This window comes from Tuber melanosporum (assembly GCF_000151645.1).
Source record: "Tuber melanosporum whole genome shotgun sequence assembly, scaffold_17, strain Mel28".
NCBI classification, from domain to species: domain Eukaryota; kingdom Fungi; phylum Ascomycota; class Pezizomycetes; order Pezizales; family Tuberaceae; genus Tuber; species Tuber melanosporum.
In genome coordinates this window covers 77,270-142,428 of record NW_003298830.1, presented here as the reverse complement: position 1 = coordinate 142,428, position 65,159 = coordinate 77,270, and the positions used below count along the sequence as shown (strand labels likewise).

Sequence of the window (65,159 nt, the reverse complement as noted above, 5' to 3'; positions counted from 1 at the left end):
CGTGAACGGCTATTAGGGATGGCCATTGCGCGGTGGATGGTCCAGGTCGCTAGCTCTTCTGCTCCTTCTACTGTATGGTCAACCTGACTGAATACATGTCAGAGCATTGAACACAGGCCTGTGTATAGGTATTCTACTTTAGTGACTGCCTCTAATTCTGCTTCTGTAGCAATTAGTCTGAATTTGATTCAGTATTCTATAACCGTCCTTGATCCTTATTCGAGTTTCATCAATTTGTTTCGTACTGTTCTTCAAGGGTCCATTTCTCCAAACTTGTAACCGGTATGGGTACTCGGTTATTGGTTTTGTTTTATGTTTTGTTTTAAGTATCGCTTTGATACTTGGTTTGTTTTAAGTATCGTTTGATACTTGGTTTTGTTTTATGTTTTGTTTTAAGTATCGCTTTGATACTTAAGGAGTTTTACCAAAGAGTATCAGTTGATACCTTTGATTAGTTTCGTTCATGCTAGACATGAACAGATTTGTGTATTTAAAGACTGCCTGTTTCTACAATAGAAAAGGCAGACTTCGATAGACAGTATTTCAATATACTTGGTTGAACGGTTACTTCTTTGTTCTCCAGTACACCCTCGAAGCCTCCTTTAATTCTCAGCTCTCGCCTCCTCTCTGGAAGAGCAGGCCACCTGCCAACTATCGTATCTAATACCGATAATGTGATTAGCACCTTGCGAACACATTACATTTTTTTAACCTCAGCAAGTGGTTAAGAACCTGTCCCCGGATTTAGGCCTGATCAACCTATCGATATCCACTTCAGAACACTAGCGGAGAGAAGCGGCAGAATCACAGCACATTCGGCTTCATCTCAAACCCAAGATAGAGTCTTTGACGACCAGGAGTGGGAAGCAAATCCCACGGCAAGACCTTACAAGAAAGAAACAACCCTGGCGCTGTGCTAAAGAGCAGGGCGATCCTGCAAACACGGAAGATACACAACTCCCAGGAGAATTCCCTTCTACCCCGGCAAAAAAGCCTTTCTTTGAACCTCCAAACGACCTCGAATCTAGTAGCGAATCAGATATGGCTAGCACAGGAGGAGGGCCTTCGGGAGGAGGGAAATCTTAGGTAAGGCCTGAAGAAGAGGAGGTACCCACAGCCTTTGAACCCCCTAAGTTTAAACTCCACATCCCAGCGAAGTTCACAGGTGAAGGAAAAGACCTCAAACCTGAAGCCTTTGAACGATGGGCAACAGAACTCTCACACTTCCTACTCTTACAAGGGAAAGATGTGGAAGACCCTACAACTGGACTTATCATTGGATCATTCTGTGAAGAAAAGGCAACCGATGCATACCACCAATGCTATAAAGACTTGGGCGGGAATGTAAGATTAAGAGGATCTACAGTTCTCGATTACCTGAAAGGACGATTTCAATCCTCTATAACCAATGACCTCCTATACAACACATTCAACCAGCTCCAGCAAGTTAACGGAATGTATGTCAAGCGAATCACCGACGTGGCTACAGACCTAATAATGTATAAGGACCGGATGGAGAGAGGAAGTATCTCCAAATACATCCTGAAGCGACGATTCTACGACACCATGCACCCAACACTCCGGCGAGAAGTAGAACCACTCGAGGAAGATGGCGATGATATTACAGTAATAATTGCAAGAGCGGAACGAAAGGACGCCATTCTCCATGAGACCAAAGCCTACAAAACACAGACATCTTCTAGTAGGAACAGCCAGCCACGACACAAAGGCTCCAGCAACCCTGAAGACGATACCCCACGGGTTTTCAAGAAGAAAACAAAATCCTCCAAAGAATCGAGACGGCAAAAAGGAGAATGTTTTGAATGTGGAAAAACAGGATACAAGGCAAAGAACTGTCCTACGAAGAAAGGAAAGGGAAAGGCAATTAAGCAAGAGGCGTCAGCTAACAATGTTGAAAGCGATAATGCCCAATCCAGTGAATATGAAGAGATCCATATCGGATATATCGATGTGGAATGCAACAGTGTTCGACCCCCGGCTACATTCAAAGTACACACCGCTCTAGAAGGCACTATCCTGATCAATAACAAAAGGGCTCGAGTCTTATTCGACACTGGCGCAATCGGAAGAGATATGATCAGTAATGCCTTTGTCTCTGTCCATGGACTTCCAATCTGAGACCTTAACCAACCCATACCAGTCAATATGGCAGTAAAAGGATCACGATCCACAAGCCATAAAACCTGTAGTGCGACTATTCGACTTGGTTCGGCAGTCCTACCCCCCCAGGGAATGCTGGTTGGAAACTTAGCCAAATACGATGCCCTAATAGGTATGCCATTCCTGAACCGCCACAAAGCTATAATCAGGTGTGCGGAATTAACCATCGATTTCCCAGATCAGAAGGTCAGAGTCTCATGCAAGCCAACAAGCGAAGAGTACCAAGCCGCAGTCTGTGAAGCAACTACCCAAAAACTATTGGATGAATACTCTGATGTTTTCCCTGATCAAATACCTGAAGAATTACCGCCTATGAGAGAGGTGAACCACCACATCCACCTCCGAGACCCCTCCAATCTTAAGAACCAACCCACCTATTCTATTCCTGACGCATACAAAAGCCCACTTTGTGATTGGATCAACCAACAACAAAGGAGAGGAGTCATCTACCAGGCAGAAGCCCCAGGTGCCGCTCCTATGTTTGTTCAACCCAAAGCAGATGGCAAAAGAATCCACCCCTTGGTTGATCTCAAGCTACGGAACGAAAACACGGTTATGGACAGCTCGGCTATCCCAAACCAAACCCAAGTCCTAAATACAGTTGGACGGGCTAGATTCCGAAGTAAGATTGACTTAAGCGATGCCTACTTCCAAACAAGGATAGGTCCAGAAAGCGAATGCTACAACAGTTTCAAAACACCCTTCGGAAGTTTCATTAGCCTAGTTATGTTACAAGGTGATATGAATGCGCCCACCACCTTTATGCGAATTATGGAAAACCTCCTATGCGAATACCTCCACCATTTTGTCTGGGTTTACATTGATGATATTCTCATCTTCTCGAACACCGAAATAGAACATGCCTACCATATAGGACTGGTTTGCACCAAACTAAGGGAAGCTAAATTCTACGCTAGGAGAAACAAGTCAATTCTGTTTGCCGATAAACTCGATATCCTAGGACATGTCATAGATGATGAAGGAATACACGCAGCCCCTGGAAAAATAGCCTGTTTAACGGAATGGTCAACACCCCGGAATCAAAAGGAACTCATGCGATTCCTAGGACTAGTCAACTATATTTCCCAGTTCCTCCCACACTACGCCACTGTGACAGCGCCGCTCACAGACCTTACCGGCAATGCAGAATTTGTCTGGACCCACACCCATGACCAAGCCTTTACCAACATCAAGGAATTGATTAAAAACGCCAACGTTATTCAACCTATCGACTATAGTAAACCAGACCCGATACGGCTGATTACTGATGCATCGGATGTTGGAGTTAGAGCATGGGTTGGGCAAGGGGCCTCCCATGAAACGGCAAGACCAGCGGCATTACACAGCAGGAAGTTCACTAACTCACAGATGAACTATGGAACAACAGACAAGGAAGCCCTTGCTGTGATTGATGCTCTCGCCGCTTTCAACCACATCCTGATGGGCAATACCTTCACTATTGTTACCGACCACCAACCCCTCACCAATCTTAAGACAGAAAAGATACCCGGAAGGAGAAGAGCAAGATGGATAGGTGAAATCAGCAAATATGATGCAAATATTATCTACACCCCTGGAAGAACAAACTATTTAGCTGATGCTCTCTCCGGCCTATATGAGAATCAAGACCTCGCAAACCCTTCCCTTGTTCACGACCACACAAGACAAAGCGAGGACAGCCCTGACGACACCTGCTATGAACAAGAACCATCGATGTCTGCTGCCAGCTCTGCCACTCCCTCCAATTCTTTCTCTTACACCATATACAGTGCTGCCGGAACAGAACGAGGAAAGGACATTGATGAAGAATGGAAAGACAATTGCACACTCCGCAGCACACCTCCTCATGAACTTGAACAAAGCAGACTCCACTGGTCCCACTGTTATCACGACTCCTGCCCTTTTCACCAGACTGAGATCAAGTTCGGAAACAGATACCAGCGACAGTACTATATGCCTGCTGATGATTCCCAAGACACCAGCTTCGACACAGTAGAAGGAGCAGAAGAGATGATCAATGAAGATGAATCGACCCAACCTCCTCATACCCTTAATCCTGTGCTATCACGATACCAAGGTCTTGAAGAACTCGAACAAGCAGCAGCGTACATGGATAAAATATCCTATTTACACCCCCCACAGTCAGCCCCGCCATCCTCTCCTCCCATAATCGATTCACGACCACTATATGGTGGACCCTTACGAGTATATAACAATGAAACCATTGTCTCGGTCATACCCCCTACTATTCCTGAGCATCGACGTCAACTCTATGAAACCTTTGAGGAAGAGGAAGCCCCGATCGAACCAACAAGAGGATCCCTAATCGAGGATGAACGAGATGTTAGATCAACCACAGAAGAATTAACCTCCTCTTTCCGAAGTCAAATGATAGCAGGATACTGCCATGACCTGATTTACTTCAAAGCCATGGATAGCTCCAGGCATGGAGACCTTGCCCCCTACAACATATCAAACGGAATGGTCTATACCAGCACCCGTTATGGTGAACATTGCCTATACATACCAAAGGGGCATATGTTCAATGGAATGACTATTAGAGAATATGTCATATCCGAGATCCACAACAAAGGACACCACAGCGCGGACCGCAACCTTCAATATGCATCAGAATATGTTTACTGGCCTGAGATGTGCAAGGATTTCCGCGACTTCGTCAAGCAATGTGAACTCTGCCAGGCAAACAATGAGCGAACACAACTACCTGAAGGAAAAGCACAGACCCTCCAACTACCATGTGAAATATTCAAATCGTATGCCATCGATTTCGCAGGACCATTCAACAAGTCCACCGGATATGACACCATCATCGTAGTGGTGGATCGATTTTCCGGATACACCTGGTTAATACCAATGAAGGTTACCGATTCCTCCAAAGACACCTGGAATAACCTCCAACGATACTTGTTTACCCTCCACGGGTACCCCTTATCTATTGTCAGTGATGCTGATCCCCGCTTTACCGCCAGATTCTGAAAGCAAACCTTGAACTCCCTCGGAATAAACCACATTATGGCTGCCCCAGGACACCATGAGACTAATGGCCAAGCAGAACGAAAAATCCGCGAGGTTAAGACCGGAATTAGAAACATGATCAATGAACGACAAACCAACTGGGAACCAGCCCTTGTCGAACTCGCTTCATATATCAATGCCGGATATTCAGATACCTTGGGGATGTCGCCATACAAGGCAGTCTTTGGCCGCCAATACCCTCTCCTACCTACAACTCTATTCAAGAACTCCTCAGTCCCTGCCTCTGATGACCATCTAAACCGCCATCAAGCAATTCAGAACGATGCCTTCCAAGCTGTTAAGGCTGCCCGATTCCGAAGCACCATTACTGCCCAAAAACGACGACGCAAACATGTCCCCATCTCACCAGGAGACATGCTCATGGTTCATGGTAACATGTTCATTACCAATGTCAGACGCAGCAAGAAACTGCAACTCCAATGGCGCGGACCCTTCAAAGTCATATCCTTTGATGAGTATACAGAGAACTACACTGTCCAGATGGATGGACGCATGTACCGCCGCAATACTGCAGTCTTTCACGCCTCAGCTGTCAAGCGATTCCATCCAAATGACGACTCCAAGTTTCCTGGAAGGACCCACTCTCGGCCTGTACCTATCATCATTGATAAGAAGGATGAATGGGAAGTTGAAGAAATCAGAGACCACCGCCTTTGGCATGGAAATGATCAGTTCCTAGTCAAATGAAAAGGATATCCGACGAGCGAAAACAGTTGGGAACCACTGGAAGGACTTGAGCACGCTATGGATATGGTGAACGGATGGTGGAAAGACAACATGCTAAATGAATCCCTCCTCCCAATAATCAATTATATCACCATGTGCTGGACACCTACAATGCCAGAAACTGAGCGATGGCATGCAGAACTTGAAGCTAGAGATGGATTTTGGGCACCATACTTTGAGTCGGAGTTCGAAAGCAGCGATGAGGAGAATCAAGCTATGGAGCAGGCCCTCGACAACTTTATCTAGTCACCAATCACCATCCGAATACCATAACGATGTCAAACTATGTGGAGCTCAATGTGAGGCAGCGACAACAGATTGTTGGACTGTTGTTGAACCGCGATGTTATCCAACTTGAAGACTACTTCCAAATCCTCTGGATTGACTACTGTCCTGATTGCGATCATGCTTGGGTTGATGTACAGCACGAATCTGGTATTCGTGACTACTGTGATTTAGATTTCTTCGAGTCTAAGTGTTTCCTTAGAGTTTCCTCTTGTCCCTGGTGTGATACTTATGATGAGGAATTTCTTGCGGAAACTGAAGCCATGAGTTTCTCGGAATCCGCTTTTGATGATTATTAGGTTTTGTTTGCTTAAACAGTTGTTTTGTTTTGGGGAATGTAACCGGTACGGGTACTCGGTTATTGGTTTTGTTTTATGTTTTGTTTTAAGTATCACTTTGATACTTGGTTTGTTTTAAGTATCGTTTGATACTTGGTTTTGTTTTATGTTTTGTTTTAAGTATCGCTTTGATACTTGGTTTGTTTTAAGTATCGTTTGATACTTGGTTTTGTTTTATGTTTTGTTTTAAGTATCGCTTTGATACTTGGTTTGTTTTAAGTATTGTTTGATACTTGGTTTTGTTTTATGTTTTGTTTTAAGTATCGCTTTGATACTTGGTTTGTTTTAAGTATTGTTTGATACTTGGTTTTGTTTTATGTTTTGTTTTAAGTATCGCTTTGATACTTGGTTTGTTTTAAGTATCGTTTGATACTTAGTTTTGTTTTATGTTTTGTTTTAAGTATCGCTTTGATACTTAAGGAGTTTTACCAAAGAGTATCAGTTGATACCTTTGATTAGTTTCGTTCATGCTAGACATGAACAGATTTGTGTATTTAAAGACCACCTGTTTCTACGATAGAAAAGGCAGACTTCGACAGACAGTATTTCAATATACTTGGTTGAACGGTTACTTCTTTGTTCCCCAGTACACCCTCGAAGCCTCCTTTAGTTCTCAGCTCTCGCCTCCTCTCTGGAAGAGCAGGCCACCTGCCAACTATCGTATCTAATACTGATAACGTGATTAGCACCTTGCGAACAAGTTACAAAACTGCTTCTTGAGTTCGTTATGAAATTCCCTCCATGTGTACCAATATGAGCTTCGAACACCTTCTATGTATAGTGTTAACCATTTTATTGTATCTCTCCATAATAGACTTGAGACCTAGGTGATTTTCTCGTCTTCATAGCCTTCTACCCAGCCTACTGCTCAAAAATAGACTACTAGCTGTACTAGCTAACATCTTAGTTTACCTAGTATTCTGTCATAATTTTCTGGTTCCTTGACCTTTGGTTTTCAGATGCTTAATTGAATTAGTGCTTCCAAAAACTGATCTTCAGGTCCCGGCTCTGAGTTTGAAGGTCCGCCTTCTGTCATCTTTGTGTTATCCGATTCGTCCATAGACAAGCTGGATACCAATTGTTCTTATGATAGGACTGGACTCCCTCTCCTTCCTAGCCCAGATACAGTTTGTTGTAGTTCTTCACCAAGACCTAGTAGGCTTAAAAGGTTGTAATCACATTGATAATCTGTACTATTATTAGGTGTTGTTTATGGGGGACACAACTAAGTGTAACAATCCTACTCCTCCATACTTAGCTCTTCAACAGGTAACAATCTTTCCTCTTCTATTTTCCTGATACCTCAATAACTCAGAGAGTTCCTATCGCCACTATTACTTCTGATAGTGAGGATAATATTGTACTCATGTTACCTCTTGTAAGTAAGACCTTGTTGTACAAGTGTAAATAGTATTGATTCAACTGGTAGTATAGGAAAGAACTTAAGTAGTTGCATGAGGAGTCTATACTGGAGGTCCCTGAACCTTGCTATTTCTACAGACACCTCACCCAACCCTAACCCTATGTGACTCATACCTTCGCATCACCATTCTCTATAACTCACAATCGTGAGTCATGTGAAATCTTCAGTTGACTTATATGAGTCAACTGTATAATATACTTAAACCAATTATAAATCTTATAACAAGTCATTTGTGCTGAAAAACTTCACATATGTGAAACTTGTGACTCATAATTATGAGTTACGCATAAAAATCCTAACATCATATGACTCACAAGCATGAGTCATGTGAAAACCTTTATTCCATCTCATTAATCTGTCTTGTCACAATCTGGTTTGTGACAACTGCTCTCCTGTATCTTTCTTCTTTATCTTACTACCCTTGATTCCACTCTCTACTAAAATCATCAAGAGATATAACTACTAGTTCAATCTTTAAATAATAAATTTTCTTATATCAGAATTCCTTAAACATGACTGTTACTTCTCACTTTAATATATTCTTCCTTACAACCCTTTTCTTCCTCTATACTAGCATCTTAGCTGTGCCTACCAATATTGCAGATTCTATTATCAAAGCTCCTGAGATTGGACCCATGAGTCTATATTCTACTCAGCTAATGTAAGCACTTTCTCTGCTACTACCTCCAGAGAATGCAACCTCTCTTGCTGTCTCCCGAAAGATTTTAGCAGATATTATTGATACTTTCAATTAAAATTACAAGTATCTTAAAGGAGATGAAGTTACTTCAGCAGAGTATCAAATATGTGAGGCCTCAGGAATGTCTCTATACTGGCTTGATGTATTGACTACTACACATAGAATATTAAATATTGGTAACAGATGTGTTATGACCAGAAGATGTACTGAATTTTCAACTTGGGGAGAGGCAGTAATTGGAGCTTGCACTCATGCATTCTTCCTTTGGAACCTTGAATGCAGGACTATATGGCATTGGGTTGTTGGAGCCTGTATGGGATGTTCTTCTAATATTAATGGAGAAGATAAGTCTGGAGGCAGATTTATGTTTGATAATAAGTTAGAGTGATGTTAGAGTTTATCGGAATTAAATACTGTTTTTTTTATTTTTTTTCTTATTAGATAGGTAGATATATAGATTGATATGCAAGTTTACATTTATTTTTATATATTCCAAATTGAAAATTTAATGATATTATATTTTGTGAAGTATATAGTGCAAGGGTCGGATTACCAGTATAATTACTTCTATTTAGGTACTTCTATTTAGGTACAACATTGAGACTGTCAAAGGAGTTGATAGAGAGAATCTTAGAGAGCAGAGAAATGCATATGAGTATGAGAATAATGAGTAGAAAAGGTAATGTTTATGGTCTTCTATAGAGAGAAATTTGACCAAAAATATATGTACTAATGAAAGAGAAAAAACTTAAAACCTGTCAAGAGGAAAGAAATCTGCCACACTCTCTAATTATCAAAAATTACTAACAAGAATTCAGTATAGATATCAAGTATCATATCTACTTAGTGTTCGTTATGGGGCGGGGCGGGGCGGGTTTTCTCTTACCGGCCCCTTCTTGACTCCGCTTGACTCCGGCCTGGGGTAAATTTTTTCCCCTAATTCCCGCCCCTACCCTCGTGCGGGGCCTAACCCCGCTCATTCCCCGGACAGGCTCCTGTTTCTTGCCACCAAAATTTGACGGGGGCCTGTCCGGGCCATGGGCGGGGTGGGGACCTGGACGGGGGACGGGGTAGAGAACGCCGAAAAAAATGCCCCGTAACGAACACTATATCTACTTCTATCTGATTTATCTCTGAAGAATCTGAGTCTGTATTTGCACTATTTAAGGTTAAACAGATAACACATGCTTTCTAACTACCAAAGGTTGTTGATCAGGTAGTTGAAATGCTAGGTTTGACCATAGTATGTTTTAACATATTTAAGGTGGTAAAAGGTGTCTATCCTATTGATTGATAGAATATGTAGATTTCCTGTCTTTTGCGGATAATAGCTCTATGCTGTAGCACAGTTACTTTACCTTATAAAATTCTTGAAATATTGAGTATCATACTTGTTAGATCCCAGATCCTGAGTAGTCTGTACAGTAAGTTAGCATTTAAGTTAAGGTTATTTCTGGAAGGATTTTTGCCTAATATTCTTACTTGTAATTAGGTAATAAAATATTAAAATCAATAATATAATATTTTAAATTAATTTTTATATTACACTTAATGTAATATTCCATATGAATAAAAAATAACAGCATAGTATGATAGTATGATTTTAAAATGATAACTCATTAATTATATTCAATAGAATAGTAAGTCCTTTGTTTTCAAACCCTAGTTTTCTGTTAACTAAATCAGGTCTCCACAACCCTGATCTGAACTCTCTCTATAAAATGACACTCCCCCTCTGCTCTCTTTCATTCTTTCTCATCATCTTTCCTCCATCACACTCAACTTCACTATTCACTACTGAGACCTTTGAGATCAACAAATACAATTTCTTCAAGCTACCGATCTTTTGATATCAAAACACCACAACATGACTATCACCACTTACCTTACCGCTTTCCTCCATGCAGTCTTTCTGCTACTTCATACCTGCACTCTGGCTGCACCTGCCGATATTACCAATTCAACCATCCAAGTTCCTGAGATTGGAGCTATGAGTACATACTACACCGAACTCATGAAGTCGATTCCTGTCCTCCTAGCTGCCCAAAATGCTGCAGATCTCGAGACCAACCAAAAGATCATGGAGGATGCCATGAAAACCTTCAATCAAACCTATGGACACCTTCTCATTCCTGGAGAAAATGAAGAAGTTACTGCTGCCGGCCACCGAATTTGTGAGACCACTTCTGGCTCTCCTCGCTGGTCTGATGCATTGGCTGCCTCGCATCGAGTTCTAAACCATGGCGACCGCTGTATTATGGATAGACGGTGCAACACATTTGGCACCTTTGGTGAGGCGTCTGTTGGAGCTTGCGCTGGGGGTCCTAAGCTGTGGGATCATGATTGCAGGGTTATGTGGGCTTGGCTTATTGGAATTTGCAATAACTGTGTCCGCAACATTGATGGGATAGACAGAACTGGAGGAAGGTATTTGTTTGATCATCCATCCGAGAGTGATGTTAGAGTTTATCACTCTTAAGTTTGAGGGGGTGTTGTTCTCTTTCTTTCTTTTGTTGGTCAAATAAATGGATGGGTTTAATTTTTCTTTTTTATATGTACTGGCTTGGTTTGTTTTTTTCTCTTTTGTTCATTTTGGGATAAATACAATTGATTAAAGCTTGTATGGTACCCGCGGGTGCTGTATAAGTAGGTTCATATAATCACGGGAGTGCTCCAGACGGGTGAACTGGTGAGATATGTGAAGCAAACGCTAAGAGGACAATCTCCGTACCACATCTATTCATTCGTCCATTCGTGTCTCGCACCTCTAATCCTGAACGATTTCCTGCTTGGAAATGACCCAAACGCACCCCTCCTCTGGTCAGACTACACACCTTTCTGTTGCCTCTGAAATCGTTGGGCGCGCATACCTTGCCAGTCCCGTGTTGCTAGTAAAGTTCAGGTATGAGATCTCGAACGGGCGTCAGCACAGATTATCACTCGGTCCCACTAACATTCGGTTCTCTCTTTTTTTTTTTTTTTTTAAAGATATCGTGTCCACAAACCTCTTTATCTCACACTCATTACATTCCGGGTCCCCTATCATTGTTTATTTCTTTACATCGGGTTGCATTAATTTCGGTGATAGCGCGCTTTTTTCATTGGTTTCTCGATTTATTGTGCGGGTATGTCGCATAAGCTGAGTACGGTAGCTTTTCCTACCCTCTACCGACAGGTTTGAAGGCGTGTACTGTACAGTACTGCACTGTACTGGTGTGGGAGTAGTGATACGGTGAGGGTTGAAGAACGAGAAAGCAGGTTTTTTTTTTTTTCCGATTATGATGATGATGGTCGATGGGATCGTTATTCTTTTCTTTTCATGTCCGGGCATTAAGCCCTTCCATCTCCGTTTCTCAAAGAGCTATCAAAGTTGTTCCAGTTGAAGTTATCAAATACAGTAACTTCCTATGGTTCTCTGCGAGCATATTGGAACATTGTTTGTTGGAGATAGCCATCAGCACGAGTAGGTACGACATCCCAATGCCCTAACACGAGCAGTAGGAAAAAAAATCTCTTCCTTTATGTTATCCTCTGGTGTCTTCTCACTTCATTGAACAATCAACAAAACTTTCTCCCCTCCATCGTTACTCCTTCATTCGTTAAACCCTTTTTACTACCCCCGACTCCGTGCAACCTCCGGTCCGATCATTTCCTGTTTTCAATATTGTTTCCGTTAAATACGGCAATGCCTAAGTTATCGCGCTACCTGACGTCAAAGTGAGCGCTCTCGAACGGGGCCCCACGAACGGAGACTTGTCGATTCTCATGTGGTCATCCTACAGCAGGCATCCGGCACCCTGGGGGGGGGGAAGGGAGGGTTCAGACAAGGGCGGGTGTATTACCGTGAGATTTGCTTCGACTATAGTTGGGGATGAATTTCCCTCCTAATTTTCAGGGATAACTTAACGCGGGCGTCTGCCACTGTGCAGGTAGCAGAATGGGCCAGCCACTGTGCGGTCTATGGGAGCGGTTTGAGGATAGCTGATTACTTGGGAATACCAGGAGCAGGACGGCACACTCTGTTCCAAGTACCGACGAAAATATTAAAAGCATTGTACATAAGAAACGTTATACAAGTGGGAGTATCTTTCGATTGGATGGTCATAAGATCTATTCATTGGCACGCAAGTTTAATTCTGTAAAACTCGGTGCTGTACAGTGCTTGCGACTCTCCTTGTGAGAAATCCACATCAGACGGCTACAAATTCGAGGATTCATCTCCTCACAACACCACTATCCGTTCCAGTGTTGCACCCAGCCCGGCCACCCGATGTCGCAACTGAACGTTTATTGCCGCGCCTCCGATGGACGATTGTTTCCTGTCGGATTGTCAGCGCGCTACTTCAGCCTATGTCTCGGGGTATAATCTCACTTACGTAGATTTCTGAAAGAAAAAGAGACTCATAGCCCGTCGCATCGGGGCTTCAATCTGTGGAACCAAGGATTCTAACTCTATACCTCCCCCTTTCCCTCGCATTCGTCCAAAGCGTCTATGCACGGAACGAGGGCGCGGGAATTAACGGGGGTACGGGTAGTCTGTAACATCTTCACAATTCCAGGGTTGCAGTCCCCGACCACCAATGTCCGTTTTCTGCTTTTCAAAGGCTGTCAATCACCAGGGAACTGATGCCGTACATCTAGATGGACAGGGTGTATTAGCGCAGTGGTTAAGGTGTTTAGAGGGGCGGTCTCGCTTACCGGTACCCTATGATATAAGTCTTGCCAACCCTGTGAATTGCTATATCAAAAGCAGCATCTACCAACTATATCGTAGCAGAAACTCGGTTTGTCTGGAGAGGCGAGAGAGGCTGCACGTTGTCGACCCGAGTGCGGGGTTCAAGTGGAGACAGCCAGGCCAAGATTTCAACGGGGTCCTTGTTATCGAAGGAGGTGATATTGTCGCTGAAAGCTCGAGACATTTTTCGTTTTTCGCCGCTTTAGAAATTGGAAATGGATTTTTTCTTTATCGTACTATCATGTAGAAGAAACTCTCTGAAATCCACTTACTGGGGATCTCCGCCAGCCCAGTGAAGGGGTGCGGAGAAGCGCCAGCAATGGATTTCAAGAGTCTGTGAAGGTGTTGGTGGGGGGGGAAGGTTGATGAGCCCCTCTTCCAAGCTTCTATTTAAAACAGATAGATAAACAAAATGCGGGGTCCTAGTAGTGGGCACTTGGCGACTGCGGTATCCGATTCCGGTATCCACTTGAAACTTGTGAAACCTGCACGATAGCTTGAGGAGTTTGGCCATGGATCGGGGGAAAAAGGATGGTGTCTCTTTTTTGTTTTTCGAGTGCTAATTATCCAGCAGACTTGCCCCGTGTGTTCAAGCGAAAAAGGGGTTACACACACACCAAAGTCCTTCGTCCAGAAATGGTTGCATAAACCTTTCCAAATTCTCTGGCTAAACACTTCTATTATAGCCTGCTGGTACGTCAAGGCAAAGTTAATAAATTCACTATTCCATCTACTTGTACACTTACACCCTGTTATCCCAGATCACGTTGAACCAGATATCCCACTGAACTGGAAACAATCGCTGGTAGCTGCCTTTTCTCACCAAATTTGACCTATTGAACTGGAAGAAAGGGTGTTCAGATTTGTATGAGACTTTGGAAAATCTCAACCCATGCTCCTATAGAATATTGGTCTGCTGAACCGGATACCGAGGATAGTCTCAGTAAAGCTAGGATGAAAGAGGGAAAATGGTAGGGTCAGGTGTAAATAATGAGTAAACGAGTAAATAGATAAACTACAGAGAACCCAGATCCAGATATGAATACTATCCTGCTATTATCGAGCAATGCGGTCAACAAACTCAACCAAGAAGGTGGCATTAACTGCCCTTCTGAAATATGAACTTTGCTGCCTTCATGCCCAAAAACCTCAAATGAAGTTGGATGATTTTGCCCTTCTTGAGGAGTGCCCTCGGCCTTCAGATGGAAAACCATTGGTAGTTTTGAGTCTTTCTGAGCATTTGAAGGGATAGAGAGAATGGGTCAAAGAGAATCCACCTGCAGGTAAAGTTTAACTATGATATTTGTATCATGTATAATACTAAGGGATAAACTATAGGAACAAGTGGAAATAAACAGAAAGAAAGGCCTAGTATATACCCATTCTTAGAGCAATTTCTAGCGCTTTGAATAGATGCTCCAGAATATGCCAAAGTTCTCATTACTGATGATGTTATTCATGCTCAAGCAACAATTATTCAGCAAGAGTTGGAGAAAGTAGGAGTATATGAGCCATATGATGGATTCGGGATATCAAATGGATGGTTGAAGTAGTTTAAAAATCAGCATAATATTAGTAGACTCTGGGCCCAGGGCCAATCTGGCGATGTTGACCAGGCAGCTTTACCAGTACAGCGCAGACATGTCTCTGAACAGTTAGCAGCATTTTCTTCTCAGGACCGCTATAATTGTGATAAAAGTGGTCTAGTATTCAATAAACAACCTCAGTCATCCAATGTATGGCTAGAAAAAGGGAAGCAATTAAAAGAAGGAAAGGATTATAATATTCAGATTACAATATTTCATATAGTAAACGAAGCAGGAACAGTCAAGCAGAAGATTTGAGTTATTGGATGTGCCGAGAAGCCACATGCCTTTCACCAGAATAAAGTCAACCCAGCAAACCTACCAGTTGTATACCGTTATAATTAGAAGGCCTGATTTCTAACTGGGCTGGGGTATGAATTCCTCCACAGATTGAATGACAAAATACGTATCGCACAACACTTTATTACTCTTATTACAAAAAACTGCCCTACTCATCCACCTCCTACCTCACCACCTATCAACTATAAAGGCCCTAAACCTCCTACTCTAACAAACATTACTCTTGTTTATCTGCCACCTTGTACTACCTCATTTCTCTAATCTTTTAATGAAGGAATAATTGCCTCTTTTAAAGTAGCCTATCAAAGATACTATGCTTGATTTATGGTTCAATACTTTAATCAACATGGTGAAGCTCCTTCCAAATTAGATATCCTACAGGCTATCTATCTAATCGCTGACTTCTGGAAGTCTGTTACTCAATCAACTATTATTCATTGCTGGAAAAGAGATAGAATTACTAAGAATGCCAGCATTCAAAGCTCTCCAGTCAATGAGAGTCAAATAGTAGATCCAGGAGAGGAAGGTGAGATAGTAAGCCCGGTCAAGCAGTTTATCAGCATTGAGGAGAAAGAATGCCATCAAGCTTTGTCTGATTTAAGGGATACTGGACTAGCAGACTTTCAAAACATTGAAGAATGCTTTGATTCCTACTTTCCTGGTCCAAGTATTGGCAAGGAGGATGATGACAAAGACTTCTGTTTATCCTAATATATTGTCCGGGGACAAAATTAACTAGCTGTCAATGGCCGGAAAATCTTCGGTGATGACAACCACACTCCCCTACCAACCCACTATCATGAAAACCCAAAAGGAAATTAAAAAATATAAATACATAGTAGAAATTAATATTTAGTATACCATCCATCAGCCTTAATAATTGCTTCCACTCTATCCACCATTGATCCTGCTAAAGTATCAAAAACCTTTGGGTCCAGAAGTTTCCAACAATGAGTGATAGCTTCCTCTATAATTTTTTTAATCTCATTAACAGGGCCCTTCAGGAGAAACAGCTCAGGATAGTGCTTATGAAGCTTGTCTTTCACAAGAGACCAAACATTTTCAATTGAATTGAGGTCTAGTGAATAGGGAGGAATTTCCATCAGAGAAATTCCATTTCTCCTAAGCCACCTCCTGAAAGGCAAGTGAGTCTTAGCATTGTCAATGATCAAAAATACCTCTTCCTCTCCAACATGCTCCTTGATATCCTCCCATATCCCTGGAAAGTCATATTGATCATAAACATCAATAATTAACTTTCCAGTCACTCCACCTCCAGCAGAAGTAGGATCAGGAAAAACAGGTAAAAAAAGACTATGAGTTTAACTATAGAAACAACCAGTCATCATCTGACTAATCTTTCTCTCTCCTTTCCTAGCAGTAGGTTCAACACAATCCTTATTCCACTTTTCTTTTGGCTATGTCACGAACGTGGCTTAGTGAGGAAAGGGTTTTCATGTGACACATGGTTATGAGTCACAGGTATGTTATTGTTTCATGCATATAACCTATTCGGGTTGTATGATTAGTTATGTGTGGGATTTGTGATGCTTTCGCACATGGCTCGAGTATGAGTCATGGGACATGCGCCTGACGAATATGCCTTACGAGTATGCCTTACGGGCAAGCCTTGCGTATATGATTTATATTTTGCACATGACCTCATTATGATGTCATGGGTTTTGTGCATATGACTCAGTCGAGTCATATGACTTGTTTATTGCGTTATGATTAGTTTATGAGTTTTGCACATGACCTCGCTATAAGGTCATGGGTTTTGAGCATGTGATCACTTTGGTCACATGACTAGTTTGTTTTGATTTGGTTTTGCACATGTGACCACTTTAGGTCACATGATTAAAGGCGGGAAGAACACTATATAAGGAGGCCGATGCGGCCGAGGAAGATAGGTTCTTCACGCTTTGTTCTAAGTACTTTTCCTACATATTACATTAACGAATATAAAACACCTTTACGATCTTTATCCTTATTGCAACATTATCATTACGCCAAGAAGCACTCGTTCCGAAGACGAGTTAGAGAAAGCTTACGACAGGTGTTTCTGATAGAAGACAAAGGTCTTGTACTACCGGTAACATAGGTAGAGACCTAGAGCTATCGTAAGACAAGGAAAGAAAGGGAAAGAAAAGGTAAGTATCGTTCCCCGTCGCCAAGAACTAACTATCTGAAAGGGGATCGTTACAGGCTATCTAAATACCCATTTTCTTCTCTTTAGGTTGGTGGTAGGGTCCAATGGTGGTAAATACTATCTGGAGGAAGTGCTATGGATGGGATAGGGGGCGAAGCCCCCTCCTCCGTTACATTCCCCTAGAGAGTATCGTTTAACTATAATACAATTTATCGATTATATTAAAGAACACGCAATTTCCATCCATCCATTCCGCATCAGCCCAGTTCGCTAAGCGAGGGTCATGGTTAAAGAAACCTATAACCGGGTGACCGTGAACCATTTGAGTTTTCCGACAGTCCTTGTCCGTACTGGTGAACTCAGCCTGTGAACCAAACCAACATTTAAATACATCCATATGCGTAAATTCCACATCGTCGAAAACCACATACTTGTAAGTCTCGCGATATAAGGAAAGATTAAAGAAACCCGAAAAAGAAAATATGAGACCCTAAACTCCGCACCCATTCGGTCTTACCGGTCCTTGTAGGACCATATAAGATCAAGGCCAAAGGTCGTAAACCAAGGATACCCCTACACAAATCATCACAATACAATGAAAGAAAACAATTACACCAAACAATCAAATCCGAAGGCAAATCCCAACTCTCAACAGGATAAGGAGATCTATATACATTTTCTACGGTCGGATAATGTTTCTCCGCTACCAGGCGAACGTTATTATAGCTACCGAGATAAAGTCTCGGAGACACGTTACAGACGTTCTCGAGAAACTGTTTTTTTCATCCCTGTCAGCCTTTGGTCCCTGGGACATGTATATCCTCCCCCATGATTCTAATGTAAATGAACGACAATGAGGAATATACAAGGTCTTTCTGTATCGACCGCCTGTTCGGGGAGCTGGTGAGGGGGTTTACTCACTTGATCCTTAGTTTCTGCAGCAAAACATCCAAGCAACACATCTCTATTCTTAGATTTTCCTGTACCGGGTCCCCCACAATCTTCCCTCTCGAAATCCTGTATGAGCACCCGTCCTTCCTTCCGGCAATAATCCTACGCTTTTTCAGGAGTTCGGTAAACCGTTTGGAGGTTTGGATAATAAACGCGGCCCCCGAATTCCACGTCGAGATATCGCATGTTTGTGGTTTCGAACCTTTTTCCGTCCATTCGACGGACGAGAGCGTGGTAATGAATTGCTCCATCTGTGTGACGTTCCTGTCCCAGTATGAGGTGAAGATCACGTTGTCTGCAAGTATCGATAATCAGTTCAGGCGGGAGATCGTCACAACGGGGGTACGTGACCAGCAGGTATTTTATACAGATTCTTCTGCGAGGAATGGGTCGGACAATTGTTCCGAGGTCAGGTGTTACCACCAGCCGGGAACTCGGTTCGGGTTACAGGGTAGGCGACCAATCGATTGGAGTCGAGGTGGTGACGATGGTATCGGGGTCCCGTCCATCATGTTGAAGAGTACTTTCACGGCTTCACCTTCCGCCTTCTGTTTCCTCCATTGGGTCGGTGTCGATATCGGCAATAGTTTGCGTTCGAGGAGAGGTAGTTCGCTCATCGCACTCGGTGTGTCGGGATTGGTCGAAGGGTATACAGAACATTCACTATTATTTGCAACAGCAGGAGGAGGAGTCTCAGGAAGTATCGGGGAAGCATGAAGAGAGAGGTTTTGTGTTTTATCGATGGGAGTCATGGTGGTGGTGGTTCGATTGTTGGACTAAATCCTTCGTAACGGCAGAAACGTGTTCCATTATATCCTAAGCGAGGTATGTACCACTCCCAATGGTTGTCACGTGCTCCCACTCCGACATTTTTAATATTATAGTCGGAGTGGGAGTGGTGGGACTCTACGCCAAGTTTTCCTCTTTTGGTTGTTTGGTTGTTGTGACAGGGGTCTGTGTGCGCGTTTGCATCATAAATATTCACCACTTCCACTCTTCCCTGTTTTTTTTTTTTCTTTCACGCACATACACACACACACACCTATGAGTCAACAAGACGATGAGTCATATCAAACATCACTGAGTGAATCGGCCCCATCTGTCAGTGAGTCATACCTACGTCAACATCATCCGGAGGTCTATCATACGCTCGAGGACATTCCATCAGATTCTGAATCGGAGGAGGGTATGAGGTATTATCGACGTCGTTATTACGGTGTCCATCGTCGTCGTTACCCTTTTCGTCGTCGGTACTATCGTCGCTATTAGAAAATGATGCTGTCCAGGCGTTTCCGCCCTAAGGTGCGAGCTGCCGTAGCATACCGCAAGCATGTCAGTTGGCATAGCACTATCCCGAGAGGTCCCCTACCATCCCCCGAGGATCAGAGTCACTATATCGTCACAGCCCCCACTGTGGGTAACGATCGCAATTTTCTTCTCTCTACTTGGCAAGTCATCCGTGCCGGTCATCATCGTTTGGGCAATAACGGGGCCCCAGCGGATATTATGACATCAGAGTTCGAGAAGCGCAAGTATCTACGTTATCATCCTATTATCAAGGTTCAGAAACTTTCCATCAATTTCCGTCTCACTTGGCGCCATCCGATATACATGCGTGTGATATGTTTTAGTCAACAGTCATTGACAGCGCCTGGTTGGACATTATTCCATCGTCTTCTCGTCCACCCCAACAATGCTCCGCCCCCCGCTCCCAATTTGGTGGGGGTCGCACCCATCGGTTATGCCAGCGCTGTCAATGCCCTGAAGCAGGTTGACAGTCCCCTATTGTACGACCAACAGGAACACAATGGGGAATAGATCAGATTCTCGGCCAAGAACAAGCGTCACTATCGCCAGATACTGTACGATACGGGTCCCAAGCTCTTGAGGTACGTGCCCGGCATGTCCATCAAGGAGAGGTCTTTCAGTTTCAAGTGCCGACCTAGACGTTATGTCGTGTTCGATCAATGCTCCACTCTTGAGCAGAGCCCCACGAAGCCCATGTATCAGGAGGCACCCGTCTGGTGGGTAGGATTCCATACTCCTTCCCTCAGTACCATGGATAGGACCCGGTTCTCCGCGGTTGAGACCGAGGCCGATGGCAATATTTACGATCAGGGTTATGATGAGGATGATGGTGTTGATGCTCCTAAGGGCGCACTCACAAAGATTCATAGATTTCATGGTTTCGTTGGTTGGACGGAAATGCCTTTTTAGATAGATGAATAGAATTTCTCCTGAGCCATCTCCTGAAAGGCAAGTGAGTCTTAGCATTGTCAATGATCAAAAATACCTCTTCCTCTCCAACATGCTCCTTGATATCCTCCCATATCCCTGGAAAGTCATATTGATCATAAACATCAATCATTGACTTTCCAGTCACTCCACCTCCAGCAGAAGTAGGATCAGGAAAAACAGGTAAAAAAAGACTATGAGTTTAACCATAGAAACAACCAGTCATCATCTGACTAATCTTTCTCTCTCCTTTCCCAGAAGTAGGTTCAATACAATCCTTATTCCACTTTTCTTTTGGCTATCTAAATACCCATTTTCTTCTCTTTCCTCCTCCCCTCTCTACAGTTACCTCATCCCCCCACATTACCTTCCTTCTCCATATCTGCCTTGTCCAATTCCTATAAGCTAATGCCCATTTCAATCTCTTTTGAGCTAGATCCTCATCCAAATGGACCGTCTCTTGTGCTATCCACTTTTTAAGAAGCTTTTGTGCAAGTCTTCTCTTCACAGTCTTAGCAGAAACATAGGGAGCTTGTAATGTGTTCGCAGGGTGCTAATCACGTTATCGGTAATAGATGCGATAGTTGGCAGGTGGCCTGCTCTTCCAGAGAGGAGGCAAGAGCTGAGAACTAAAGGAGGCTTCGAGGGTGTACTGGGGAACAAAGAAGTAACCGTTCAACCAAGTATATTGAAATACTATCTGTTGAAGTCTGCCTTTTCTATCGTATAAACAGGCGGTCTTTAAATACACAAACCTGTTCATGTCTAGCATGAACGAAACTAATCAAAGGTATCAATCGATACACTTTGGTAAAACTCCTTAAGTATCAAAACGTTACTTAAAACAAAACATAAAACAAAACCAACTATCAAACAATACTTAAAGCAAACCAAGTATCAAACGATACCTAAAATAAAACATAAAACAAAACCAAGTATCAAACGATACTTAAAACAAACCAAGTATCAAAGCAATACTTAAAACAAAACGTAAAATAAAACCAAGTATCAAACGATACTTAAAACAAACTAAGTATCAAAGCGATACTTAAAATAAAACGTAAAATAAAACCAAGTATCAAACGATACTTAAAACAAACCAAGTATCAAAGCGATACGTAAAACAAAACGTAAAACGAAACCAATAACCGAGTACCCGTACTGGTTACATTCCCCAAAACAAAACAACTGTTTAAATAAACAAAACCTAATAATCATCAAAAGCGCAGTCTGAGAAACTAAAGGCTTCAGTTTCCACTAAAAACTCTTCATCGTAAGTGTCACACCAGGGACAAGATGAAACTCTAAAGAAATACTTAGACTCGAAGAAATGCAAGTCACAGTAGTCACGAATACCAGATTCGCGTTGTACATCAACCCAAGCGTGATCGCAATCAGGACAGTAATCTATCCAAAGGATTTCGAAGTAGTCTTCAAGTTGGATAACATCGCGGTTCAACAACAGTCCAACAATCTGTTGTCACAGCCTCACATTGAGTTCCACATAGTTTGACATCGTTATGGTATTCGGATAGTGATCATGATTAGATAAGGTTGTCGAGAACTTGCTCCATAGCCTGATTTTCATCATCACTACTTTCGAATTCCGACTCAAAGTATGGTGCCCAAAATCCATCTCTAGTTTCAAGTTCTGCATGCCATCGCTCAGTTTCTGGCATCGTGGGTGTCCAGCACATGGTGATGTAGTTGATCGTTGGGGGGAGGAATCCGTTTAGCGTATTATCTTTCCACCATACGTTCACCATATCCATAGCGTGCTCTAGTCCTTCCTGTGGTTCACAACTGTTTTCGCTCGTTGGATATTCTTTCCATTTGACTAGGAACTGATCATTTCCATGCCAAAGGCGGTGATCTCTGATTTCTTCAACTTCCTATTCATCTTTCTTTTCAATGATGATAGGTGCAGGTCGTGAGTGGGTTCTTCCAGGGAACTTGGCGTCGTCATTTGGGTGGAAACACTTGACGGCAGAGGCATGGAAGACCACGGTTTTGCGGCGGTACATGCATCCATCCATCGGGACTGTATAGTTTTCTGTATGCTCAGCAAAAGATAAGACTTTGAAAGGTCCTCGCCACCGAGGTTGCAATTTCTTGCTGCGTCCAACATTGGTAATGAACATGTTTCCAGGTACCATGAGCATATCTCCTGGCAGAATAGGGACATGTTTGCGTTGTCGTTTCTGAGCAGTAGTGGTACTTGGGAATCGGGCAGCTTTAACAGCTTGGAAGGCGTCATTCCAAATCACTTGATGGCAGTTTAACTGGTCATCGGAGGCAGGGACTGAGGAGTTCTTGAATAGGATTGTAGGTAGGAGAGGATATTGACGGCCGAAAACTGCCTTGTATGGAGACATTCCCAAGGTGTCTGAAAATCCGGCATTGATATATGCGGCCAGTTCAACAAAGGCTGATTCCCAGTTGGTCTGTCGTTCATTGATCATATTCCTTATTCCGGTCTTAACTTCGCGGATTTTTCGTTCTGCTTGGCCATTAGTCTCATGGTGTCCAGAGGCAGCCATAATCTGGTTGATTCTGAGGGAGGTAAAGGTTTGCTTCCAGAATCTGGTAGTGAACCGGGGATCAGCATCACTGACAATAGATAAGGGGTACCCATGGGGGGTAAATAGGGGCCTTTGGAGGTTATTCCAGGTGTCTTTAGTAGAATCGGTAACCTTTATTGGTATGAGCCATGTATATCCAGAGAATCGATCCACAGCTACCAAGATGGTGTCATATCCGGCGGACTTGTTGAATGGTCCTGCGAAGTCGATGGCATAGGATTCGAATATTTCACATGGTAGTTGGAGAGTCCATGCTTTTCCTTCTGATAGTTGTGTTCACTCCTTATTTGCCTGGCAGAGTTCACATTGTTTGACAAAATCGCGGAAGTCCTTGCGCATCTCAGGCCAGTAAACATATTCTGAGGCATATTGAAGGTTGCGGTCCGCACTGTGATGTCCTTTGTGGTGAATCTCAGAGATGACATATTCTCTAATAGTCATTCCATTGAACATATGGCCTTTTAGGATGTATAGGCAATGTTCACCATAATGGGTGCTGATATAGACCATTCCGTTGGATATGTTGTAGGGGGCGAGGTCTCCATGCCTGGAGCTATCCATGGCTTTGAAGTAAATCGGATCATGGCGATATCCTGCTATCATTTGGCTTCGAAAAGATGAGGTTAATTCTTCTGTGCTTGATTTAACATCTCGTTCATCCTCAATCAGGGATCTTCTTGTTGGTTCGATGGGGGCATCCTCCTCCACAAAGGTTTCATAGAGTTGTCAGCGATGCTCGGGAATAGTAGGTGGTATGACCGAGACAATGGTTTCATTGTTGTATACTCGTAAGGGTCCACCATATAGTGGTCATGAATCGATTATGGGAGGAGAGGATGGCAGGGCTGACTGTGGGGGGTGTAAATATGATATTGCATCCACGTAGGCTACTGCTTGTTCGAGTTCTTCAAGACCTTGGTATCGTGTTGGAACAGGATTAAGGGTATGAGGAGGTTGGGCCGATTCATCTTCATCGATCATCTCTTCTTCTCCTTCTGTGGTGTCGAAGCTGGTGTTTTTGGAATCTTCAGCAGGCATATAGTACGATCGCTGGTATCGGTTGCCGAACTTGATCTCAGTCTGATGAAAAGGGCAGGAGTCGTGATAATAGTGGGACCAGTGGAGTCTGCTTTGTTCAAGCTCGTGAGGAGGGGTGCTGCGGAGCGTGCAATTGTCTTTCCATTCTTCATCAATGTCCTTTCCTCATTCCGTTCCAGCAGCGCTGTATATGATGTAACAGAAAGGATTGGATGGAGTGGCAGAGCTGGCGGTAGCCATCGATGGTTCTTGTTCATAGGAGGTGTCATCAGGGCTGTCTTCGCTTTGTCTTGTATGGTCATGAACAAGAGGAGGATCTGCGAGGTCTTGATTCTCATATAGGCCGGCGAGAGCATCAGCTAAATAGTTCGTTCTTCCAGGGGTAAAGATGATTTTTGCATCGTATTTGCTGATTTTGCCTATCCATCTTGTTCTTCTCCTTCCAGGTATTCTTTCTGTTTTAAGATTAGTGAGAGGTTGGTAGTCGGTAACAATAGGGAAGGTATTGCCCATCAGGATGTGGTTGAAAGCGGTGAGAGCATCAATCACAGCAAGGGCTTCCTTGTCTGTTGTTCCATAGTTCATCTGTGAGTTAGTGAACTTCCTGCTGTGTAATGCCGTCGGTCTTGCTGTTTCATGGGAGGCCCCTTGCCCAACCCATACTCAAACTCCAACATCTGATGCATCAGTAATTAGCCATATCGATTCTGGTTTACTATAGTTGATAGGTCGAATAACGTTGGCATTTTTAATTAACTCCTTGATGTTGGTAAAGGCTTGGTCATGAGTGTAGATCCAGACAAATTCTGCATTGCCGGTAAGGTCTGCGAGCGGGGCTGTTACAGTGGCGTGGTGTGGTAAGAACTGGGAAATATAGTTGACTAGTCCTAGGAATCGCATGAGTTCCTTTTGATTCCGGGGTGTCGTCCATTCCGTTAAACAGGCTATTTTTCCTGTGGCTGCATGTATTCCGTCATCATCTATAACATGTCCTAGGATATCGAGTTTATCGGCAAACAGGATTGATTTGTTTCTGCTAGCGTAGAATTTAGCTTCCCTTAGTTTGGTACAAACCAAACCTATATGGTAGGCATGTTCTATTTTGGTGTTCGAGAAGATGAGAATATCATCAATGTATACCCAGACAAAATGGTGCAGGTATTCGCTCCGGAGGTTTTCCATAATTTGCATAAAGGTGGCGGGTGCATTCATATCACCTTGTAACATGACTCGGCTAATGAAACGTCCAAAGGGTGTTTTGAAACTGTTGTAGCATTCGCTTCCTGGATCTAACCTTGTTTAGAAGTAGGCATCGCTTAGGTCAATCTTACTTCGGAATCTAGCCCGTCCAACTGCATTTAGGATCTGGGTTTGGTTTGCGATAGCGGAGCTGTCCATAACGGTGTTTTCGTTCCGTAGCTTGAGGTCAACCAAGGGGCGGATTCTTTTGCCATCTGCTTTGGGTTGAACAAACATAGGAGTGGCACCTGGGGCTTCTGCCCAGTAGATGACTCCTCTTCTTTGTTGTTGGTTAATCCAATCACAAAGTGGGCTTTTGTATACGTCAGGAATAGAGTAGGTGGATTGGTTCTTGAGATTAGAGGGGTCTCGGAGGCGAATGTGGTGATTCACCTCTCTCATAGGCGGTAGTTCTTCGAGTATTTGATCAGGGAAAACATCAGAGTATTCATCCAATAGTCGTTGGGCAGTTGCTTCACAGACTGCGTCTCGGTACTCTCCCCTTGTTGGCTTGCATGAGACTCTGACCTTCTGATCTGGGAAATCGATGGTTGATTCCCCATACCTGATTATAGCTTTGTGGCGGTTCAGGAATGGCATACCTATTAGGGCATCGTATTTGGCTAAATTTCCAACCGGCATTTCCTGGGGGGGTAGGACTGCAGAACCAAGTCGAATAGTCACACTACAGGTTTTATTGCTTGTGGATCGTAATCCCTTTACTGCCATATTGACTGGTACGGGTTGGTTAAGGTCTCGAGTTAGGAGTCCATGGACAGAGACAAAGGCATTACTGATCATATCTCTTCCGATTGCACCAGTGTCGAATAGGACTCTAGCCTTTTTGCCATTGATCAGGATAGTACCTTCCAGGTCGGTGTGTGCTTTGAATGTAGCCGGAGGTCGAACACTGTTGCATTCCACATCGATATATCCGATATGGATCTCTTCATATTCGCTGGATTGGGTATTATCACTATTGATCTCCATATTGTTGGCTGATGCTTCTTGTTTAATTGCCTTTCCTTTCCTTTTCTTCGTAGGACAGTTCTTTGCCATGTGTCCTATTTTTCCACCTTCAAAACATTCACCTTTCTGCCGCCTTGATTCTTTGGAGTATTTTGTTTTCTTCTTGAAAACCCGTGGGGTATCGTCTTCAGATTTGCTGGAGGCTTTGTGCCGTGGCTGGCTGTTCCTACTAGAGGATGTCTGTGTTTTGTAGGCCTTGGTCTCATGGAGAATGGCGTCCTTTCGTTCTGCTCTTGCAATTATTACTGCAATATCGTCGCCGTCTTCCTCGAGTGGTTCTACTTCTCGCCGGAGGGTAGGGTGCATAGTGTCATAGAATCGTCGCTTCAGGATGTATTTGGAGATACATTCTTTCTCCATTCGGTCCTTATACATCATCAGGTCCGTAGCCACATCAGTGATTCCCTTCACATGCGTTCCATTAACTTGCTGGAGCTGGTTGAATTTGTTGTCTAGGAGGTCGTTGGTTATAGAGGATTGGAATCGTCCTTTCAGGTAATCAAGAACTGTAGTTCCTCTTAATCTTACATTCCCGCCATATTCCTTATAGCATTGGTGGTATGCGTCGGTTGCCTTTCCTTCGCGGAATGATCCAATGTATAGCCCGGTTGTAGAGTCTTCCACATCTTTTCCTTGCAGGAGAAGATAGTGTGTGAGTTCCGTCACCTATCGGTCAAAGGCTTCAGGTTTGAGGTCTTTTCCTTCACCTGTAAACTTTGCTGGGAGGTGGAGTTTAAACTTAGGAGGTTCAAAAGCTGCGGGTACCTCCTCTTCTTCAGGCCTAGCCCGAGATTTTCCTCCTCCAGAGGGCCCTCCTCCTCTACTTGCCATGTCTGATTCGCTCCTGGATTCGGGGTCGATTGGTGGTTCAAAGGAAGGCTTCTTTGCTGGAGTAGAAGGGAACTCTCCGGGAGGTTGAGTATCTGTCGTATTTGCAGGTTCGCCCGGCTCCTTAGCAGAGCGCCGGGGTTGTTTCTTTCTTGTAAGGTCTTGCTGTGGGATTTACTTCCCACTCCTGGTCATCAAAGACTCTATCTTGGATTTGAAATGAAGCCGAATGTGCCGTGATTCTGCCGCTTCTCTCTGCTAGTGTTCTGGTGGATATCGATAAGTTGATCAGGCCTAAATCCGGGGACAGGTTTTTAACTACATGCTGAGGTTAAAAAAATGTAACGTGTTCGCAGGGTACTAATCACGTTATCGGTACTAGATACAATAGTTGGTAGGTGGCCTGCTCTTCCAGAGAGGAGGCGAGAGCTGAGAATTAAAGGAGGCTTCGAGGGTGTACTGGGGAACAAAGAAGTAACCGTTCAACTAAGTATATTGAAATACTGTCTTTCCAAGTCTGCCTTTTCTATCGTAGAAACAGGCGGTCTTTAAATACACAAATCTGTTCATGTCTAGCATGAACGAAACTAATCAAAGGTATCAATCGATACACTTTGGTAAAACTCCTTAAGTATCAAAACGATACTTAAAACAAAACATAAAACAAAACCAAGTATCAAACGATACTTAAAACAAACCAAGTATCAAAGCGATACTTAAAACAAAACATAAAACAAAACCAAGTATCAAACAATACTTAATATAAAACATAAAATAAAACCAAGTATCAAACGATACTTAAAACAAACCAAGTATCAAAGCGATACTTAAAACAAAACATAAAACAAAACCAATAACCGAGTACCCATACTGGTTACAGAGCTACTCTTTCAACAATCTCAGAGTAGCTGGTATGGCGATTTTTGAGAGCTTCCTCTACTATAGCATCATCCTGCAACTTGGTAGTTTTAGGATGTCTTCCTCTACCTTCATTCTCCTTCCCCTCTTGATCTCTCTTTGCAAATGTACTTTTAACACTACTGAGAGGAATGTCAAGGTAGTGGGAAATTTAGTGATTTATCATCTGAGGCTCGCATAACCCGAGAATTCGTCCCCTTGTAAACTCAGAAAGGTGCTTGGAGGGAATAGGTTGTTTGGCATGACTGCGAAGAATAGGAGGCATAATTTATTGAAAAAAAATTTTAAGTAAATTGGTTTGGTTTTGGTTGGTGTAGAGCAATTTCTTTAGGAAGTGTTGAGGGAGCGGAGTGATGAGGAGAGGAGCGTTGCCATTGCTGTTAAGAGCTAGTTAATTTTGTTCCCGGACAATACCCTTCCTGATACTGTCACCAGTGTTCAGGGAGAGGTTACCACTGGTATTCTACTCCAACCAAAAGACTCTCAATCATATTGAGTCTGAGAATGAGGAGGAAAGTTCTTTCCCAGTTCCCTTGATCGGGATTGAGACTGCCGCACACTATACCTGTGAGCCCGGATGATATCTCACCGCCCTTCCAACCACCAATCTACCATTGTCTATAAATTCTAGTCTTTCAGTTAAGGAATCAATTTGTTTTTCTTATAAGCTTCACTCAGACCTTCTCCAGTACCCCCTCTACTCTCTTCTTTTATATACTCTTTACATATCTAATTATTTATAGTTATCGCAATACTTGCAAAACTAAACAGACTACCATTTCCCATTTTTTCAACCCCCAGTCTATGATAGCTGCTCAAGCAGACCTACCAGTCCAACTACCTGCTGAGGATAAAGGTTGTGAGGAAGATGAAATAGGTATGAGATGTGAGCAGACAAAGTTTGTAGGAAAGGAAAAGGGAAAAAAAATTGGAATAGGTCTTGCTAGGCTGGTGTTGAACTCGGATATGGACATGGAGGTGCGGTATCCTGATACTAGTAGTACTTTACAGGAGGAAGAAGAACATGCAACTTGTGTGCCTACAAGATGGAAAACTAGAAGTGTTAATGCTGCCTATGAAAACTTGTTAAAATAAAGCTCCTGTAAGAATTGGGTTAAACCTTTACCTTTTACTATCAACAAATATGAACTCTCTCTCTGTTGTTCCAAATACCCAATTGTCCTAGATAAAATTTCAGAAATCTAGCCATCTAGGATAACAGGGTATGAGTGTACTGTACTGATAACACGAGGAATGCCAGGCATCGTGGAGTACTAGGGAGTTGACAAAAGTCAGGTCCCTTCCCAAAAGGGGGTACAGCATTTGTATGTAGACCAAACCATATTGGGAAATTTGAGTGATAACTCATGAGTACCTTTTGGTGTCGGCAAAAAGTCAGGTCTCTTCCAAAATGGGAAGTGCTACAAGTGATATCCTGTGAATATAATCGGTAAAGGAAAGAAGTCTATAAACAGTTTATAAATAAACTAAATTACAAGAATCAATATCTTGTAGCTCCCCCTTCTGCATCAATAACAGCTTGGAGGCATTGGGGCATAGTTCTGATAAGGCTTTCAAGCCTATTGTCTGGAATTGCACACCATAGAGTATTTAGAGCTGGTTCTAATATCTGAATGTCACCAATCTGACCCCAAGTTTCTCCCAGCTCGTTCTCCATATCCAGCCATAACACCTCTATCAAATTGAGGTCTGGTGATTGGGCTGACCATTGTGCAGTTTCCATCTTGTTTAGATTTCTATAGCGGGTAGCCTTACCTTTATGGCCTTGTACGCCATCTTCTACCACAGTAACCCATCTATAATTCTCATGGCAACCGTGCCAAAAAGGTACAAGATGAGGATATATGACATGCTTAACATAAAAGGCAGAGTCCACCTTAGCTTTACTTGGGACAAAGATAAGGTTCGACCTCATCGTGCCACAAAACCCCCCCCAAACCATTTTTATCTCCCTTTCAGACTCAAAGGTTTCATCAATACAATCAACATGAAACTCTTCACTGGCTTTTCGTGTTACTCATGGCTGATTGGGGAAGCCAGCAGTTGAAAATGTTGATTCATCAGTCCAGAGGACACGGAGCCAGTCCTCAAATGTCCAGTCCAACCTCTCCTAATACCACGCGACACAAAAAGGATGATTTGCTGGCTGGATCCCGAATTTCCACTGTGGGACACGACGATGATATCCCATAAACTCCATCACACTTTTTGCAGTTCGCGCACTGCAAGCGTAACCCATTTCAAGACAAATTTCATCCCAGCTTAAACGACATATTTGTACATCACCTATTATGAATGCCTCTAGTCGCTGCTTTTCAGTATCGTTGAAAATGGGAGGTCGACCGGAGCGGCGAGAATTTGAGGGTGTTCTATTTTCCTTTACCCTTTTGTAAATCTGTAGGTATTCAGCATAGATATTATTTTTGCAATTTCAATTGTTAGTACTTACTCTTTGGCAGGTTCATGGATAGAGGTTTAGCTCTTGGCCAATATGCGTCCAGGTCCACCCAGCATTATCTTGGAGTGTAATAACCTTGAGATGCTCATCTTGAGTAGTCTCCCGATGGTGCACACCTTGTAGATTTTCCTCCCGAATTCCTTTTTGCTGCATGGTTTTGACTGTGAGCATTTGTATTGGGATATAGAATGCACGTGATATGGTGTTATGTTCTTCTATAGGACCCGAGAATAGGGTAAAGGGGGATTGTTTTGCAGGGGTGTCGAAGGCTTGTGTAATAAGACCCCAAATACCCTTACACCTGAGTACAGTACAGTACAGTACAGTACAGTACCATGCTGACTTCATACCAGGTCCCACCCAAGAAGTGTTTCAGTTACCGATCTTTATCAACACCCCCTTGTATCCAGTCACTACTTGTCGTGTCATGACGTTTGTAAAATGGACCAGAGGTGCATGGTGGCGCAAGGAGGTGCATGGAGGCCCATGCCAACTTCAAATAGGCTTAGTAGAGTAATTAGTATATTATTAAGACAAGAGGCCATAACCTCAAAAAGGAGAAAGTAAACATTGAGCATTTACTCCAGTATCTACAACCACGAAGTCAACAAGCCAAATGCCTATGCCGAGTAGATCAACAACTTCTATGATCAAACGGGGACAAATCATTGGCTATGCCATGCTAGATGGAGCCCAGAAGATGACCTTGAAGGAAATTTCAGAAAAAACTGGGGTGCTAATAAGTACCTGCTCAAACATCATCTGGACAGTGTGTCAATGGGCCAGTGACAACAATACTTCTGATCTTTGTACTGATGAAAACCTAGCTCCTCTGCCAAACTCGGTGAAGGGTACAAATGCTGCCCTCTCACAGGCTCAAAAGGATCACTTGGTTGAAGTCACTCTGCAAGATGCTGAGCACTCCAGAATGACCTTTACACAACTTGCCGAAGCAGGTAGTTTTTTTTTTTTTTTTTTTTTCCCCTAAATATACAAAATTGAAAGTGTAGCTAATATAAAAATAAAAAATAAAAAAGCAGAACTAAATGTTAGTAGACAAACAATTTCAAAAGCACTACGTGAAAACAAAATTTATCAACAGAAACTGGTTACAAAACCAACTCTTTCTCCAGAGCAGACAGCCAGGAGGCTGGCTTTCTGCTATCAATACCAAGGATACAACTGGAGGAACATCATCTTTACAGATGAGTCATATTTTGAAACGGGAAGCCTGAGGTCCAGGCGGGCCCGTGGAGTTTTATGTTGGGCAGGTGAAGCTCATCGGCCACAAAACATTAACAGAAAGTTTACTCAAGGAGCAACCGTTATGTTTTGGGGTGCTATATGTTATGGAAAAGCCGGTATGTATATATATAAATTATTATTATTATTATTATTATTATTATTATTATTATTATTATTATTATTATTATTTTACAAGTTTTATTTTTCTATTCTACTCTGTACATAATGTTTAATGCTAATTGAATTAATAATAACAATTAAGGTCATAATCTTCCATACCATATGTACGCTACACTATATGAGACTGCGACTCAGCGAAAGGAGGCACTTCTTACTCTCAAGAGAGAGTATGAGAATGAGTTAGCACAAAATGTACATGCTAGCTCATTGGGATTGGAGGTACCTTTTCCAAACTCCCAGCTCAAGACGAGGAAGGAGGATAGAAGGAGTGGAATCAATTGGTATATATACCGGGAACGTATTCTCAACCCACTCCTCTATCCTTTTACTGCTCAACTAGCAACTGAGTTTCCTCAGAGGAATATTATAATAATGGAGAACAATGCTCCAGCACATGTTCACCATTATCATAATATTCCTCGAGAGAAACTTGGTTTTACGAAGCTAGTTTGGCCTCCGAGCTCACCGGATTTAAATCCAATCGAGACTGTTTGGACTGAGCTAAAGGATATTCTATGGGAGAGAATTGGACCCAGAATGACTGCATGACAAATTAGACTTGTTTTAGAAGAGGTAAATACTTGTTTAATCTATCTCTTTATTTTTTTATTTTTTTACTTACGTTAATTATAGACATGGAATAACTATCCTGAAGAGCAAATCAATTTTCATATCAACTCAATGCATGAATGAATTGAGGCATGTATCAAAGATGACGGTGGAAATAACTTTAATTTTTAATTTTTAATTTTAATATTGTATTTCTAATGTTTTATCTTTTTATTCATTATTTTTGTTTATTACTTCTCATATTATAATGTATAATAAATATCTATATATTTGTTTACTTTCTCACTCATGCTGAATTTTATACCTTGAGGCTCCTTCCGTAGCTCCATGCACCTCCCTGCACATGCATGCGCCACCATGCAAGCCCGGTCCATTTCACAAACGTCACGACACGACGAGTAGTACTTGTACTCGAGTACGCCCCAGCCTGAGCCGGCAGTCTCACACCAAACACCAGCAATGATGGCTTTTTTTCTGGAAATTTCTATAGGTCGAGAAAAGTGTATTGCACGAGTATTGTATTTTCCGAGCGGTTGCCCCGACTGCTGTGTTCGTCAAAAACAAGACCACAATTCATGCGGGGCATAATATTTCCGCTTCCGGTTCATTGCTGATTGGAAATGCAATGTACGAGTACTTGTAGAACGACTTCAGTCGTCACCTTCGCTATCTCATCGACTCCTGATCCTCCTCCCGTATTTGGGCACCGTATTGACTAAGGGAGCATTTATCCAGAGGACCTCGAATAATCGTCATGTAGTCCTAAATTGCCTACTTTGTACTTGAGTAAAAAGGGGGTGGAAAAAAAAAAAAAAAGAGCCCCTCAACCCCCTCTGCGAGACAAGAAAACAAAAACAAAAAGAGACACTCAACCTTACCAGGGGAGGCAACTCCAACGACATAGCACACGGTTCGAGTTTCTATGGTAGTCCGTCCCGAGTCGCTGAATGGCCATTCCTTCGACTCGGTAATTTTACTTTCGCGTCTTCGCGATGGAGTGCCAGCGCTTAACTTACCTAACCACCATAACACACACACACCTGCTCGCTTTCTGCCGAACGGTCACTAGTAATCACTCGTCTACCCACCTTCTCGAACGTAATGAACAAATGGTCGAAGTGTAACAACGGTAAAATACAGACACAGAATAATAAGACTTGCCTGACACATGATGCGCCTGAAATGTCATCCCCCAAAACAGATAGATGGCATCCGAATGAATTTATAAGGTTCTGCACATTCCCTCACAATAAGGGGTAGTGCAGTGGGTTGGGCTCGCTGACATTTCCCACAAAATCTATGGGGCCGTCACGGTTCCCGTAGAATACCGTAAAAAGTTGAATGATTGGACGGTGTGCTGTGAAATCCAGAAATTCCCCCTCCGGAAAGGGGGCAAAAAAAAAAAACTGCGGAGACAGAGCCCCTTTCCCTCTTCCGGGACTGAAAAAACAAAAAGTTTTCGACCCCACTCGGGTACTGAGAGAGGAAAGCCCAACGACATGGCACACAGTCCAATTACTCAAGTTTTTACGGTAGTGGGTTCGCATGGGGTGCCGTAAAATGTGGTTGCGCCCTTCACCAGGCGGCGTTTTTTTATATAAAAAAAACGGGAATGGTGGGGAGGAGACTTGGGATGGAGAAAATGGGTGGTTTTGGGAACAAACAGAAGGATCCGGGTCACCACCGGCTTTTTCGAGCAGAGCCCAATCGCCTCCTACAGTGGATGTTAATCAACTCTCTGCGAAATAGTGATCCTGGGTATTCTAATTGTGGAGTATATTGCGTGAGCTGTGGAGATGCGAAAAATTGGCGATTTTCAGAACGGGTATCATACTAGTACAGTACACATTCTCCGTGAGCAAACTCTACACTCCACTCGAGCTTATCCTTTTCGCTACCCCTCTCATATCATTTCCTACCATACGCGAGCTGTGACGTGTGAGGCCAAATGTATATAGTTCTTGGGCAAAATTCATCGTTGCTGGGACCAAGTACCGACCAAAACGCGCAAAAAAAAAAAGGTCGAAATTCAAAGTCACGGAAATCGCAATTTGCACCACCACCTCTCAATCAATTAAAACGAAAAATATATCAATGGATAGCCGAACACTTATCAGTTCTAAAATTTGTATGATACTTTACCGAAACTCGCCATGCCTGTTGCTGCCCAAAGCAAGAGAGTATGGAAAAGGGATAAAGGGCGGTGCAATGAGATTGAAGTCGCTGTGGGTCAGGCACTGACCGTGGGAAAACAGTAAACTAAACGGCCGGTAGAGATCTTAGCTAAGGGTAAGCCGAGAAGTGTATATATCTCCCGGACAAATATCATCTCTAGAAGCCAAACGAGATTCCACAAAGAGTGGCAAATGAGAGAACTACAGAGAAACATCCTGGCAATGATAGAAATCCAATAGACCCTCAGGGGAGGTGGGTGAACAATCCATCATCACCAAGCACAGCCCACAGCCACGGCGAGAAACGGCCCCCGAACCGAACGCCCTACGCCGACCGCCCAATGGCCACCGGCAGGAATAAAATAAAACCAACGCAATTACCACACACCTAACCATAAGCCATGAAAGCCGCTACCGAAGGCCAGGTGTTTGGCTGCCCCATTTCCCGTGAGTAATACAGCAGAAAGGGGACTTAGGTCCTGAGGGAAAACTTATGTTATTGCGACCGGCCCCCGAACTGTTTGAGACTTCATTGCAAGCTGGGCTCAATGAGGCTTTCGTATTTGAGGTCAAACAGGCAGTGAATTGCGCTGTCGAGTGAGCGTTGGCTTATCGAGATGGTGGTGCCTGGTAACTGGACCCAGCTCCGAGAAGCTTATAGCCACTTAGGACACACCAGATGATATGCCTTAAGGTCCGTGACTGCCCCGGATTCCCGCGATCCCCAGTGGCCGATAGATGCCAAATAATACTCGGAGCTTAATAATCCCATAGCTCAACTGTTCCATCCCTCCAATGCATATTAGTTATCCGCGTTCTACATCCCATCGGGAACCTCCACTACGCCACTGACGGGACTATTGTATAGTCTCAAATAATCAAACCGTGTGTTATGTCGTTGGGATTGCCTCCTCTCGTAGGGTCTGGCTTTTTTTTTGCGCCTCTCCGAGGGGCTGAGCAGCTCTTCTTTTGTCGTGTTTTCCCCCCTTTTTCCAAAGGAGGGAATTCTCGACTACAAAGCACATGGTCTGATTATCTGAGATTATGCGGTAACCGGAGATCCCCGTGCCGGGATTCGGTACGGTCTTTGCCTCTAAGTACAGTACCTGTTCCCAAGGTTTTGGCCAAGTCCGGGCAGACTAGGTTACCTGGATAGTCTTTGATCTAGAGAAGCGACAGGTACGAGTACTGCTACTATAGAAACCGGGTTTGTCTGTCGGGACTTATGTATATGTTGTTGGGGAGGAGATGCGAGTGGGTTAATGATGTCGAATCTAGCATCGCCGAGGCACATATGTTGGTGGGGCTAAGGACCAGAATTGGATGGTGATCTTAGGTTGTCGTCTTAAGCTAGGTGTAAATTTGCGAAGCTGTGAAGATGAACACTGCCCTCTGGGAGATCTAGGGATCTCCAGAGCCTCGTTCCGTCCTCCTCTATTTCATCCCGGACGGTCAAGAACCAAACACATCATGCCTGCCCTTAGATTTATCCTCCTGGACTTCCCGTGCGCATAGAATGCCGTCCTACGGCTTGGTACGGACTTCCTCCGATGGGTGAACAGCGCTGGGCCCACATCCTGCACTGGAACCACGAGAATCCAGACTCCTCAGACACGGGATGTATTACCTCTGACCAGGGCTTCAGCCAACGGAAGAGAGTGGAGTTTTCCAACAAGTGCTCGACGGCGGATCAGGAATTTGGTGATTTGGGTGTGGATGGCATTGTTCATAGATATATACTGTGTGTCCAGGGCTGGACGTGTGTTAACAGATAGGTGAATGTATGAAACCAGGTCTTCCACAAGGTGGGGTTTTTTTTCCTGTAGTCTTTCGGACTCTTTCCCCCGCGCCAGGAGAGTGCTGGATTTCGAACTTATGATGCATAGTATGCGTCAGAGATTCCGAGCTGTGGCCAAGAACAGAAATTTCTACCAGTAGTAGATGACACTTCAACGGAATGGGGGAACTTCCATGGTGGATACCATCTTTCCCACTCCAGCGAGTCGGTTTACCATTCCCCCAGGAGCCAAAACCATGAACCAGGTAATCATGTCTACCAACCTCAGCGGGTGTAAACTAGGACTCTGGTCCCTCCAATTCGATTACCTCACCATCTGAGTCCTCCTTCTAACGCCACACAAAAGCACTACAGCTAATTGTATAGACCGCAGCATCTTCTTCAACCTCCCTGGCGCAAGGTACCGTGCTCGAGTACGTTGATTCTATTCCCAACATGTTGGTGGAGGGTTGTGAATTGACCCCTTATATGGAAGGCTAAAGAACAACAGCACCACGGATACCTCCATCGCGGTGTTTCGGCAAGTGCCTGCGGAATGCTACGGTAGCCCCTTCGAGTCCGCGATTCTCCGATGTCGGGCTAACTTAAGCGTCTCACACGGTTGAGCAACCAAGTGGCGGGAACACATCCAAGTCCGAGGGAATTGTACCATATCCAAAAATGAGGGATCTAGTTTCTATTTTGTACTCGAGTACTGTACTTGTATCATACTTGAGCAACACAGGAGATATTAACAAGCACCGGTAGTAAAATCGCGACAAGAGCCGGCATTGGTAGTGGGAAATAAATTTGTTGATAAACTTATCAAGGATTGAAATAGGATTTTGCGGTCTCGCAACCAGAGTCAAATTCTGGCAATCTGGTTGGTCCAGACCCGAATTCTCCTCACATCTGGTAGAGACTCTAATAAGACTTTCCCGATTGAGCCGAAGAGTTGAAGACTACTGCCGAATCCCTGAGATGAATACGAGCGTGTATTCATGCGGTAGGGTTTAACCGCGGCAGATAGAGTGTGAAGAAGTATGGTGACACGGTAGCATTCCTTACAGGAGATTGGTGGTGCAAGGAGAGCGTGCAAGGTTACTATTCTTGGACCCTTATCGCCTTTGGAGAGAGGGCAAGAGAATCAGGGGAATCAGGATAATTTACAGTAAGTTAGTGTTGGGTTGGTGGCAGGTGACTCTACCCCAGTGTGGGAAGCGCTCCTCAAGTTTTGACAAGCGTATTGCAGGGATCAGGACCTGGGGTTTTATGAGTCTCGCTAGATGGCAACAAATACGGGCACAGTACTGGTACTCGAGTACAGTCAGTATTGTACAGTGTACTGCCCTCACAGCAACAACACCCATTCTCCAAACCTTGAAGAGGCGAAAGGCTGAATGCAGTCAGGTTATTGAGAAATTATCGCCAATTTACCCCCTCGCTACACTGAATCGCTAATTGACCACTCGGGTGTTTGGCCTTCATATTTTTCTCCAAATGCGCAAATATCGTGGCGAAGCCGAATACCGGAAATTAACTTGTAACCCGCCACAACCAGGAACCTCATAATCGATAGGCAAAAACCCCTTTCCCTTTAGTCACTCTGCCAAAAAAAAAAAGCACTCAGACATAACCCTTTTGCACTTTCACCAAACGCCCGCTTGTACGAGTACAGTATGCAAGGTACCAGCAGGAAAACCCCTGAACCTTGGCTCCTCCATCCCCCAAAATACGGCATCGTATTGGAGCACAAGTATTGGTACGGTGGGCTGTCCTTGTGCAACCTCCCCTTTGAATTGGCCAGAACAAACCTTGTGATACGTGCAGTTCCACAGAGTCAGACTGACCAGAGCACTCAACTCTGTTTGCGACTTTTTGATCGCCATCCACGCGCATTAATCTTATTCTGATTACTTATGCAAGAGGGAAGGGGGAGGGATCCAATAGCGGTCTTTTTGGGGCCGAAGCGAAGTTCCCCCTTGTTGTGGAGTGGGAGTAGGGTACCGGGAGAGGAAAAAGAGCACAAGTATGATATGCTATTCCAGTGTCAGGTTGTTAGTTTCGTGCCCAAAGCACGAGATGGTTTAAATTTAGGGTCTGATTGGGCGGAAGTGTTGTGGAAGTATCATACCGGTACTTAAAAATGGATCTTCGGGAGCAGTTACCTGGATTGAGGGATATCAAACATTGTGGTATCATAGGCTTTTCGAGGATACACAGAGCGACAGGGGCGGAGGGGGGGAATGATTGAGCTTTTGTGAATGTAGGGGGTCAATAGTGTGGAAGGGGGTTACTCGTACTTGTACAGTAGTATCGATAGCCACGAGGCGAGCGTGGAACGTAATAAAAATTGCTTGTCAAACAGTGGATACTAGTATATAACTCGGTCCATTCCCATTCTCCTCCCCAGTCCCTCTCCACCGCCTCCTCAGTGCTTACGTCTTTATCGGGACAGATCCTTTCCCATTTTCCTTTCCTCTCATACTAGCTACTTACACAAACCACTTTGTGTGTCCCCTCCTTTTCAAAATGAATTCCTACACAGCCCAACACGTAGTGGACCAGCCGCCATGGATAAAGTTCATCCGCATAGCCCAGGTCTCCCTCTCGGTGCTCATTCTTGCACTGGCAGCTTTCGCCCTGAGCGCAATCCCGTACGGGAATACTTTCGGCACGTTCGGGTTCAACATCTTCACCGTACATCCCCTCCCTCTCCCCCCGTCTACCTGACCATACTAACAGTAAACATCTAGTGCATGTTTACCCTCATAGTAGGTGCTTACCTTCTCATAACCCCCCTCAGGGCGCCAAAACTGTACAATTGCTGGGCCGCTTTCGTCCTCGAGATTTTCGGCGTGTTTTTCTGGCTATCCCCTTTCGCGACGCAAGCGTCGTGGGCTTCGCTCGGACTGCTCACTGTCGGTTCCCTTCGCAAGCGCGATGCCAAAAAATCATCCTCCTCATCATCCTCCTCATCATCCTCAAATGACGTTTTCGGCTCAGACTACCTGGACAACATAACCAAGGAGGCAGAGGAACGGTATGCGAGGTACAGAGCTGGGTGGAGATGTGCTGGGGCTGCGGCTGGTCTGGGAGGAATTGTTTGGTGAGTTACCGCTCGCCTTGGTTGCTGAATGAAGACTGGGTGATAGCTAACGGGGGGGGGGGTGATATGATAGGATATTATTTATGATTACCCTGATCACTTACTCCATCTTCCTGCACCGTCATAAAAAAAAACCGGGGAAAAAAAACTTGCCCGAAAATGGCAGCCCTGCCAAGGAAGGTGGGGAGGGGGGAATCCCGCGTCCTGGTGCGGCGGAGATAAAAGGGCATGAGATGGGGAGTGTGCATGTCGTGGCTGTGGGTGGGGATTACCCGAGGCCTTATCAGCATTGATTTCTATCTTTATATTTTTCATCTTCGTAGTGTCGTAGCTGGCTTGATGTTGGCAGTTTGCAAGAGTATTTTTTTTACGCGGGTGGTATCACAAGTTATTCACGATATTGGGATGGGGGATGGGGTTTTGGGATCACATAAACTTTACACTTCATTATTCAATTTTTTTCCTTTTCATTTCCCGGAGCACTCCACGGTACGAGTGAGTGAGTACAAATGATATAAATCCGCACCGAGCCATCGAAACCCAACACGTTTCCGACACAAAACCGACCCATGCATGCCAAGAGCAAACCGAGTGACAATGCATGACAACGAGTATGTGCTACATACCGTACGCTTCTGGAAGTACCGGCACTGTGCTGGCATTACCCCCAGCACTCCGGACGGGGGGGTGGTTTCATGGGTTTGGGAAACTACTGGGGTGTTTGGCATATTGCAGATTTATAGAGGGGTGGGGACACCAGATATGGCCCTAGTTGGAGTGCTTAACCAACTTATGATAAGGTTGGGCGAGAACACGGGCCGAATATGATACCATAACCGTCGGTTCTGAAACCTTCGTTTTTTTTTTTTTTACACAACCAGAATCAGGCCAGATTGTACCGGTTTGATAATTCCCGTATTCTCCCAGACAGCCATTGCGCCAGATTTGTCGTGCCTGCCTGCAGCGCACCGTACCCCACTGCACCCCTCACTTGGCACTGTGCTGTACCAGTACGAGTATCATACTGTGAAGTACCGTACTCCCGCCGCGCCCGGGGTAAGCACATAACTCGAAGCCTTTTACAGTACAGCACCGCTGGTGCTGGTGCTGGCGCGCGCTGCGCAGACGATAGCACTTACCGGCACACACAACCTACCGTACGCCGTCAACGCTCAGATGTTTGGCCCTGTTTCATGGCTTTCTGTAGGTGCATTGGTGAAACAATTGTGCTATTGCTAGGCTAACAGGCTAACTCTTCTCTTTAAAGGGCCTTGCTCGGCAGAGCACTTTTATGGCATAATAATTGACTTCCTATTCAATATTCCATATTCTCTGGATTTACCATTTATTGGGAATGTTTTTTGCCGGAGGGTATCCGGTTTTGGGGATGAAGGGAATAGAAACTATTCGGGCTGTCATACTATATACTAACTTGGCTTGTTTGAAATTCTCTCGGAAGGGTCGATGGCGCAGTCTCGTATCTCGTATCATACATCATACCGTATCAACCATTCTTGCATGAGAGGTTGATTGCTGACAACCAATATCTGAAAAACTCGATTTACCGTGGGAATTTGAACAACTGAACCGTGTGCCACCGCACTTGTACTCGTACTCGAGTATGTCGTTGGGCTTTCCTTTCTCAGTAAGGTCAAGGAACCTTTTCCTTTTTTTGTCTCGGAAGGGGGAAAGGGGCTGTATCCTTTTTCTTCTTCTGTGTTTTTCGCCCCTATCCAGACAAGGAAATTTTGGACTTCATAGCACAACGGCTCAATTATCCAAGTTCCCACCGTAAAGGGGCCATGTGCTTTTTCATCACAGTGCGAAATCTCTTCCTCTAGAAAGGGGGCGAGAAACACGCCAAGCAACCTATGTTCCGAGACGAATCAAAAGGAGAAAAAAACACTCCTGTCACCACTACAACATCTTAGTTCCCTAAAAGGGGTATCAGTCACACTACCGTACCCCCAGTTACAACATGATCTACACTGGTGCCACCATTACTATGATACGACCACTACTAGTTTCGATCAACTAGGCGATAAGAGCACATTCACAATGGAGTCCCGCTGTCAATGTAGTTCTTCTGAAGAAACCTTCAGGCTCTTTTGCCTCTGCCACTCATAATAGCTTCTTTCCTAAGAAACCACCTGCTAATATAATTGGTCATGGATTTCCACTGAGGGATGACCGTTCTACAGTCCACTGTACTGTACTACCTAGATAACCGTGGCAATAAACGTCCTGAATTCGGAAGTAAGACTTAAATAAGAAGGGTGTGCAAAAGCAACTAAATTTGAAAATGGCGTTGTTAACCTGTAAGATTCTTCTGAGCGCAGGGGAGAGAGGAGGCCAGTGTTTATATAATCTAATCACCAGTGGTATTAATAAGCAAGGCCAGGACGTGTTCTGGGCCAATGTACCTAGTCTAATACCGGTAGCACAGTCCGTCTGTTCTCACTCAATGGCGTGGTTGACGGTGTCAATGAAGACGGTGGTGCCCGGGATGGACGGCAGTGGCGGCTTCTGTCCAAAGCTCTGCCCCTGATGGCCGCCTGGCCCTGTAGTTGTCTTGGCAGGTATCCTGACTGCCGTCAACTACTCGTAAAGGTAACTCCCGGACCTATTTAGGAATAGTACTAGTACCCGACGGCCCGAAAGTATAGCTAATCCCTCGGGCTCCTGTTTTTGCGAAGGGCCCGCGCCAGAGTCCGGCACTCCAAGACAACCTACCTTGGACGACCGGGACGTTTGAGTGCGCTAGGAATACGCATCAGATCTCGAAATTGAGCCAACCAATTGCTGAAATTTCCATTCTCACCAATAGTTAGACGTAACTTTCGCTAATGGAACCTCAGCTGCAGGGCTGCAGCAGCCACCTACCGGCTAGGCTCTGAGACACAAAGGCTAGCAAGTTCGCCCAACACCGGAAAGGTGCTCTTATTCACATCAGAGTGATCAACTATACAACCAATCACACGAGTGGGCTCGATATCCAAGTTGCATGAGCAAAGTGGCGGTTCTACCTGATTGCTTCATGCATCAATGCAATCAAAGGGTGAGGACCATGTTTAGTATGCATGACGATATGGCGCGGTCGGGAAAGCGCACGATTTTCGAATTTGGATTTGCTTTGGAACGGCGGCCAGGAATTATAGCCTACGGGTAACTTAGAACACGATCAGAGATGGGGAAGCAAGGGCGAAACACAGGGCCCGCCAGGCACGCCGTTGGTTAAGCAATTGATCATCTCTAATCACGTTTGGTCATTTTTCCTTATTCCCCCTGTGGGCGGAGTGTGAGCTGCAGGCCGAACGTACTATTTCTCTCCAAGGTATTTTCATACACAGATTTCAAGATATCATAACGAACTGCTCAACCAACAGCTGGCCAAGTATTCCTGTGCCTCACAATACTATCTCCGGACCAACCCATCACTATTGCATAAGGTAGCTATCTGGGGGGGGGGCAAAGAATTAACAGTAGAAAGTCTAGATCAGGGATGTGAGCGTGAAAGGAATGGATGGTGATTGATTGATGTTGTGAAGAGGGGTAAAAAACAGGACCCAGGAGAAAACCCAGGCGGAGGGGTAGCTTAAGAGCAGTATCGTACTGGCATGATTAGCTCAAGATTTAAAAATTGCGGTGTCATTCCGTTTTATGTAAAGGACGATTTTTGTCTGTGATAATTTATGATTAGTGATGCCACGATCAGATCATGCTCGAGCAGGACCCTCATGATCTGCTCGAGTTGCTCGATCGGGGGTACTGCCCCATCATGCTCGATCATGATCAGTCATGATCGATCGCTCTATCTAAATATGTATAATATTATACCTATATCCATCTTGGTAATCATGTGATATCACCTATTTATATAAACACTCTCTACGCCGCACACTCGATAACATATCCTCGACAACACACTCTACTATTGATTCTTTAACACGCTTTACCTCCCACTTCTCTTGCCTAAAATGTCCTCGCTCTCATAGTCTCCTACGACATGCCGGGCGTCATAGTTGGTGCCCGTACGCTTCAAAATATCCCACAACATCTACTTGCCCGTTTCCGAACGCGTCGTGGAAGGCTATCGCCTCCGGAGTGCGACCATAAGGATACTGTCGGTTAACTAAAGGCAAACAGCTGACCCGCAATACGGAAGTGACCCGAACGGAGTCCATTCATACTCACACAGGAAGTGGGGGATCCTCAGGCATCTAGTCGGTTCTTCGGTATAAAGGAATACAGAATATTGATGGTTGTGATGATTGTCGAGACTAACTCAAGTTTTAAATTGGTTGAGAGTAAGGATTTTCCGCGTGCTATTAGCATACCGTGATGGTGAAGAAAAGTTGACCGTGGCCGGCTAGACTCGAGCATAATCGACTATACTCGATGAGTGGGCATGCTCGATCACTGCTCGATCACTCGATCAGGGTCTACCAATTTGATCGATCATTCGATCATGAGGTCGCCCCGATCAGATCATGCTCGGGCGGAACCCCTATGATCTGCTCGATCATGATCTAGCCCATCACTATTTATGATACTAACTATTCCTTATGCTGACAGAGGGGCTACCGTCTATTTTCCATAGCCCACTGGCATGTCTCGCTCGATCTCTATCGTGACAGAGCTAGATAAGAATTAATTTTACCGCCATAGATTCTTTTTGGTACGGTAAGTACAGAACAGGCCCTGAAGTAGAGAGAACAAACATTTATGTGATAAAAAAGAGCCTATATCATGCATTTATTTAGTTAGTTCTTCAGAGTGGCGGTCTATCGGAATTCATTGAGTTTTCTTTTTTCTAGGAGTGCTTAGGTGTATGCAAGTGTGCAAACAACTGAGGATACTGTATAAACGGTGAAATAATAGTCTATTTTTATTTTTATTTTTATTTACTTATTTTTAAATATTTTTGAGTGGGAGAATACTCACCAACTCTCACCGTAAACATGAACGTCTGCTCTCAAACGCGAGGCACTCGAGTCAAGTACCGTCTGGGAACAGCCTGCATAGTACCAAAGTTGCGCCGCTTCGCGGTCAATATTTAGCTAACCCGTAGCGGAACCCGATCTCAAACAAAGTCGGCATTCCATTAGGATCACCCGTCAGGGCCGAGCTAACCGTAATATGACCAAGGATATAAAACTCACTGCAATGTGTAACGGTGTAACGGAGATAAGTAGAATATTATTATATTGTAATAAAATAGTATAAAGAGAAGAATTGTATTAGAATTACATTAAAAAGCTAGGTCAAGCATATAAGACAAGGAACAGTTATACTAGTATTCCCGCACTCTGATTTCTTTATTTAAATCCCTCCTCCCTTCCCTTTTTCTTTCTTTCCTCTCTCCCTCTATTTACTCAACTGCAACAACACTCATTCAAGTTCTCCCTCAAACCACCACTTCTTATCAGACCAACTCTCTTCTATAAAGTCTCTCTATAAAGTCTCTCTATTCCTTCTACAAACTACTAAGCCACAATGCTCTATCAGAACCTTTTAATTTTCCTCTCCTGTATCATCTTTCCAGTTTCAGTAATTGCTATTCCTATCTCTGATGAAGTGTTCAACACTCAAGGTGTTACATCTCCTTCTGCATTGGACAAAGTTGCAGGCAACCCTATTTGGACCAGGATTCGTGAGATTGGAGAAACTTCCTCCAACAAAGACGCTGATATTCTTAATCTGATTAAGGGAACCTTCCTGGACCCTGAAATTATTGCCGCATCTAAATCCTCCTCCGATCCTATAGCTCAAGATATTCACTGCGATACTAGTCCTTCTAGTCCCCGTTACTCAGACTCCCTTCATCTTGTCTCTATTGTTATTTCTCGCTCAGAAAACGAATTTGGACCTGTCCGCAATCCTGGTGGCGGAGCATGTACTGAACATGCAAATTATTCTACTTCTCACTTTGGTATATGCTCATCACAACCTACCTGGATGACTTGGAGGACCTTTGGAACCTTTGCATATGCTGTTACTACTGCTTGTGTGCAGCAACATGGTGCGATGGTATCTGGAGGAAGAAATGTGTGGAATGCTGGGCAGGATGTTAGGGTTTATTAAGTGGTTGACTTGAAGGTTAATAGGGAGATGTTGATCAAATAAAATTATCTACTTATTCAATTTATAAAATTTTTCCTTCCACCAGACCGATGTGACACCCGATTGAACACTGCGATTCCGTTACCCGAACACCACAGAGTACAATTCCGGACCGAACCTCCCCAAGCAGAACAGGGTTTTCACTATTGAATTTCCTTTTGTCTACCTAATATATAACATAAATGGCAAAACTAATCACCGATTGATTTGTATTACCATGAACATGAAGACTCGAAGAAGGTTTAAGACTTCTACCAAGTAACTTCAAGTTGAAGTTGCCTTTTCATCTTTAAAGTATTCTAATACATCATGGAGTATTTATCTTTGATTTATCTTTGGGGATATCTTGATACTTCATAAATTGTTAAACTTGTGGCAGGAACTATGTCGGCTCGGGGGGGGGGAGGTATGTCAAGATAAGCCATGCACAGTACTCGAGTATGTGTAGAAACTAGAATTAGCATGAACGCCATAGTTGAGATGTTTAAGTTAGTGCTAAAACGTACTTCCTCCCCGTATGTACTATCTCGACATACCCCCCCCCCGAACCGACACTGCGTGGTACACGCAGGCGATTCCTTGTTTCCTAGAAAACGGAGATTTGGGTTAAGAGCTCGGGAATTCCGATTGTAACCAGCGTGTTTACAAATGCTTCAAGTATCGGCACCACCAAGACTCTATTTCGGTGGTTTGTGAGGGCTAGGGCTGCATACGATACCACAATTTAGTTACACAGAGATTGGCCATAATATTCTATCCATGGGAATTGGTTTTCGGGGAGCCGGAAAAGGCCCTTGGGCCGTCGGACGGCATTCACTGTTCACGATAGATCACTCGGATTCGCAATCCTTCCTTGACAAGGCGATTGAAAATTTTGAGTGAACTGTGCCAAGATTCTTGCGGCTCCCGGCCTCATGCGCTAACACTTCCGCACTTAATTGGCCAAAGCCTCTCCAGCCCAAGCTTTACCATACCCAGTAAATCAACGTTTAATTAGCTCTCCTCTTCATCGCCCGAGCACGCGAAACTCCAGACATGCCTTTGTCAGCAATATTCAGGTCGCTACAGAGCAATCAACCAGATGCCTACCAGGCCATGAAGGGGGGCCTAGGCCTTCGGCTGTGGGAAATTGTCGCGAATTATTGGGATTTGGGGTTTACTTCTTTCGGTGGCCCTCCAGTGCATTTTCAGATCCTGCGCAAGAGGTTTGTGGATGCCGAGAATGGGAGGATTCCTTGGATCGATGATCAAACCGTGGGTCTTTATCCCCGGGTGACTGGAGATCACTATGCTGATCTGAGTAGTACCAAGAGCTGTTTGCCATCTGCCAGGCACTCCCCGGACCGGCGAGCACAAAATTTGCCTTTTGTATCGCTTTGATACACGCTGGGTTTATTCCAGCTTTCCTCGCATTCCTTATCTGGAGGTTTTTTTTTGACCACACTCTGGTTCCAGAGCTCGTCTAATGAGTTTTAGTCTTCCGGGTGCAATTGGGATGTTTGCTCTGGCGCTCGGGGTTGAGAGAATAGGCGAGGTCCTTCCTGACCCAGTTTATGGCTTGCTCTCTGGTCTCAATGCCAGCACCGTCGGCATTATCGCTCTGGCGGCCGTCCAAGTAACATTCTCGGTTCTATTTCCAATTAGCTTATCTGACTGACAGCCTTAGCTCGCCGAGAAAGCTATCACAGATCCTCTCACTCGTATGCTTGTCATACTAGGAGCTTGTGCTGGGCTTCCATATAACGCACTATGGTACTTTCCGCTACTGATGGCCATCGGAGGTATAATCACAATCTTCTGGGACCTTTGGGGACGTGCCAAGTTTGGCCGTATGAGGGCTCGGTTTAGCCGGAAAAACAGGAACGAGCAAAGGGAGGCCGAGGAGTCTATTGCGTCCGGTGCTGTCCCGCTGGAAAACAGAAACCCTGCTCGGGATGGAGGTCTGCAGAGGCGGGCAGCTGGCCGTGCTGAGGCAAGCGGGGCAACAGCTTCTCCAGCGCCGGGAGACTCGGAGAACGAGATCACAGCCGAGGCTGAAGCGACTCCACAACCTCAGGGAATTGACACCGTTTCCCATGCTATCCCGGTGAAGGTCGGGATTTTGATTATCATCGGATTTTTCGGTAGTTATCCCCCTCGAGATGTTGGCGGGTGGCACTGACGGAATCTAGCCTCCTTTATTGCTCTGATGAGTGTCCGTGGACTCGACAACACTCCATTGGAGTTCGACCTGTTTGCGAATATGTATCTTGCCGGAACCATCATATTTGGTGGAGGGCCAGTCGTTATCCCCCTTCTCCGTGAATATGTCGTTGAGCCCGGATGGGTTTCATCCCGTGACTTCCTTCTTGGCCTTGCCATCATCCAAGCTTTCCCCGGACCAAACTTCAATTGTAATTCCACTTTCCCCCTCCCCCTCTCTTCACCTATATCCGATTAACAATCATTTAGTTGCGGTGTATCTCGGAGCCCTTGCACTTAATCGTGGTTCGTCTTCTGTTCTTGGCGCTTTCTTAGGGTTTCTAGGAATCTTCTTTCCTGGAATTACACTCTCCATCGGCGTCCAATCGATTTGGCGGGTCCTACGAACAAAGCCGGCCGTTGTCTCGTTGCTCCGCGGTGTGAATGCTACAGCTGTGGGCCTCGTCTTCACCGCGGTGTATAGACTTTGGCAAATCGGATATTTGCAAGGCGGCCAAGATGGAAGTGGGAGCCTAGGATTAGAGCCCTGGTGGGTCGTGGTAGCAGCCGTAACTTATTCAAGTGTCCAATGGTGGAATGTACCGCCGCCAGTCGCAATTCTTGGAGGCGCTGTCGGGGGAATCGCCTGGTGGGGCGTTGTGGAGTAGATATAAGTTAGCAAGTCGATGTAAAATGACAGGTTGTAGTGTAAGAATGCGAAGTATGCCAACATGCAACTCTTTGAATAAAGGCCTGAATCCGACGTAGGAAAGCGGGTGGCCTCCGCGGTACACCGTACCATGGTGTTTAATTGGTAGCCGAAATTCATTCTTTGGTCGTTCTTTTGTGACATCATAGCCTTAGAATTGGACACGTGTATGAGGATAACCCACAAATGAGCCTCGGTCCCTTTCCCCATTTTCAATTTCCCGAGCCTGTTCTCCGTGATCAGAGTAATGACGGGTTTTCACGATCTAGCTACGGTACTGTACTATAGCTACCACCATGCATATTGTCGAACTAGACCCGTGGCCGGCGGGCATGGGTCCCCGCGGACCGAACTATAGATTCACTAACAGAGATGAAGCAATAGCTTCTTGGGATCTGAAAGGCGAACACGTTCAAGAGTGGGTCCTACGTACGCAATCCAAAAACACCTATTAATTGTAGGAGACTGCAAGCTATATAGGGGTCAAGTTGAGCCATCATCCCGAGTCCACTTGTTTCCAGCTTCTCAATCCTTTCCCCAAAAAATTTCCCCCATTCCAGCGATCCTTGCTTACTACCCGTAAAGACAATCCCAAGCTAATTTTCTACTCGAGTATAGGAATGACACAAATTTTTATAGCCTACATGCAAATGATGGCTCCCGGCAACCACCCCCCCGGGTCCCGAATTTTGGGTTCTAGATAACCCGGTCAACAGATATCTAGAATTTCAACATTAGCCCTGCGGTGGCTGTCAACTTGCCACCATGTTTGGAATCGCCCCCAAGGCCACTTCCGCCCTCACTAGCCTGCTCTGGTCCCGAGTGATTGCCGACGGATAGCGATTTTCTGCACATGATTATCCGTCCGCGCGAGTCCCGCGCTGTTTGATGGATGGGAGTGGATTGGTCCTTGCTGGGACAGCTGATACGGAGGAAGCTCTTCGTGATAACCACATGACACCCCCTTCACCGCTCAATGGCTGGTAATGGATTCGATATTACTATTCCCACACAATGAACCAAAAGCTCGGTGGGAACGCCGGGATGATGCTGTTTACGAGCACCCGCACCCCGGCAGAGGGGCGCTACCGGCATCGGGCGGGAGCTTACCATCGCCAAAAATTTACTTTACGGGCTGAAAAAAATCATCCTGCCTACCGGCACGCGAATATGCGTCAACAATGTTCAAGGCCAGCCGAAGAACTAGCGAGACGCACTGTCACCGAGACATGTATAATATATACTGTATATCTACGGCGCTGGAGCACAACAACGTGCTACGCATCAAAATGGCATCCCGTGTGGGGTCGATAACTACCGATAGTATTAACTCAAATACCCTCTTTTTCGAATCGGAACCCAATACGGCGCGATTACCGTATGTTTGCCTCAAAGTCTATTTTGACATCTGTCAGGATTCAATAAAATTTTGGGATGCTTGATCAAGAGTAATTTCATTAACTATATTAAGAATATCTCCACTAAGTCTTTCTCACATAGCGGTGAGCGCAATGATCCCAGGCTATCTCGGCCCGTTGTGAGGAGATAAGTCGTTCGATTCTGCGGAGGAACATTCCGGACAATACCCGTGAATTGGATACGTCCACCTCGATGCTGGCAGCGGGGCCAGCGCTGTATTGGCAGGCCGATGGAATTTCCGGTCTTCCGGAATTTTAAATCCATCTGCATGGAGATACTCGTACAACTCCGTGGGCACCACCACCTCCTTGATATATAATGACCGCCTGTTATCTGATGTCAGCGCGTGCCAGTGCGTCTAGGCGCTTGAGGGGAAATTTTGGTTTCCAACTAGTGGCATAGCTGTTGTGTAATGGATGGCTGCGGCGGTTTTGGTTGTGTGCCATGGTGGGCTATCGTACTAGGGTATGGACATGGGTGACCGGACAGTCAGGGATTAGAGGTGTCCAAGCTTTTTGCTTGTTTGAGCAATCTCCATACCAAACCCATTCTTCTGTTTCCCATGAGGGTATGGGGGTAGAACGGCCAGGCCTCCAGGATCCTTGGCTGCCCCCCCCCACCTGTCACCAACGTCCATACCCAGGTATCTCCTCACTCACGAGGGTCCTGCCTCCTCACAATTGAGCCACTCTTTGGCAACGCGTGTTCTGCATGCGTGCTGCGAACCGCCCGATTCGCATAGGGACCACTGTTTGAACGACGTTTCCCCCACCAATCTGGGGAGATTGTTCTGACCAAGTTGGAGCGAGTGACTGGAGTGTGTAGGGGGGAGTAGGATACGATTCTCTGGAATCTTGGACTCTGGTGAAAGCCCTGTAGCTCTGGTCAGTCGGGGCGGGCTCAGCGTTGAGCTGATCGTGAAATATTTCAAAGAACCCAATCACTAGCTTTGCTGGCCGCCCCTGCTTAATGTGGAATTGCTTCCCTCGGTTTGGCCCTTATCTTTCTTTTTGTTTTGAGACATCTGTTCGTCCATGGTGTAGGGCGGTTTCTGGACGACGCAGTGGTTGGAATTTGGCGATATTGGTTCTCCTAATGGGGATCGAGTTAGTTTCGGAGGTTCAGCAGAATCAATGGTTTAGATGGAGAATCATGTTGTTGCTTTTATACCTCCGCATCTTGTCGCCGCGGTAGTTGACTACCGTATCAGCGCATTTACTGAGTCAAGGGAAAATCGGGAACTTATTGATAGGGAACCCAACATATCATCGTTCCACAAGCCATCCTAAATAATCAGCGTCGGTCGCCCCACACCCTGGCCGGTTCCAATTGCTTCCCACCACCTTCACGAAATCAGATCCATAACACCAATGTTACACCTTTGTCAGCTCGGGGATTCAATTTATTCGCGCCATCAGTGCGGGGTCGGTGAAAGACTCGGCAAACCTCAGGCTCAACAAAGGTGCTAGAGGGAGTTCAGTATGTACGAGTAACTTTATGTGGTTATGGGCTCTGTGCGGATCTTGGACGAGCGAAACTCCCCATGCAGTATTACAAGGGTCTACTCGAGTACCGGTACCGGTAGTACAGTACGGTACTCGTAGGAGGCAAGGGGTACTGGTACTCGAGTATGAGTACCCGCAAGCAGGGGTCGTGAATTTGTATGGACTCTAGATACGCACGGATTTTTTTGTCACAAATTTTGCGAATCCCTGTTCTCGGGCACTTCCTGCCTGCTACGAGAGGTGGTTCATCGCCAGAGACATTCCAGTGCTCGAGTAGAGTGATTCTGCTCTCATTTAAATCCCCGGTTTACCCCACGCTCTTCAAGAGACTGGAAAAGCCGCGATCCGTTCGCAGAGGTTTATTTGGCTCAGTGATTCTTCCTTTGTCTCCTTTTTTGTTTTTTTTTCCGCTGCTTTGTCCTTCGCTTTCCTTCGAACGGTGCCAATCCCACCCACCCACCTATCGCCTGACACAAGCTCTTGGCCATTTACCCAGATCGTGGGGCCGTGATTACTTTTTTCTGGTCTCGAGAAGCGAGAGAGAAGCGGTTCTTGGTAAAAATATCCGTCTTCCCGAAAGTTGCTTCTGCCTTCCCCCCCGCGCTACCGGTACAACAGTTGCATTTTGCGGGGTTCCTAAACGTTTATCGCGCCCACAATCGGAAAACTGAGTAGAAGAAGCATGGTAAGTTGGCCAGTTGCTTCCGCAGCTTATTCTCGACCAACTCTGGCCTGTCTCCGGAACAGACACTGATGGAGAAACATGTGCAATAGGACGAAAGAGCTGATTCTGGTATCTCTGGGGTGGTGTCCCCTCAGTCTCGCGCCGAAAAGTCAGAATCCCATTCTCACAATGCCTATCCATAAACAATTTTGTATTGACCGAATCTAAAAGCTATCTTGCGACCGAGGATGATACTTTCTCCGTTTCGTCGTCGATACTCGATTACGCCTATGAGAATGGGAGGCGATACCATGCATTTCGACAAGGCATGACCTCGCTCTTCCACCCTCACCCCATTTTCCGCCAGCAGACTAACTATAACAGGGGCATATTATGCGCCGAATGATGAGGTTCGTACCAGATTGGCAGCAAGGGAGTTTATCTAACAATGCATAGAATCAAAACAATCAGCTAGATATCTTGTATATGTCCTGTCACTAAGTGTCGAGGAGGCGGCTAACCATCAGAAAGCCATCACATATACCTCCTTCTCTTGGGCGGAGATCTCTATATAGCGCCGATAGAGCGACCAAAGGTAAGTTTTACCCCCTAGTCTGTTATAGATGCTGAACCTTTCATGAAATAGCGAATTCTGGACGTTGGGACCGGGACAGGAATGTGCGTCGAGATCTCCTACCCCTTGAAATTTCCCGTGCAATGGCACTCGATAACTGACTTACAATAACGCAACTATCAGTTGGGCAATGGACATAGCCGACAAGTTCCCAGACGCAGAGGTGGGTTGAAACCTTTTCTACTAGTCATGTTCGAGACGCCGCTAAGTAGCTCCTGATGTTGGTTTTAGGTTATCGGCACTGGTAAGGCGGCACCATATCGTGTAAGATCGTGTGACCAGGCAAACGCTAATATATTGGGTAGACCTTTCACCAATACAGCCCGAATGGTATGTCACTTTTCTAATAGCCCGATACCCTGCGTATTTGGAAAGCCGGTACCGGTGGTGCATTGGGGCCAATTACATGGTTAATTATGTACTTTTCTCCGCTTTAATAGGGTTCCCCCAAACGTCCACTTTGAAATAGACGATGCAGAAAGCCCTTGGACTTATCCCGAGAGTCATTTCGATTTCATCCACATCCGCTGCCTTTTCGGTGCCATTGGTGACTGGCCCGCGCTGCTCGAACAGTGCTACAAGTATGAATCCGTATTACCCTCTCGGTCCCTGTCCGGTTTGAACTGACATGTGGTTGAAGGTATCTAGCGCCCGGCGGATGGGTCGAAGTTGTCGAGATGAAACTCCCATATGATTGCGACGACGGAACCTTAGCAAGCGACTCCTACCTCTACAAATGGTGCGAATACGCTCTCGAAGCCGGCAAGGAGTCCGGGCGGAGATTCGACATCACTGGTGAAGTATACGGATGGCTGGGTCGTGCCGGATTCACAGATTTGCGGGAAAGAAATATGAGGTATGTGTGGGCGGCTCATGAGGGCAGAACATCATCCGAAGAAAGGAGCCAAATCCCGCTGACTATTATTATGGACAGAGTACCAATTGGCCCTTGGTCAAAGGATCCTAAGGAGAAGGAGGTTGGAAAATATAACCTTTTAAACCTCCTAGAAGGCATGGTATGAACTTGCCCCCTCAGCCACCCACGAGAGATGTAGAGGGTTGATTGAAATGAAAAAACAGGATGGCTTCACAACGGCACTCCTGACAAGGCATCTCGGCGTAAGTTATCGCATCCGCTCTCCTACCCCCCGACTAATATTCCCTAGTGGAAACCAATCGAAGTACAGGCATTCTACGGTGGCATACGCCGCGAAGCGACGGACCCGAGGATCCACTCGTACTTTAGACAGTAAGCCTCCGTCCATTCAACCGCGCTTAATTGATTTTTTCTTCTCCAAACAATTACTGATTGTGCATGATATGAATTGCTGGACAGATATTACTGGGCCGGCCAAAAACCGATACGCACTGCATGAAATGAAGTTCGGGGGATAATTTCGCCCCCCATTTTTTTAACACCTCCTTTTATACGATACCTGCTGAAATATGGTAATGCTCGGCCCACATGAAAAGAAGCGGTAGGTAGTATGGGAAATGGCGGTTTCGGCGGGGATGGGACATTAGTGGGGTAGAGCCTGGCTGGTTGCCAAGTTGCAGAGAGCGCCTGATAGGGAGGGGGATAACGGTATCTACGTCGACTTTTTTTTCCTTTCTTTCTCCTGCTCTATTGTCCTCTAGCCGTGCTGTTACTTTTTCCCTTTCGAAGCACTTGGGAGACGTAGTCTATTTGTAAATTTGGAATTCAAGATAAGTTACTCGTCGTTTCCTGGCGTTTGTGAGCGCACCCTGGTCTGTATATAGCGTCAAGACTAGATGCATGAGACCTGATGAGAAGTACTGTACTTGTAGGTTGCAAATTTCTTTTTCTTTTCTTTTCTTTTCTTTTTTGAGTGATTCCCAGGAGTACTGGTAGTTTTAATCATCCAAGGCTTTTCAAACCTTCATAATCACAAAATGTCGGTTGCAGCTGGCAACTGCAATAATCACAAGTTGTCATAATTGACCATTCTCAAGTTCCAAGAAGTGTGTCTGGTCGCCCGGAAAATCAATCCCAGTGGTTGTAGTGGGTGGTTGTGACCCATGCACACAGTTCCAAAATATAGGATTGTGAAATACCAGTATTTCACAAACCTTCATTTTGACATTATTATCTCATTTTTCACCATCTCATTTTCATGTCGGCCGGACACACACCACTTAAAAGCTAAAAAGAGTTTTCTGGGAAACCCATAATCAGGGAAATAATGAAGGTTTGGCGTGGCGACCAGACGCGCCCTAAATCCAGGTTATATTTCCTTGTTTTATGCGTTTTTGGGCTCTCTGCTATTGGTATAAGATGCATATGCAGGAAAATGTAGGCCTAACCGTCAGAACATTACGAGTACTGTACGGTGCAGTAGACTGTGAAAGCTCTCGCATATCTCGTGCGCGCAACCAGTACACAAACCCGCGAAGATCCTCCCCATCAGGGCGTCGCCTCGTGATCGAGCATAGCAGGCGCAGTACCGTGATCCAAACAAGTTGTCAGCACTAGCTTAGCCCCCCTATGATATCGTCCGGTGGAAAAAAAATATATTCACCCCCAATCACTCGCCCGGCCCGGCCCGCGGCCCGCGCAGCTCATTACGCGATACCTGAAACATCCTCCCTGGTCTCATCTCCCATGAAGTTCGGAGCCCATCACGGGGGCGGAGAGGGGATTGACGGTTAGTAATTCCGTTCCCCCGTTTCACCGGCTACCGGGGGGATTCTCGCTGGGCGGGGATCACTTTGCCGTTCGTGCTGAGCATATTGGCTAGCCCCCAACCTACTGTATGAGTCTTGCCCTCTCGCGCCCCAACCAGGCATCCCCATCCCCGGCGTTACTGGCGAAGATAGCCTCGTGGTAGAACAATTTTATAACGTTCGCGTTAGCATAGTTCGGCGTCCTGGGTACTATATCCCTGTTCCCATCCTCCTACGTACTAATTATATGAGGCGCAAAGAGCGGGGCGTGGGCAAAAAGCCCCCGCAACAACGTCAATAACGGAGCGGAAGCACCTCGCGTATGGATCCCAATTGGGTCAACGGGATTCTTCTCATAGATGTGCTTGGCACCGCCCCATCTGAAGCACAATTTCCAGATGCCGAGGATGAGGTAGTTCTTTAACATCCGGAATCTGTGAATGAAGGTGTGCTAGGGGTGCGTCTTTGATTGCTGCTAGGACTTCTGTTGCGCTGTTGTCCCTGCGAGCGTGGAAGGAACGATATGCGAAAGTTCTGGTGTGCGTGTCTAATTGTGCTATAGTTGTATGGACCACCTACGGGCGGGCGGGTCGGTGCGTGCGTGTGCAGCGCTTAGTGGACCGCAGAGGTCGGAGTGTAGGTCTCGTTGTGGTGCTCGAGTATTATGGATGCTTTTCTGGCTTTAAATCGCTTCCCTTGAGAAGCTGGGTTACTACCGCATCAGTCCTCACTCACTACTCTTCTCCCCCCCTACGCCGATGCCGGGGAAGTCGACAGATATAGTAACGCCCACGTCTATACAAGTACAACTGCTGGCTCCCTTGTCATTCCTATCCGGTGTTGCAAGCGCGCTATTGGCGCTGAAGAAGTACAGTAGGACCCGGGCCTTGCATAGGGCGGCTCGCACGGGTCGTGTTTCTGCTCGAAGGTGAGGTGGGGACGGGGAGGCTAGCTGTGTGCCAGACACGGGTGAGGATTCCGGAGGAGGTTAGGCGAGAGGTGTGTGTTGCTCTTGCTACGAGTACTAGCCGTTTTTTTAAGTCTCCGGAATGTAGATGACGGTCCAAGTTACGCCAAGAGTCAACTTACACATGGGTCATTTAAGATTTTCTTGCCGGGGGTGCAGAGGAGGATCATGTTGCTCACGCCTACGATGATGAAAATGGCATTGACTGAGAAGCCAGAAGTGCCCATTAATTAGTAGTCTGTAGAGTCTAATTATAATATGGGCGGTAATCAGACTGGTTGTCAGGCTCCGGCCTCTTAAATTCTCTCTTCTATTGGCCTATTCTTTCCGGTTATTTTGCCTCTCCACTCCGTTAAGCATGATAGTTATTCCCTCCTTCGACCCCAATACATTTAGCTATGATACTAGGAAGTTTAGCTACCTCTTTATTGATCTCCTCAATTGTAAGCCTTTCCCACTCCTCCTGAAGAACGAGCCTCATTTGTAGTAGAGCAGTGATTCTCTCATAACCACGGCGGGTTTGAATACGGCTTTTCATCAAGGCCCATATATGCTCAATGGGATTGAAATCGGGAGAATTTGCAGGCCAGTCTACCTTCTCAATCCCTTCTTCTTCCCTTTGAGCATTAGTGAAAATGGAGTCATGTGCTGGTGCATTGTCCTCCATTAGCACAAAGGAAGTATTGAACTCCAACCGCTCACGACATGTAGGCCAAAGAAGTGGTTGGGCAACACACTTCACATAGCGCCAAGAATCAATACCCCTTCCTTCCCCCCTCTTATATTTTGCTAGCTTAAATTTTTTGCCCCAATGGGTTTGAGGTACCCGTTCCTTAGGTGCATTTTGGTGCTTTTCCGCATGGCGTTGGGTAGAGAAGTCTGCTAATTCTGTAGTTCTCAGGTCCTCCCACTCCTCCGAGCTCCTCCATTCCTCATTCAACCTCTTCTCCTCTGCCTCCCTTCCCTCCTCTAGTAATGCAATAGCCCGTACTGCCTCCTCCTTTTCCTCACTACTTTCAATCTCCCATACATAGAATGGTCCCTTCCATCCCCATCCTATCATGCCCCAGCACATTACACTTTCTCCCTGCTTTTTCTTCCATCCCACACAGTCATCGTGCCACTTTTCTGTTTTATCTCGCCAGACAAGATTCAACCCAAAGAGTCCCCCCACCTCAATTGACATCTCATCTGTGAACCCATAATTCCTCCATTCCTCCATCCCCCAGTCCTTTCTCTCCATACAGTAATTAAGCAGTACGACTTTATTTTCAGTCTTAAGAATAAATTTAAACAACTCTTTATATGCTCTAATCCCACGAGACCGCAGAGCCTTCCAAATTGTGGAATTGCTAACGTGGGAAAGCCCAGCTTACTTCCGAATATCGACAAGACACATTCGCCGAGTACTGAAGTCGTGCCTTACTGTGGACACGAGGTGGTCGACTTCCGCATTGGAGAGAGCCTTCGGATGGCCGGAGCGGGGATTCTTATCCAAGCAATCCTTCGAGAGCAGCTCACAAAGTGATATATTATCCCTATCTCTGCTTCGCATTTCTCTCCTCCATCCCACTCCATCCATTTCACTCGCCAATAATCCTTCCCTCCCCAACCAGGCCAAAACCATTGGATTCCCAAACCTCTTCCAGCCCAGCCCCACCCGGAGCACTAGGTGTAGCTGCCTCTCGTTTCGTGATCGCATTTTTCATCGCGTGATGGTGAATATCACTCGCAGTTGAAATTGCAACACCGGTACGCGTCTTTATTTCCTTAAACTTATAGCCGAGTTCTCGCATAGTAATGATTGCTGCTCGTCTGCGAGGGGTTATTTCTCTTCCTATACCACCTCTAATATGAGTACCTTCTTTATTAAACAGAGTGGATTGAATTCATGGCACGTACCTTTTAGGTGATTCGCAGCTGCCATAGTTGTGGTTGGTTGCCGGAGAGGAATGTTACATGCGAGAAAATATACCTGTGATCGACAACTTACACATTTGCCAAGGCAACACTTACCCCACGGCAGGATACCTTACACTGAGCCATTCCGGAGACTTAAAAAAACGGCTAGTACTGCCCCCGAGGAGGAGGGAAGGGAGATGGTGAAGCGGTGGAAAGTGGCGAGGCCGTTGAACTAGTACCGGTAGGGGAGGGAAGATTAGGAAGGGAGTGTAGTTACTTTCTAGGCATAAGCCAGGATTGTCCTAATGACTTCCAGGTCTATCGGGGCAGATTTCTCCGGGTGGGTTGTGAACTACGGTTTTATTAGCTATGTAGCGTCGAGAAAGTTAGGATGCAATTGCTGGCTTACTTGTACGTCAACATCCCCATCACGAACCGATATTGGCTTGCAGTCAGTAGTATGGGGGGTGTCTGTTATGCCTAATTCGTAGCGGAACATACCGTACTCGAGTATTCAGCGAGGATGGTCCAGGTTGTTGCACTGTGTTCTACTACCCCCACTTTTATCATACCACACAACGAATCCTCGAGTACCGGTGCTGTAATTAGAGGGATCTAGAACTGAAGCCTAATCCCTACGGAAAACGTCGTAACCATAGCAATAGTGATGAATTAGGAAAGGCGAAATACCAAGCCCTTGCGCCAAGAAGTTTCTGTAGGGATCAAGAACACCCGTCGGCAGGTGCTCGAGTATTCGTACCGGGGTTACGGGGAAGTGAGGCGAACTGGTTCTCATTGGTTTCCGGCTCACTTAGCCAATGATAGAGCAAAGATTCTACGAGTACTTGTGGGGTCCGGAATTTTTTGCGTTCGCCTGACTGTTCCCCCTCTCAAAAAACCGCGAAGAATCAGCCAAGATTGGCTGTCTCTATGGTTATACTCACCAAATTCTGACCAATGAAACCCCCCTTCGCCTCTCTCATGCTCGCCCCCTAAGTACTGTACTCTTACAAGCACAATACCGGTACTCGGGTGGGGGTGAAGTACCGTACGGTATTGGGACAAGAAGGGCGCTTGAGGTAATTGTGCGAATTACTTGAAGTGGGGTTGAAGATACCAATTTGAGTATGATAATTTGAACAGACATCGGGCATCGAACCCCTGCTTGTCCCAATACTCGAGCACTTTACAAGTACCCCTACCCCGAGTAGGTGGTAGGGGTACAGTAGTGGCAATCCTTGCGAGAGGTGCGAAGATGTAAACAATGACCGGGGCAAAAATCTAAACTGCAATGAATACAAGCACGAGTGAAGCTTTTCAATACCATGCTCTTGGCGAAAAAACCTTCCGGATACCATTGACCGAGAAATATACCACCGAAAAAGTGAAACCTTCGCACAGAACCACATTAGTCTGACCTTGCTTAATAGTAGTATGTTCTTGGTGATTTTTTGGGCCAAGAATCCTAAGAAAATTGCTAGAAAAAATTTTAAAAAATATTAGCAGGTCTCAAGTAGTTCTTCCTTTTTTATAAGATTTTTTACAATATTTTTGGATTGTTTGAGGGGTAAAAAGACTGGGGAACTCTGTGCTAGAGTGAATATTTTGTTGATTGTTGCAATGTGAAACCTTGCAATGGTATGTTTTTGCCAAGAATGGTATTATAAAGATACCCCCCTGTTTTCCATGGTATTTGAAAGGTTTTCTCGCTGGTAAAAGAATCAAAATCGTTAGACGGGTCTAGCTAGACGTTTCCCCCGCCTCGCTAAAGGTCCCCGAACAGTGCGGTTTCCAGGGTCAGGATTTTTCCGTCGGCTATGTGAACATAATATGTTCCTCCCCCGAGTTACCCTACAGGTTTTGTAAACAACAAATATCGTGCCCTATCTGCCGTAAGCTAAATAGCGCATGTAATGTAGGTATGGTGAGCGGCACTTACTAGTTAAATATTTGATGCCAGTTCACCCTTTTCTTCGCTTCACAAGTTACCGGTATGTTACAAAGCTGATCTTCGAGCAAAATCCGTGGTGTGAGCCTGCGCCCATCGGGAGCTTTCTTGACTCTACTTGTACAGAAGATTCCCACTTCATTCGCTGCATCAAAGAAACCAACTCGACAGGGTCTCAGTTTAAACTCTGATGATCTATTACCAATTAGGGAAGGATACTTTCCAGATCTTATTATTTTCCTAGGGCTTCTTGGACGTAGCACACGACGGACTAAGCGATTATGGTTGGTCGCGGTCCAACGCTGGAGTCTTACACCAAGTGAATTACCGCCCCCCCCCCCCAAGTCCCCAAGTCCTAGCGATTCCATGAAATCCGGAGAGATTTCAGATTCCCATCGCACACGATCCCTCTTTACCCCTCTCAAAAAAAGGAATTCAGATAATAGACTATAGCGAAGATGTCGTCAGGGCATCAGCACGTCATCAGTAATATGAACTCATTCAACAATATGAACTCATTCAACAATATGAGCTCGTTCAACAATATTGTCGGCAATGTTGTCAACTTCATTGCGGACACAGACGCCGAGGGGCGCCAAATTATGCAGTGGCTATCGCCACTTGAGCCACAGCAACGGCACCAAGGTGTGCAGACCGAGCGACTCGATAACGTGGGAAACTGGGTACTAGAAACCAACGAGTTTAGAAGATGGAGCGATACGAAATGTGGTTGTGTTGAGCCAGTGTTGTTCTGTCACGGGAATCCGGGGGTGGGAAAAACGTTTCTCAGGTAGGAGGGCCTCTTGTTAGGAGAAAGGCGGTGGGGATTTCACTGACGATCAGGAGAAAATAGCTCCCTAGTGATTGACAACCTGTGCAATAAGGCTGGGGGGAAAGACACTGCTGTCGTGGGACTCTACTGCGATTACCGTACCCAGCAGGAACAGTCCACCACAAGCGTGTTGGGTGCCATCCTCAAGCAACTTTTCGGCAGAGGAGGAATCCCGGAGCATATACGTGAGGTTTTTCGGAAGGCCAAAAAAGAGTTTGGTGGCCGTGGTCTCCGACTTCCAGATCTGGTGGAAATTATAAAGGAGGCTATCACATCACTACCCGGGGTATTTGTGTGTATCGACGCGTTAGACGAGTTCGCTCCGAAGCACCGACGGGAGGTCCTCGAGTCACTACGAGAAGTGGTTCGGGTATCACCAAACGTTCGATTATTCCTTACTGGGAGGCCCCATATCGAGGACGAAATCGTGAAATATTTTGGCAAGGTGGTTAGGATACCTGTTAGCCCTACCCAGGATGACATTAGGAGTTATCTGGAAATGAGGCTGGGCGGTGACACTATTCCTAATGCGATGGATGACGAATTGCGGGCGGATATCATGAAAGTAATTCCGGAGAAGAACTCGGAAATGTAAGCAAGGATATCGAGTACATTACCAATATAAGTCTGAGCTATTATTCACTAACGGTGATATCCAGCTTTCTCCTTGCCTCTCTAAACATTGATGCGATCCTTGGCGAGGTCACTCTCCACCAGAGGAGACAAAAGTTTGATGGTATGATCAAAGGGCAAGATCTGGGTGACGCTTACGAGGCAAGCTTATCACGAATTATGGCGCAGCAAGGAAGCAGATCAAAGCTCGGCATGAAGGTTCTAACGTGGGTATCGCATTCGGAGCGGGCATTACGTGTCAACGAGTTGTGCCACGCCCTGGGGGTAGAGGAAGGATCTGTCGACTTGAATGCTCAGAATATTCCTGCGATAGAAACGCTTCTAGCATGTACTCTGGGGCTTGTCATGGTCGAAAAGTCCTCGTCTACTGTCCGCCTTGTTCACTATACTCTGCAAGAGTACCTCTCAAACAACCCCAACCTGATCTCCAAGCCCCACTCGATGATTGCTGAGGTCTGTTTGACCTACCTCAACTCTCGCCAAGTCAGGGGCCTTTCTCCTAGTCTTAATTTTGTCCCACCAACCGCCCCTTTTGTCGGGTATGCTTCTTGCTACTGGGGTGCACATGCTAGACGAGAAACTACTGAAAGTGTGAAAGCGCTTGCATTGAAGCTTCTAGCGGGATACGATAAGCACATATCTTCCAATATACTGCTATTCTATGAGCTGCACCCTTGGGACCGGCCTTTTGATCGGGAAGGCACCCCCAGAGGATTTACAGGGCTTCATGGTGCCGCATACTTCGGATGCATGGAGATAGTAGCTGCTTTATTGGAGATGGGTGAATGGGACGTGCAAGCAACCGATTTCAAGGGTAACACAGCACTTGGCTGGGCTGCTAGAAGCGGGCATGAGGGGGTTGTGAGGATGCTCATCGATCGGGATGATATCGATCCCAACACAGCTGACACCGAATATGGCCGAACGCCACTCTCGTGGGCTGCCGGAAATGGGCATGGGGGAGTCGTGAGGATTCTACTGGGACGGAACAACATCAATCCAGACAACCCTGGCACCAAATATGGCTGTCCGCTTCTCTCATGGGCTGGCAGAAATGGGTATGAGGGGATCGTGAGGATACTGCTGGAACGGAACGACGTCAACCCCAATAAAGCGGATGAGTGGGGACAATCGCCGCTCTTGTGGGCCGCCAAGAATGGGCATGAAGGGGTCGTGAGGATACTACTGGGACGAAACGATGTTAATCCCAACACTATTGACGCCGAGTATGGCCAAACACCGCTCTCGTGGGCCGCTGATAATGGGCATGAGGGGGTCGTGAGGATACTACTGAGACGGAACGACGTCAATCCTAACAAGGCAGATAGGTGGGGCCGGACACCGTTCTTTCGGGCAGTCAGGGGTGAGTACGAAGGGGTCGTGGGAATGCTGTTGAAACGGAACGACGTTAACCCCGACAAAGCGGATAATCGGGGCCGATCACCACTCTCGTGGGCTGCCGAGAATGGGCTTGAGGGGGTCGTGAGGATGCTGCTGGAACGGAACGACGTCAATCCTGACAAAGTGGATAAGTGGAACCAATCACCGCTTTGGTGGGCTGCCGGATGTGGGCATGAGAGGATCGTGAGGATACTGTTGGAAAGGAACGACGTCAATCCCAACACTGTTGACACCTATCATGGCCGAACGCCGCTCTTGTGGGCTGCCGAAAATAGGCGTGAGGGGATCGTGAGGATACTGCTGGAACGGAACGACGTCAACCCTAACAAAATGGATGAGTGGGGCCAATCACCGATCTCACGGGCAGCCGAGGATGGGTACGAGGGGCTCGTGAGGATATTGCTGGAACGGAACGACGTCAGTCCTGACAAAGCGGATAAGGAGGGCCGAGCGCCCCTCTTGTGGGCCGCTAGGAATGGACATGAAGGGGTCGTGGGAATACTGCTGGAACGGAACGACGTTAACCCCGACAAAGCGGATAATCGGGGCCGATCACCGCTCTCGCAGGCCGCCGGGAACGGACACGAGGCGGTCGTGAGGATATTGTTGGAGCGGAACGACGTTAGCCCTAACAAAGCGGATAAGAAGGGCCAATCACCGCTCTCGTGGGCTGCTAGTCGGGGGCATGAGGGGGTCGTAAGGATACTGCTGGGGCGGAACAACGTTAATCCTGACACTGTTGACACCTATTATGGCCGAACACCGTTCTCATGGGCTGTTAGTCGGGGGCATGAGGGGGTCGTGAGGATACTGCTGGCACGGAACGACGTTAATCCCAACACTGTTGACACCTATTATGGACGAACACCGCTCTCGTGGGCTGCCGAGAATGGGCGTGGAGGGGTCGTGAGGATACTGCTGGAACGGAACAACGTTAACCCCGACAAAGCGGATATTCAGGGCCGGTCACCGCTCTCGCAGGCCGCCGGGAACGGACACGAGGGGATCGTGAGGATGCTGTTGGAACGGAATAACATTAACCCCAAAAGAGCGGATAAGCAGGGCCGGACGCCGCTCCAGTGGGCTATCGATAACGGGTATGCGGGAACCGCAGCATTACTACGAGCACGGGTCTTTTGATTTCTAGATATCATGGGCAGCTATGCGGAAAGCCTACAATTAACAAGCTATTCTCTGTGCCACCCGAACCCTTTCCCAAAGGATCCCCAGTTTTTAATATCGAAGGATAAAACCTAACGCTTCCCCCCTCCCCCACTCAGACGTACTCTCCAAGAAGGGGGACAGACTTGACAGGACAAAATCCTAAGCCCGCACAGACAATCCTTTATATGCAGGTTGGCAAGTTATGGCAGATGTCAAACCTTCAGGTCATTCGCTTGGAGTGTCTTGTGATGTCACTGGTTCTTTCAAATCATCCTAACTGCTTTCGCATTTCTTGCTGTCGTATTATGCGGTTTTTATTTAAACAATTCTGTATATATCCGTGGTCTATTGGTGCTTTTATATACTCCCTTCTCTATATACACATACAACTATTTGATTTGCTTTCTGTTTGCCGTCCCTATTGAGTTCGGGTATTCCATGTCTGTTAAAAGTAGAGTAGGTACCTGATACCTTCCGTGTACATGATATTACACCAAGTGTAGTTCCTGGCGACTATATAGGTCTAGTACTACTCCTACAATGTATTATCAAGGTCCT

General features: G+C 45.5%; 3 protein-coding genes; all 3 read left to right on the top strand.

Annotated features, from left to right (window-relative positions):
- The first annotated feature begins 39,175 nt into the window (after positions 1–39,175).
- GSTUM_00004989001 (uncharacterized protein) lies at positions 39,176–40,274 on the top strand. XM_002836990.2 has 4 exons: positions 39,176–39,425; positions 39,482–39,650; positions 39,732–39,834; positions 39,908–40,274. The coding sequence occupies exons 1-4, from the start codon at positions 39,258–39,260 to the stop codon at positions 40,125–40,127; spliced, it is 660 nt and encodes a 219-aa protein (XP_002837036.1). The 5' UTR covers positions 39,176–39,257; the 3' UTR covers positions 40,128–40,274.
- A 6,655-nt stretch (positions 40,275–46,929) lies between these two features.
- GSTUM_00004987001 (uncharacterized protein) lies at positions 46,930–48,888 on the top strand. XM_002836989.2 has 6 exons: positions 46,930–47,211; positions 47,262–47,383; positions 47,434–47,572; positions 47,624–48,080; positions 48,129–48,350; positions 48,409–48,888. The coding sequence occupies exons 1-6, from the start codon at positions 46,993–46,995 to the stop codon at positions 48,804–48,806; spliced, it is 1,557 nt and encodes a 518-aa protein (XP_002837035.1). The 5' UTR covers positions 46,930–46,992; the 3' UTR covers positions 48,807–48,888.
- Positions 48,889–49,907: 1,019 nt separating this feature from the next.
- On the top strand, positions 49,908–54,886 carry GSTUM_00004986001 (uncharacterized protein). XM_002836988.2 has 19 exons: positions 49,908–50,225; positions 50,348–50,556; positions 50,629–52,380; positions 52,444–52,456; positions 52,546–52,604; positions 52,667–52,705; positions 52,820–52,845; positions 52,892–52,917; positions 52,967–53,030; positions 53,082–53,113; positions 53,193–53,232; positions 53,301–53,313; positions 53,375–53,399; positions 53,510–53,650; positions 53,710–53,925; positions 54,004–54,085; positions 54,150–54,188; positions 54,236–54,318; positions 54,406–54,886. Exons 3-19 carry the CDS (start codon positions 51,930–51,932, stop codon positions 54,443–54,445), a joined length of 1,389 nt encoding a protein of 462 aa, XP_002837034.1. The 5' UTR covers positions 49,908–50,225; positions 50,348–50,556; positions 50,629–51,929; the 3' UTR covers positions 54,446–54,886.
- The last annotated feature ends 10,273 nt before the right edge of the window (positions 54,887–65,159 follow it).

Excerpts from the sequence above, each read along its gene's own strand:
- GSTUM_00004989001 (XM_002836990.2), top strand. The coding sequence starts at position 39,258 with ATGAATTCCTACACAGCCCAACACGTAGTGGACCAGCCGCCATGGATA. Across the intron at positions 39,426-39,481 it reads TCGGGTTCAACATCTTCACC|TGCATGTTTACCCTCATAGT; the intron begins GTACATCCCCTC and ends GTAAACATCTAG. Across the intron at positions 39,651-39,731 it reads GCTCGGACTGCTCACTGTCG|ACTACCTGGACAACATAACC; the intron begins GTTCCCTTCGCA and ends TTTTCGGCTCAG.
- GSTUM_00004987001 (XM_002836989.2), top strand. The coding sequence starts at position 46,993 with ATGCCTTTGTCAGCAATATTCAGGTCGCTACAGAGCAATCAACCAGAT. Across the intron at positions 47,384-47,433 it reads CTCGCATTCCTTATCTGGAG|TCTTCCGGGTGCAATTGGGA; the intron begins GTTTTTTTTTGA and ends AATGAGTTTTAG. Across the intron at positions 48,081-48,128 it reads GATTATCATCGGATTTTTCG|CCTCCTTTATTGCTCTGATG; the intron begins GTAGTTATCCCC and ends GACGGAATCTAG.
- GSTUM_00004986001 (XM_002836988.2), top strand. The coding sequence starts at position 51,930 with ATGGACTCTAGATACGCACGGATTTTTTTGTCACAAATTTTGCGAATC. Across the intron at positions 53,926-54,003 it reads TTGCGGGAAAGAAATATGAG|AGTACCAATTGGCCCTTGGT; the intron begins GTATGTGTGGGC and ends TATTATGGACAG. Across the intron at positions 54,189-54,235 it reads TCCTGACAAGGCATCTCGGC|TGGAAACCAATCGAAGTACA; the intron begins GTAAGTTATCGC and ends AATATTCCCTAG.